The 72,089-nt window shown below is 40.7% G+C and overlaps 1 protein-coding gene across 11 annotated transcripts; it reads right to left on the reverse strand.

Annotated features, from left to right (window-relative positions):
- Positions 1 to 5,062: 5,062 nt before the first annotated feature.
- Positions 5,063 to 57,258, reverse strand: KLHL24 (kelch like family member 24). Of its 11 annotated transcripts, none has more exons than XM_025376612.1 (9): positions 57,045 to 57,203; positions 49,271 to 49,333; positions 41,640 to 42,620; positions 38,840 to 38,962; positions 26,747 to 26,931; positions 25,363 to 25,481; positions 19,157 to 19,345; positions 17,881 to 18,069; positions 5,063 to 10,494 (listed from the first exon to the last, which is right to left on the reverse strand). In XM_025376612.1, exons 4-9 carry the CDS (start codon positions 38,914 to 38,916, stop codon positions 10,294 to 10,296), a joined length of 960 nt encoding a protein of 319 aa, XP_025232397.1. In that variant the 5' UTR covers positions 38,917 to 38,962; positions 41,640 to 42,620; positions 49,271 to 49,333; positions 57,045 to 57,203; the 3' UTR covers positions 5,063 to 10,293. The 11 variants fall into 11 exon arrangements, with proteins under 11 accessions (XP_025232397.1, XP_025232396.1, XP_025232389.1 ...); XM_025376611.1 differs by having other exon boundaries at positions 57,034 to 57,203; XM_025376604.1 differs by lacking the exon at positions 38,840 to 38,962 and adding an exon at positions 56,527 to 56,617 and having other exon boundaries at positions 5,099 to 10,494; positions 57,080 to 57,203.
- Between the last annotated feature and the right edge of the window lie 14,831 nt (positions 57,259 to 72,089).

Genomic DNA, 72,089 nt, shown 5'->3' on the forward strand with positions numbered 1-72,089 from the left:
AGATGGAGACCATCCTGGCAAACACGGCGAAACCCCGTCTCTACTAAGAAAATACAAAAAAACTAGCCGGGCGAGGTGGCGGGCGCCTGTAGTCCCAGCTACTCAGGCGGCTGAGGCAGGAGAATGGCGCGAACCCGGGAGGCGGAGCTTGCAGTGAGCCGAGATCCCGCCACTGTACTCCAGCCTGGGAGACAGAGCGAGACTCCGTCTCAAAAAAAAAAAAAGATTTTGACAAAACCATATCCCACCCTTGTAGATGGACCCTATCATAACCCAAAAGAGCCATGCAATGTGCTTCTCCTATGCTATATACTGAATGTTTGTGCCCTCCAAAATTTGTGTTGAAACTTAATCCCCAATGTGACAGTATTTGCAGTTGGGGCCTCTGTGTGGTGATTAGGTCTTCAGGGTGGAGTGCCCTTTTTACTTTTTTGTTTTGTTTTCTTCTGTTTCTTTGAGACAGAGTCTTGCTCTGTTGCCTAGGCTGGAGTGCAGTGGCATGATCTCAGCTGACTGCAATCTCTGCCTCCCGGGCTCAAGTGATATCCGGCTAATTTTTGTACCTTTAGTAGAGACGGGGCTTCACCATGTTGGCCAGGCCAGTCTCCAACTCCTGACCTCAGGTGATCCTCCCGCCTCGATATCCCAAAGTGCTGGGATTACAGTATGAGGCACTCTGCCTGGCCACCCTTTTAAATTATTATTATTATTTTTGAGATGGAGTCTCACTCTGTCGCCCAGGCTGGCATGATCTTGGCTCACTGCAACCTCCACCTCCCAAGTTCAAGGGATTCTCCTGCCTCCGCCTCCCAAACAGCTGGGATTACAGACATGCGGCACCACACATGGCTGATATTTTTCGTATTTTTAGTAGAGACAGACCATGTTGGCCAGGCCGGTCTCAAACTCCTGACCTCAGGTGATCCGCCCACTTTGGCCTCCCAAAGTGCTGGAGTTATAGGCATGAGCCACCTTGCCCAGCCTTAATTTTTTTTTTTTGAGACCGAGTTTCACTCTTGTTGCCCAGGCTGGAGTGCAATGGTGCGACCTCGGCTCACTGCAACCTCCACCTCCCAGGTTCAAGCAATTCTCCTGCCTCAGCCTCCCAAGTAGCTGGGATTACAGGCATGCGCCACCATGCCCAGCTAATTGTGTGTTTTTAGTAGAGATGGGGTTTCTCCATGTTGGTCAGGCTGGTCTCGAACTCCCAACCTCAGGTGATCCGCCCACCTCGGCCTCCCAAAGTACTGGGGTTACAGGGGTAAGCCACCGCGCTCAGCCTGCCTTAATTTTTTTTTACTGTAGGGTCTTGCTTTGTTGCCCAGGCTGGCATGCAGTGGTGCAATCATGGCTCACTGCAACGTCGCCCTCCTGGACTCAAGCGATCCTCCCCCTCAACCTCCCGAGTAGCTGGGACCACAGGTCAGGAGTTCGAGACTGGCCTGGCCAACAGGCCTGCCTTAGCCTCCCAAAGTGCTGGGATTACAGGCGTGAGCCACCGTGCCTGGCCCCGAGTTTTCATTAAGTGAACTCATATCGCAGGAAGAAAGACTGAAGTCTGTTAACACACTGAACAGACTTTTGTCACAAACTATTGTCTACTCTGTAGGCCCAACAGAGTTTTGTCCCAGCCCATTCAAAGTTCTACAAACCCATTTAATTCCCTTAAAAATCATTTACTGCTCACACCTATAATCCCAGCACTTTGGGAGGCTGAGGCAGGTGGATCACGAGGTCAGGAGTTTGAGACCAGCCTGGCAAATATGGTGAAACCCCATCTCTACTAAAACCCTCTCTCTACAAAAATTAGCTGGGTGTGGTGGCGCGTGCCTGTAGTCCCAGCTATTTGGGAGGCTGAGACAGAAGAATCGCTTGAACCTGGGAGGCAGAGGTTGCAATGAGCCAAGATCGTGCCACTGCACTCCAGCCTGGGCGACAGAGAGAGACTCCGTCTCAAAATAAATAAATAAATAAATAAAAATCATTTACTACCTCCCTGAAATCACCCACACTTCCTATCTTCCTTTCCCCTAAGAAGGGTATATGACATTCTCTACCCCACTGCATAGTGGGGTAATTACTTTGTGATTCTCCCCTGTGCACATTAATAAATGTGTATGCCTTTTCTCCTATTAAAATCCCTTTTGTTTTCCCTTGGACCCTACATCATAAATGTGCCTAAAGAACTCTTCTCATTATAAAAAAAAAAGAAAAAAAAAAAGAGAGAAGAAACTATCAGGGAATTTTCCTTGCTGCTTTGTACTCTATTTGCTATAGATAAGACCAAACAGAGAATTTGGGTAGCCAGAGTTTGTATATTGAACGAGTCTGAGTTTTTGTGGCCCAAAATGCAGGCAGTCTGTTTTAAAGGAAAGAATCTTAATATTGATTGATATGATAATCTGATAGCTGGGAAAGCTCATATGATTTTTCTCTTAATTTATACTCCTTCTACAATGCTGATATCTATATTTTGTATAGGAGATTTATGTGAGCTGGGCATTGTGGCTCATGCCTGTAATCCCAGCACTTTGCGAGGCCAAGGCAGAAGGTTCACTTTAAGTCGGGGGTTTGAGAGCAGCCTGGGCAACACAGCAAGACCCCGTTTCTACAAAAAATTTAAAAATTAGCTAGGCGTGGTAGCATGAGCCTGTAGTCCTATAGCTACTAGGGATGCTAAGGTGGGAGAATCACCTGAGTCTGGGAAATTGAAGCTGCCATGAGCCATGATTGTGCCACTGTACTTCAATCTGGGTGACATAGTGAGATCCTATCTCAAAAAAAAGATCCTAACATAATTAGGAGGAAACTATCCCTTCTGTCTCCATTATCAGTTAGTAAACAGCAGAGAAGCAGAAGACGGGTATAGTCCATTTCCCTCCTCATTCCATTAAAACAGTAGGTGATTTTTGTTTGTTTGTTTGTTTTGAGACAGAGTCTTGCTCTGTCACCCAGGCTGGAATGCTGTGACTCAATCTCGGCTCACTGCAATCTCCGCCTCCCAGGTTCAAGAGATTCTCCTGCCTCAGCCTCCTGAGTAGCTGGGATTATAGGCGCATGCCACCATGCCCAGCTAATTTTTGTATTTTTAGTAGAGATGGGGTTTCACCATGTTGGCCAGGGTGGTCTCTATCTCTTGACCTCATGATCCTCTCGCCTTGGCCTCCCAAAGTGCTGGGAATACAGGCGTGAGCCACCACACCCAGCAAGGTTATTTTTTTTTAAAAGGGAAAATTTAAAGTATAATACAAGAGGCTCCTATTCATCCATTGTCCCAGGTTTTTCAAATATGAGCTAATGAATACTTTTAGTTCTTTCAATTCCTTCCCTGCCTTTGCACATTGCATTTTTGCCCTGAGCCAGCTGCATGAAGTTATGTGCTGCTCTTGTGTGTGATAACTATGTTCACCCTTCAGTATATACTACATAATCTCATCTCCTTACAAGAAGCCTGTAAGATAAGTATTATGGCTACATTTCCTAGAACCAAAAGAGTGAGACTGAGAGAAGTAAATGACTCTACAGCAAAGAACTGGTTGGAATCAGGTCTGATGAAGCCCGTGCATTTTACAGATATAACTATAGAGGCATTAAGTCAAATGAAAACACCTTTAACATTAAAAACCACTCTAGGGGCTGGGCACAGTGGCTCACACTTGCAATCCCACCACTTTGGGAGGCTGAAGCAGACAGATCACCAGAGCCCAGGTGATCTGTCTGCTTCAGACAACATGGCGAGACCCCATCTCTACAAAATAAAAGTAAAGGCCAGGCATGGCGGTGCTTACCTGTAGTCCCAAGTACTTGTGTGGCTGAGGTGGGAGGATTGCTTGCGCCTGGCAAGTTGAGGCTGCAGTGAGCCGTGATCGCACCACGGCACTCCAGCCTGGGTGACAGAGTGAGAACTTGTCTCAAAAATAATAATAAGATGAAAACCCTAATTGCCATTTTACTTTGACGGCAAAACTCTAAGCATAAAATCTAAGCATATTATGTGCTTCTATAGTGTTTTTGTGTATTTTCAAAAATATACTTTTGCCAATGCAAATTCAGACATTGCCTCTGCAGTATATAATAACCCTAGGGTGGATGTGGTGTCTCATGTCTGTAATCCCAGTGCTTTGGGAGGCAGAAGCATCACTTAAGGCCAGGAGTTGGAGACCAGCCTGGGCAACATAACCTTGTCTCTACAAAAAACAATTAGCCAGGCGTGGTGGCACACACCTGCAATTCCAGCTACTTGGGACCCCAAGAGTTTAGGCTGCAGTTAGCAATGATGGTGCCACCATACTCCAGCCCGTGGATGACACAGTGAGACCCTATCTCAAAAAAAAGAAAAAAAAAAAAGATAACTATGCTTTTTAAAAAAATTTTCTTTGACTCAATGTGAGAACCAAATCGTAAGAACATTTGGTTGCAGATGTTATGGGTTACCTTGTGTTAATTAAAATTTTTAGGCCAGGAACAGTGGCTCATGCCTGTAATCCCAGCACTTTGGGAGGCCAAGGCAGGCAGATCACGAGGTCAGGAGTTTGAGACCAGCCTGACCAACATGACGAAACCCTGTCTCTACTAAAAATACAAAAATTAGCCGGGCATGGAGACACACACCTGTAGTCCCAGCTATTACAGCTACAGGAGGCTGAGGCATGAGAATCACTGGAACCTGGTAGGTGGAGGTTGCAGTGACCCACGACTGCACCACTACACTCCAGCCTGGGTGACAGAGCGAGACTCCGTCTCAAAAAAAAAAAAAAAATTTTATTTTTTGAACAGGGAATACTTTTGTGTGTTTCAGACTAAGAAATTGATTTTATACGTATTTATAATTATATATATATACACACACGTATGCAGTAAAGTTTCATTTTTACTTGTCCTTCAGTCACCATTTCATTTCCTCTTACACACTAACGTTTTCAGTTTCTTATTTATCCTTCCAGTTATTTTATGGACATACCAGTAAATATACACATCTATTAATATATCCAGTATTTTCTCCATCTCTTTTTTGCACAACGCTTTAAATATATTTAAAATAAAACAGAACAACAAATTTTCGGTAAACAAAATTTAATACAACCATATAGTCAAGTAATAATGGTTAAAAGACATTTTATTAGATACAACTTTTAAAAAACTAAACTATGCAAGAAGTATATTTAAACAACACATGTAAGTATTCACGTGCTACAACTTAACTAAGAACAATGAAATACAAAGCATTCTTTTCACTATGAAGACTCTGGAGCCTCTAATTGAAAGCAAATGACCTTAGGTCTATACTAGTTATAAAGCAGATTATACTTTTGTTCAACTCTAAAATTGTATTGTCTTAGAGCTCCAACAACTCTTAATAAAAATTTAAATAAAGAAACCATGGGGGAGGGGTGATAGGGAGGGAAGAGTAAGTGCTTTTTCAAGAAAGTTAAATGAAAAAGCCTGAAGAGGGAAAAAATTGTACATAAGTATGGAACAAAAATAAGTATACTTTTTTGACATTCGATGTAGATACTGCAAATGAATTTACACGGGTTTAATCAATGTAAGATAGATATTTGTCTGAATATTTTAAAAAGCACCTAGGTATCAAAAAATAAAAACAAAAAATATAATGAAACTCCAAACATCCAACAATCTCCTTTAACATTCTCATTCTGCCAAGCAACCACACGTTGGTGCTTATTACACAATTTAAGAAGGGGAAGTTTATTTATTCTATAGGAAACAAATATGAACCTTATCTAAGGTAAGCTTCATTTAGATTGAAAAAAAAGTTGAAATAGCACTAGAGAACTTAAGGCACATAAACAAATTCAGGTGCAGTTATTTTGAAACCATTAAAACAAATTCTTTTCTTTGGAACAATATATAAAATAAGTTATGAATGTTGCTGTTTTTAAAAAATTTATGATGATAACCTTCAGCACTAGGAAAATTTAATATCTAAGGCAATCACACAAATGTAAAACGTTCATATAAAACATTAAAAAATGTCTAAAGTGTCTCTGGAATTATTCATTCACACTCCTGGCTCAAATGGTTTCTGGTGCCTAGCATTAGATGTGACAATAATGATAGCTAGCTAGTCAAACCTACTGCCTTAAAGATCAACCAATTCGCTCCATTCTGGTTACTTGGCATGGTGAATTTATTTAACTAAAAAGAATAATGGGGTGAGGTGATGTAAACCTGGTTTTCAATAAGATGCACAACAAATTCTAATAAGGCCAAAACTCTGTTGAGGTTAACTGGTGTCTTGAGTTTACTAAAATAAAGGCAGTCCATAGGAAGCCTTGAAGAGCCATTATCTTACCACTTGGCACCACCTAAACACCAAGCCCTTCTCTCTGAAAATACAGGCCGGGCGTGGTGGCTCAAGCCTGTAATCTCAGCACTTTGGGAGGCCGAGGTGGGCGGATCACGTGGTCAGGAGTGATCCATCTCTACTAAACCCCGTCTCTACTAAAAATACAAAAAAATTAGCCGGATGTGGTGGCATGCATCTGTAGTCTCGGCTACTCGAGAGGCTGAGGCAGAATCCCTTGAACCCGGGAGGTGGAGGTTGCAGTCAGCTGAGATCGCACCACTGCACTCCAGCCTGGGTGACAGAGCAAGACTCCGTCCCCCTGCCCCCCAAAAAAGAAAATACAGTTTGAAGTAGATGTCTTTTCCACATATAAATCTCAAGACATAAAAGGCACACACAATTCAACTCCTCTCTTTTCATATATGGGTTCTCACAGCAATTTAAAAAATCTATTGCCATATCCAGACAACAGGAAAAAACAAAAACAAAAACAAAAACAAAACATACCTGGATTGCTTATTGACAAAAGTGGTGTAATTGAACCTTTGTCTTTCCTGAGTTTCAAAAAGGCTATTTGACAGTAGAGATACATAAACAATTCATATTCACTAAGATAAAATGTATCAGTCCACAAAACATTTTCATCTTTTTAAATATAAAAGAATCAATGTTCAACCACCACCATGTGTGAAGCCCCTTTTTCCAAATTAAACTTACTCTAGAATCATGAATTGAAGATTATTCAGTTATGGCACTTTACACCCCAAACAAGCAAAAGTAACAAGTTAATACCCTCCCTGAGTATTTACATCATCTTATCACCTGGTTTAAATGGAGTAAATACCTATATTTCAATCATCTAGGAAATAAAAAGGTTACTGAAGATCCAATACGCTAGTATTTCATACCTGTGCAGTAAAGTCAGTGGGAAGATTACAGTAGAAAAGGAGGAGGTTCTACTGTTGTAAAAATTAGACCACTTTTGTAGCTGACTCACATAGAGGAAAAACAGAAAAGGATTAAAGTTCATTAAAAACAAACAAATCTGTACTTTTCTGTTCTACAAAGCATACCTTTGAATTCCCTTTCCAACTGAGGTATCACAGCTGGGTTTAGCAAACTCATCTCTTCTGACCTTGTAAAACTAAATTGTCATAAAGATTCTGATTATTCACAAGTCATCATTACTAATACTCATCATGTACTTTCAAATGTAAAAAGTTGTAGAAATGCCCAAATAAAAAAATCTTCCAGAATCGAATTTAGCATGGTCAACTAATTTTTACTTTATATGCTTTTTTTCTGATCATCGCACACTGCTAAAATCTGTGGTGTTTGGTATATATGTGTGTATACAACCATACTATCTACATACATACACATGTACATATATAGATTCTAAACCAAGGTTTATATGAGCATCACCTATCAAAGGAAAAATCTTTATGTGATGAGAGAATGAATACAATCTGACACCAATTTGGCTGATATATCCCTTTTGGTATAGTAATTCTACTCTAAAATTCTTGTTTATTTTATCAAGTCTAATGCTATTATTTATCAAGAATTAGTAAAGGAAGATAAATATTAAAAAATGAAAATATAAGTTGGATAACTTTAAAATAGTTATTTAAATTTTCTAAGATTCAACGTAAGTTCTTGGTGGCCTTCAATATAAATTTTAACTACTTAATTTATGTAGTTTTAAATTATGTAGAGAAAAAATTAATATTGGTATGAGGTCTGTGCTTAAAAAAATCTGTTTTTCAGGATTTCATTTCAAATTTACTATAATAAACACATGGATATTAAAATAAATGTATAACAAAATAAAAGTAAATAGTTAATACTTTTTACAATAGACAAAAATACTGGAATACAAAGTTATCTTGAGAAAGTCTTTTTTTATGTGAAGTCCTGTATTCATGAAATGGACATGATCTTACAAATACACATGAAAATAACAACTATCATTTGTAGAATCCCCATTTACAAAATACTTTTTCACACATTATCTCATTTACTGTAAAGAATTTCTGATCTAAATAATTCTATTATCTATAAGAGTATAATGCAGATGTTTACTCTAAAATTAAAGTACAAGTATCCAAACTGTACCTACATTCTTTCAACTAAGATGATAGAAAATTGTTTTTTGAATTGCTGTTATCACAAAATGGTATTTTAAAATTATGATTTGAAAAATAAAAATTCCCTAACAATTTTTAAGTGTTTTAGAGTTTTCCTCAGAATGTAGATTCTAGCTAAGCATTAAAGTTTAAAAAATGTCTATTTGAAATCTCTGTATCATTCTAAGATGAGAAAACAATGTAGCTTACCAATGTCAGGCTTTTTATTTCAAACTTGGTTTTAACAGAAATCTGGTGACACTCTAATTACATATTTGCATCATCCCTTCTGTCACAAGAAATATACAAATTATAATGTGAAAGACAACAGTGACTGGAAGTTAACCTACAGCAGGCTACCTAGAACATCCCTAAATGTTGTAAATTATATCCATCCACGCGGAATCACAATAATCACTTATGCTGTAGTTCCTGCCATATCCATCTATTTGCATTAGAAAAAAAATTCACATTCCTCTCTGAAAACTGATAAGCTTTATAAAGTGGAGTTGAAAAATCTAGACAAAAGCAGTCTGTCTACTGAAGCTTGAAAATGCTGATTAGTATTTTACACAATGGGGGCCAAATGAAAGACTTATCTTAAAGATGGGAACTACTGCTAAGTTTTTTCAGATAACTAATTTTAAAAGAAAAATGGACCCACTGAGATAGGTGGTCCCTGCTTTATCCTATTAAAGGTACCGTAACAGTAGAGCCTCTCAGGAATTTTAGCTGTTCACTAGAAGTTAGGATAATCAAGGAAGAGGTCCTCACCCAAAGCACCATACTAATGAGGTCAAACCCTACTGGGCTAGGGAAGAAAACCTATCCCTATTTTTCTTTTTCTTTTCTCTTGAGACAGAGTCTCACCCCGCTGCCCAGGCTAGAGTGTGGTGTGCGTTCATAGCTCACTGCAGCCTCAAACTCCTGGGCTCAAGCAATCCTCCTGCCCCAGCCTCCTGAGTAGCTGGGAGTACAGGTGTGAGTCACTGTGCCTGGCTGTCTGTCTCTGGTTTTCACAAGACAATATTGCAAAATGGGTTTCAACTGCTTTATCAAGTTAAGAAAAGAAACTTTCTTAGAAGATTGAAGAGATGATGCATAAAAACTTTGAGAGCCATAGTGGGTCATTTTTCCTTCAATGGCCATTCCATTTTTCTCTTAGGAATTAACTTGTCATTTTAATCCCCTCTGTAGGGGCACTTATTTTTCTATCTCCTACCTAATTTCCCCCTAAAATCATGTTTAATGTAAGACAGCAATTCTAAGAATAAAGTCACAATAGTTCAGTATTTTATGATACCTGAATTGTCATTACATTTTTATCAATTACAGAAAAAAACTCTTCAATAAAATTAATCAATCTGGATATACTTTGTTAACAACAAAGGTTTTTAAAACTGATTTTTTCTCCTATAATGCATTCTAAGCATTAACTTCTTCAACCTAAATGATGCCTCAAGTCATGCAATTTTCTCTACATATATGACAAATAAGGAATATACATACAGATAAACATACACAATAAGTGAAGACACCATTCACACGTTCCTAAAAGGTCTGCAGACAGACATTTCCTAATTCACATAGGCTTCTTACAAATACTTACAAAGGTACACTCCTCAAAGGCCAAGTAACAACCACCATTACCTTTAACAAAAAAGTTTTTTTTCAGTTATAGGAAAGGCTTTATTACAGTTTGAAAGATTGATATTTTGAGGAGAAAGGCACCAAATTATTATTTTTACTACTTTTTGCATATGGCACAAAGGAGATATGTGAAGTTCCCACTCTAGAGTTTTTAAAACCTCCCATCTTGGATTGGTGTGGCTTCTTCGGTGAGGTATCCTGGCTTCAGAGTTTAAAACATTTCTCATTGTATCTATGAATAGTCACACAGCCATGATAGGACACTGGCCTGGGCATTGCAGCTACCCCTGTGATGATACTTGTTGCAGGATCATAACAGAGAATAGTGTCTGTGGCTTCTCCATTTTCCCGTCTTCCACCCAGGATATATATTTTACCATTACACACAGACATACCACAGTTTTCCTGTTTAACCAAATACATAAACAAAACATTAACCATTGAAGATAAAGGATTTGGTAACAAACAGAAAAGCAAAATAATGCTTTAACACAGTCAAAAAAAGGGAGACATGATATAAGCTAAGGTCCTTTGGCCCAACTCTGTTCTGTGTGTGAGTGCTGGATAAGTTTGCATGAATGAAATGAATGTCAAGATAGATGATATGTCAGTTGTAGCCATAATAAATAATGAGACCATGTCCTTTGTAGGGATGTGGATGGAGCTGGAGGCCATCATCCTTAGCAAACTAACACAGGAACAGAAAACCAAATACTGCATGTTCTCACTTATAAGTGGGAGCCAAATGATGACAATACAGGGACACATGGAGGGGAACAAAATACACTAGGGCCTTTTGGAGGGTGGAGGGTGGAGGGTTGAGGGAGGAAGAGGATCAGGAAAATAACTAATGTGTACCAGGGCTTAATAACTGGGTGATGAAACAATCTGTACAACAAACCCCCATGACACAGTGTATCTATGTAACAAACCTGCACTTGTGCCCCTGAACTTAAAATAAAAGTTAAAAAAAAAAAAAGGATTTTATGTTTTATGTAATTGGGGCCAAGATGTGGGAGGTAGGTTGTGGACTGATAAAAGGGTTTTAACTTAATGGTAGTTAAGCAAAAGCATCTTTAAAGAGCCTGGCTTGCTTCTCCTATTACAGGAAGGTTATTATAGAAAGTGGCAGTTACATGACCAAGGAGTAGGAACAATATTCATTATATGGGATTACCCACAAATTGAATGAATGAATGAGGAAAAAACTTATAACTAAGTTAATGAAACACTGTTATTAGGAGCCCTGACTGGGCCATATAAATGTTTCAAATAACATCTTACAGTTAACTTCCCACACAATGGGATTCTAAGCTAAATTTTATTATTCTCTGTCAATAATACAGTTACTATACGAAACAAATATTCTTGCAAGGATGAGAGTGATTCTTCAAAAACAAAACCTGGCTGGGCATGGTGGCTCATGCCTGTAATCCCAGCACTTTGGGAGGCAGAGGCAGGTGGATCACTTGAGGTCAAGAGTTCAAGACCAGTATGGTCAACACAGTGAAACATCATCTCTACTAAAAATACAAAAAATTAGCTGGACGTGGTGGGGGGTACCTGTAATCCCTGCTACTCGGGAGGCTGAGGCAGGAGAATTGCTTGTACCTGGGAGGTGGAGGATGCAGTGAGCCAAGGTTGCACCACTGCACTCCAGTCTGGGTGTCAAGAGCGAAACTTCATCTCAAAAAAAATATAAACAAACAAACAAACAACCCTACATTAACAACGGACTCACTATTACATGGATCTAATTATACTGCAGGCCAGATATTCTTCCATTTCCAATTAAAGTTTCCCTTTAATTCAGAAAGTTACTGCATCTTATTATCCTGGTTCCACATAACCAACAATGAAATAGGTTCTACCAATGAGTTCGATAAGCATTTTTACTTGGCCAAATTTGCTGTATATAAATTTTGCTCTTATAGAAGAAATTAAATCTTCGTGGCTTTATATAATAGGATACTATCTTTAGGACTGAAAGAATTTGTGAGTACTTAAAAATGCCTATATTAGAATTTACAGACACCCAGAACGACTTAGCCCATTATCACATAGTGAAAGACACTTTTGTTGAGAATACCACTACCCCCTATGAATTGCACCAATTATGGAACAAACTCTAGTATTTTTCATTTAAAGCATAATGAGCTCTTTCTATAAGTTCTTTTTTTTTTTTTTTTTGAGACGGAGTCTCGCTCTGTCGCCCGGGCTGGAGTGCAGTGGCCGGATCTCAGCTCACTGCAAGCTCCGCCTCACGGGTTTACGCCATTCTCCTGCCTCAGCCTCCCAAGTAACTGGGACTACAGGCGCCCGCCATCTCGCCCGGCTAGTTTTTTGTATTTTTTAGTAGAGACGGGGTTTCACCGTGTTCGCCAGGATGGTCTCGATCTTCTGACCTCGTGATCCACCTGTCTCGGCCTCCCAAAGTGCTGGGATTACAGGCTTGAGCCACCGCGCCCGGCCTCTATAAGTTCTTAAAGTTCTGAATATAATAAAAACAAACAAAAACCTTAGTTTTCAGGTACAAGGTAGTTCCCACTATTGAACCTTATAGTTATTTTGATGATGATTCTAAAATAATATATAATTACATGGTTTGGTAATTAGTATCATTTCAGATAATAATGCTCAGAAAAGCAAACAACCTTGAAACCAAGTATTCATATCACGAAATTACATCTATCTGATGTAATAGTGTATTTCATGCTAGTAAAATACCATTTACTCTATGTGTTTGTTTATACATAGGAAAAACTTAGTCTTCACTCAGGAGTAAGGGCAGCTCATAGGAAAAATAATTTATCAATACATAAAGCTTTAATTTTTTTAAAGACTGAAATGAAACATGATCCTAACATTGCAAAACAAACAAAAAAACCCAAAAAAAACCCTCTCCTTGTCATTTTTGTATGCTTAAATGTTAAAATGTCAACAATAGACAAAAAGAATCAGATTTCTTTTCATTTAATTATTCTAATCTTTAATGACATTTTAAATACCTGGTCTCCTGAAGAGAGAGAAAAAAAGTCTTCATCACTGACTTTTTAAAAAAAAAAATCCCACAGTTTTTTTTAAAGGATGTTCCTGACAGGAAAGCAAAATATGTTTCGAATAATAAATTGTGTTTTTAGAAATTACGCAAAGTCAAAAGAGGCATGGAAACGGTGAAGGACAAACAAATAAATAGGCTGGGTCCATTAGGACTGTAAAACATAAAGACCTCATTTTTTTCAGCTCTTTTTTGCATTTAATATTCTAAGCACTTTTCGCTTTGGGAGGCCGAGGTGGGCGGATCACAAGGTCAGGAAATCAAGACCATCCTGGCTAACATGGTGAAACCCCATCTCTACTAAAAATACAAAAAATTAGCCAGGCGTGGTGGCGGGTGCCTGTAGTCCCAGCCACTCAAGAGGCTGAGGCAGGAGAATGGCGTGAACCCAGGAGGTGGAACTTGCAGTAAGCCGAGATCGCGCCACTGCACTCCAGCCTGGGAGACAGAGCGAGATTCCGCTTAAAAAAAAAAAAAAAATTCTAAGCATTGTTAAAAGCAACAGTATTGGGTTCATTTAACTGTATACAATTAAATTAGTTTCATTTATCCTTTTTCATTAGTTAGCATTAAAAAGGTAAACAATCACTTACACATGGCTCAAAAATTACCTATCAATAACGTGTGCATAAGGCCGGGCACGGTGGCTGTCGCCTGTAATCCCAGCACTTTGGGAGGCCGAGGCAGGCAGATCACTTGAAGTCAAGAGTTCAAGACCTGCCTGACCAATATGACAAAACCCTGTCTCCACTAAAAATGCAAAAATTAGCCGGGTGTGGTGGCATGCGCCTGTAATCCCAGCTGCTTGGGAGACTGAGACAGGAGAATCGCTTGAACCCGGGAGGCGGAGGTTGCAGTAAGCCGAGATCACATCAGTGTGCATAGATGTATTTAGTAGCATTGGTGGTAAGAATAAACAAAGGAGAGAAAATAATCCCCTAAATCCCAGTACTAGATTTGAACTTCAATGATTTGTCTTCATTAGACTTAATATACTTCTGATCCAAATGTTTATTTTCTTTAAATTTCTAAAGTCAATGAATGTTGTTTAATTAGAGAAAATGTGCCATGTGTGTCCTATTATTATTTTTTTCTCAGTTTTATCTCAATAACCTAGTTAAAAAACATTCATGTATATCCTGCAATATGCTACATACTGGCAATTATCTTCCTAAACTGTTACTGTTTTATACAATATAACAAAGTTCTGAATAAATGGTAATTCTTTTTCTTTTTTCTTTCTTTTTAAAAAAATTGTTTTTGAGACAGGGTCTCACTCTATCACCCAGGCTGGTCCCTAACTCTTGGCCTCAGGTGATCCTCCTGCCTCAGCTTCCCGGGGTGCTGGGATTATATGCATGAGCCACTGCACCCAGCTTGAGCAGTAATTTTTTTTTTTTTTTTTTTGAGACGGAGTCTCGCTCTGTCTCCCAGGCTGGAGTGCAGTGGCGCGATCTCCACTCACTGCAAGCTCCGTCGCCTCCCGGGTTCACACCATTCTCCTGCCTCAGCCTCCCAAGAAGCTGGGACTATAGGCGCCCGCCACCACGCCTGGCTAATTTTTTTGTATTTTTAGTAGAGACGGGGTTTCACCATGTTCGCCAGGATGGTTTCGATCTCCTGACCTCGTGATCCGCCTGCCTTGGCCTCCCAAAGTGCTGGGATTACAGGTGTGAGCCACTGCACCCGGCAGAGCAGTAATTCTTAATAAAAATGCATTATTCTTTACAATCTTCACTGAAATAAACCAATAAAAAGCAGCTTAGATTTTTTAAAAATTAGAAATAAGTTTCAATACTTGACCACATGAGGATTCTCATGCAAGTAGGGAACACTGTCGCCTCTACAGGGCTGGAGAATGGTTTTTCCAAGGGAGGTCCCTGAGCTGAAGAAATGTGATTTATTTTTACTTAGATGTGATATGAGAGGGAGAAAAGGTAATACTCATTCTGTACCATGAAGCTGAAGTGCCTATTTGTCCCTTTCATTAACTGGGGCAATGTTACTCCATATATATTACTAATTGGAGACTATACCTCAATGTCAACAACTTTAGAAAAATGGTTTTATATTCAAACCCTATTCACTATCCTTATAATCTATGCTGTACCTCTAATGTATCTTGCAAATAATATTATCTTAAAATTAAGTCTCTCTGGTACTTCCTCATTTGTTTACTTATTCGATATATATATATTTACTATGCACAAATAAATGCAAGATACATACAGGATGAGTTAGAATAGTGTCCTCAAGAAGACCAAATTCCAGTATAGGAAATAAACATTTATACCCATAAGGGAATATACAATTGCCATAAGAGGTGTGAGTGCTTTAACAGATCAGAAAGCAAAAAAGATCCATTCTGCCCAAGTTAAACTCTGTTGTACTGAAGTGGTCCTTGAAAGATGAGTAGAATTACAAGTAGAGAAGGTAAAAAAGGCATTACAGGCTAAGATGACAGCATGAACCAAGGCAAGAACATTTATGATCTGTTTAGAGACTACAAATGACAGATACTTAAGGTACCTGAGGTAAAGTTATAGAATGTGAAGCTGAAAGGTCAAATGAAGGTCAGGCAGCAGAAGGTCTAGAATGAAGTGGTAAAAGTTTTGGATTTTATTTAATAGGCTTCCAATCAAAGAAGAGACAATAAGTAGATTTATTGAAAAATAATAGGCTGGCCACGGTGGCTCATGCCTGTAATCCCAGCACTTTGGGAGGCCGAGGCAGGTGGATCACAAGGTCAGGAGTTTGAGACCAGCCTGGTCAACATAGTGAAACCCCGTTTCTACTAAAAGTACAAAAAATTAGCTGGGCTTGGTGGTGGGTACCTGTAATTCCAGGTACTCGGGAGGCTGAGGCAAGAGGATCACTTGAACCCGGGAGGTAGAGGTTGCAGTGAGCGGAGATTGCGCCGTTGCACACCAGCCGGGGCGACAAGAGTGAAACTCCGTCTCAAAAAAAAAAAAAAAAAAAAAGAAAGAAAGAAAGAAAGGAAGAAAAATAATTGATGGCAAAATGAGCTAGAGAGACAAGATACTAGAGAACGGAGGACTAATTAGAGTATTTTTGTTTGTTTAGGTAAAAATTGGTAAGAACTTGAACAAAAGTAGAAACAACAGGAATGGAAAAAAATAGGAGAACTGATAGGCTAGATTAATTCAATTTAAGAGAAGAAAAAGATAATTTAATAAATTAAGTTTCTAGGTTATTTGGAAATATAGAAAAAGTAGGTTTGGGGAAGAGGGTAAGTTTTATTTGAAATTTAAAGTCTTGAAATACCCATGTAAAATATCAAATAGGCAGTTAGAAATTTGAGTTTGGAACACAGGAGAGAGGCTTTGATGGTGATAAAGACTTGGAAGTCATCAGTGCTGAGTAGTAAATGAGGTAATTCAGGAAAGAGTATAAACTGGGAATAGGACAGAGGACAGGCTCAAGGAACACCCATATTTAAGGACTGGGTAGAAAAACAAGAGAGTATGAACGAGAGTGAGGAGATTATTAGCAGTGACCTTTAAGAGTACATCTCTAGAGTGGTATGTGTAGAGCCAGATTTTCAGCATCAGAACCATCAAGCATTTTGGGGGTGGAAGGAAAAAGAGCCATGAATCAAAAGGCAGGGAAAAGGCCTTTTGGGAGGTGGCGGTGTGGGTAAGGAGTAGGGCTCCGGGTAGAATATATGGATGAAAGAAAGCTGAGCACAGCCATTTCCTTTATAACAGAAATAACAGATTTCCCAGCCTCTAACCAAAGAAGCAACCAGTTTGGGAACATTTCTTCTCTTCTGAAATATGAAAGAGAAGGGATTAATACTGGAGTAGGAGTGTGAAAAAAAAAAAAAAAAAAAAAAGAACAGCCCAAGTGCAACAGATACTTCTCCATGGGATGGTAAAAAGGAAGTTATTTCAATAAAACAATTCCTTGGAAGGAGTTCAAAACAGGTTACCATATGCTTTATGTGGAGTTTTAAAAAACATATAAAATAATTCAAGCAAACATGAAATATTTTATTTCACTTATTTATTTACTTTTTTGAGACGGAGTCTCGCTCTGTTGCCTAGGCTGGAGTGCAGTGGCATGATCTCGGCTCAGTGCAACCTCTGCCTCCCAGGTTCAAGTGATTCTCCCTCCTCAGCCTCCTGAGCAGCTGGGATTACAGGCGTGTGCCACCACGCCCAGCTAATTTTTAATTTATTTTATTTTATTTTTTTTGAGACCGAGTTTCACTCTTGTTGCCCAGGCTGGGGTGCAATGGCACAATCTCGGCTCACTGCAACCTCCGCCTCCCAGGTTCAAGCAATTCTCCTGCCTCAGCCTCCCGAGTAGCTAGGATTACAGGTATGTGCCACCACGCCCAGCTAATTTTGTATTTTTAGAAGAGACAGGGTTTCTCCATGTTGGTCAGGCTGGTCTCGAACTCCTGACCTCAGGTGATCTGCCCGCCTCGGCCTCCCAAAGTGCTGGGATTACAGGCATGAGCCACAGTGCCCGGCCATAATTTTTTATTTTTCAGTAGAGATGGGGTTTCACCATGTTAGCCAGGCTGGTCTTGCTCCTGACCTCAAGTGATCCATCCGCCTCGGCCTCCCAAAATGCTGGGATTACAGGTGTGAGCCACCATGCCCGGCCTGAAACATTTTAAAATTTAAATTCCAGTGTATTAATAATGATTATGTACTTGGTCCCTCTTAGATTTATTTTTCTTTTGTACTGCTTTATGTTATTACCTGACGGCTGAATGTATTCTGTACGTGCATCCAGTAATCTTCAACTGGATCATAACAGTATATTGCCTTGGTCAGTCCACCGGCAACATAGATCAGGTTGTTTAGGGATACAGCTGTTATACACCTCTTGGCAATTGGGATAGCTGCACGAAGTAGCCAAGAATTGGTTTCTGGATCATAAGATTGAACCTAATGACATATAAAAATATATAATTAAAATTTCTAAACAAAAATGGAAATGTACTTAATAAAGAGTCTACCAATACCTACAAACATTATTTAAAATAAATAAAATCCTATTAATTCAGAGAATTAAGAGAGGTTAGCCTGATAGTGAAATGTCTGAATTATGAACATTCTCAAATAAAATGAAAATTTATGACTATCAAGCAGAATAGAGTACCAAACACACAGAGATTGTTTCTAGAATGAATGGCCACCAGGTTTGTCAATTAAATTAACAGTATAAATTTTTTTACAATCGGATAAAATGGATAACTATGCCTCATACCTGAATATAACTTCTTAATGGTTTTAGGGAGTCCTTTCTTCAAAAGAATACAAGTAAACCTCAATTCAGTCAGTATGCTCAGTATGCTCTGAACTATCACAAATTCTGAATTAATACATTCTAAATAAGCAACATTTGATCACATTATTTTAAACTGAATTTAGAAAAAGAATGAATAGATTGACGACATTCAGTTAACATTGCTAAACCAGCTAGGCATTAGACACTTTTTTCCAGAATAAACATTTCCTGAGATGTCAGGATAGCACGTATTCTTTTGTCCCAGGAGTTTACTGAATCGGAGCAACTTTGAGCCATCCTCTATTTACACTATGGAGGTTTCCTTTCCTTTCCTTTTTTCTGAAAAATACTTCGAAAGAATGTAGAAAATGACCCAGTTGGAAGCAGTGTATTTACCGTGTCTTACCATTTGCTAATTCACTTCCCAACTGTGTTTTGTGTAAATAGTTTTTAGATTCTGTAGATGATAGCAAAGGTTCAGAACAATTTATTCAGTACAAAATCTCCACACAGACCATCTCATTTCAAAAAGATTGGATCACATTTGTTAGAGCAAATTGTTAGATATACTAGAGTGTCACTTAAGCAACCCAGAATTCAATGTTTTTCTCCAAAAGTATATAGTACCAAAAATTTTTAAAAAGAACCCTCACACTAAGTGACCTGGCTACCTACTTGATAAGCCTTCTGTATTTTCCTTCTTGTACTTATCATTGGTAATTTCTTTAAAAGTGCATGGCTTACCTTATCAGAACAAGTATTATCATCAGGTCCTCCACCAATCACAAACAGTTTGCCTACACAGCTAGTCACTGCAGGAGAGCTCACTGCTTCCTTAAGGGGAGCAACTTCAGTCCATCGATTTGAAAAGGAATCATAACATTCTACGCTGCTAAGTCTGTTTTGCCCATCATAGCCTCCAACAACATATACCTATATGTAAAATACACATGGAAAAATCTTAATTATCAAAAATCTGAATTTTGAAGTAGGTGGTTAAAGAATTAAGGGAGCTCTTCTCTTAAAAATGCTAAATAAATATAATTGTAATATATTTAGCTCAGAGTTTCTGAGCTTTTTTAAAAATCATCATCCCCCTACCACCATCACAATCCAGGGAGCCTTCTTAGGTATTTTATTCCTAATAGTCTTCCCTCCATAAAATTTTAATGCCACAAATAAATTGTGTATCTATTTACCTTAATGTATGTATAGCTGTGCTTTATACATGAAAGAGTACATGTTCTTTTTTCACCTTCTAAGAACCAATCTTTGCCCCCTTGGGGGTAATATTGGTCACACTGAGAATTGTACAATTTAGCTTAAATATTCACACTTATGGGTAATGAAATATTTGATTATTATAAAGTATTAAAGCTCTGAAACTAAAATATTAGGAAAAAATTACTAGACTATGACAGTGCTGAAGGCAGGCCTATCTTTTAGCCCCTACAATATCTAGAAAAGTACTTGACACATAATGAACTCTAAAGTTCACAGAGCTTTTATGTACATTTTCTTTTCACAAATACAAGAAGGGTAGGGCAAATTAATATCTTTATATGACAAGTGAACCAATCAGTAAGATATTTATTAAATGGTTTATATGCAAAATATCCATTAAGCATCATGGTTTATATAGGGAACTTTCAACCTAACAAAGCTCTCCAGCAGCTTAACATCCACATTTCTCTCTCTCTCTTTTTCTCTTTTTGGAAATGGGTTTCATTCTGTTGCTCAGGCTGGAGTGCAGTGGTATGATCACAGCTCACTACTGCCTCAACCTCCCAGGTTTAAGTAATCCTTTCACCTCAGCTTCCCAAGTAGCTGAAACCACAGGTGTGTATCACCACACCCTACTGATTTATTTTTATTTTTCATAGAGACAGGGTCTCCCTCTGTTGCCCAGGTTGGTCTCTAACTCTTGGCCTCAAGCAAAGTGTTGGGATTACAGGAGTGAGCCATCACGCCCAGCTCACATCTCTCTTAATGGACTGTCCTCATTAACTCTTCCCTCCATAGCTAATTAACTGCTAAGTCTTCTTCCGCAGCATCTTTCACATCTACCCCTTCCTTTACGTTTCCCGCTGCCATCACCCACTTGAGGGTCCACAACACTTCATACCTCTCAAATAATCTCCTGGCCTCCATGCTTGTTCTCTCTAAACCACAGATTATTCTTCCTAAAAAAAACACTTTATCAATTCCTCTTAATATTTCAACAATGAATGTCTAAGGGTCAAGGCCAAACTTCATACCTTGTCATTCAAATTTGTCCACAATTTATCTTTCTATGTGCCCCCAAATTTCCACAGTACTCAATGCCACTTATATCATGCATTTCTCACTTTATGTTAAAATAATCTGTTGGTGAGTTTGGGTCCCCAGCACCACTCAGCTCAACAGGTTAAGTAACTTACAAAAGCTATATGGAGTATATACACAGCTATATGGAGTATGGAACTTGTGGCACGATGTAGCAATTAAGGGCACAGGCTTTGGTCACCAGCTCTGCCATCTAATGTAAGGGCAATTTATCTACCCTTTTGGAGACTCAAATTTATTTCCTCAATTTTATAATTTTTTTTTTGAGACAGAGTTTCGCTCTTGTTGCCCAGGCTTGAGTGCAATGGTGTGATCTCGGCTCACTGCAACGTCCACCTCCTGGCTTCAAGTGATTCTCCTGTCTCGGCCTCCTGAGTAGCTGGGATTACAGGTACCTGCCACCATGCTCGGCTATATTTCCTCAATTTTAAAATGCAGACAATAATAGTATCTATCACATGGCATAATTTTGAGGATTAAACTTTAATACATACTCCTAAATGTGTAAATTAAAATATAATACATGCCATGAGCATCAAGATAAAATGCCTCTAGATTAAGAAAAGTCTGAGTTTTTGCCTCTGCTTTCTCATTTTTTGTGTAATCTTGGGAAGTGACTTAATCTCTTTGGGGTTATTTATAAGATGACCAAGTTACATGAAATACTCTCCATTATTCCATCATCCCTTCCTACTCTAAGATTTTTTTTCTTTTTTCTTTTTTTTTTTTTTGACAGAGTCTCACTCTGTCACAGGGCTGGAGTGCAGTGGTGTGGCTCACTGCAACCTCTGACTCCCAGGTTTAAGTGATTCTGCCTCAGCTTCCTGAATAGCTGGGATTACAGGTGCCCATCACTTTGCTCAGCTAATTTTTTGTATTTTTGTAGGGACAGGGTTTCACCATGTTGGCCAGGCTGGTCTTGAACTCCTGACCTTGTGATTCACCTGCCTTGGCCTCCCAAAGTGCTGGGATTACTGGTGTGAGCCACCACACCCAGTAATTTTTTATTCTTTCTTGAGGATTGCAGCCTAAGACACACTTCTAAGTTACCTTGGGGAGTGCTCCCCTAAGATTCTACATTCTAAACCATCCCAGGTTTCCTTAAACTGAGTATTTATAAATTTAAGTATGTTTTATAAGCTTGAATTAAATCTATATTGTAATTTTAGCAAAATGGCTTCCATGAATTGAGCACTTGCTATGTAGGATAGGAATGATTCCTTTACTTTACTGATTTAGTGCTTCTAAGCTTTGGGTATCTTCAACTCAAGTATACTATTTTGTCAAATAAATTTGAGTTTACCAATATATACATGGTTTTTGAGACATTAATACTTTTCATTTGCCTTTGTATGTCCAAACTAAATAATTATAAATTTTTAAGTCAGATAGCATCTCCTTCCAACCCCTGGATTATTTTAGCCCCTCTTTTCCAGTAATATTTTATCCTTCTTGAGGCACAGTCTCAAACACTATATATAATATAGTAGGTACTGACAAACCAAATGGTTTTAGAAAAGATTCCATTAACATGTTATTTCCAGTAAATCTGTCTCAAGGTCCTCATTATTTCATTGGCCATGTAGACAACAGCAGCACACTAGATCCAGGTCGTTAGGAATTAACAGCTTTTAAACTGTGTTTTGAGCTGGGCATGGTGGCTCATGCCTGTAATCCCAGCACTTTGGGAGGCTGAGGCAGGAGGATCACTTGAACCCAGGAGTTTGAAACCAGCCCAGGCAACAGGATGAAACATCATCTCCACAAAATATGCAAAAATTAGCTGGGTATGATGGTGTGTGCCTGCAGTCTTAGCTACTAGGGAGGCTGAGGTGGAAGGATCACTTGAGACCAGGATGTCGAGGCTGCAGTGAGCCATGATTGTGCTGCTGCACTACAGCCTCAGCAACACAGCAAGACCCTATCTCAAAAAATAAAAACATAAACTCTGTTTTGAGAAGCTCTAGTATTCTACACAGTGGTCCCCAACCTTTTTGGCACCAGGGAGCAGTTTCATGGAAGACAATTTTTCCACAGGTCTGGGTGGGGGACTGGTGGTGGTGGGATGGTTTGGGGATGTAACTGTTCTACCTCAGATCATCAGGCATTAGCTTCTTCTCATAAGCAGCTACAACCTAGATTTCCCTCATATGTGATGTTCATGCTCCTATGAGAATCCAATGTGTGCTGATCTGACAGGAGGTGGAGTTGAGGCAGTAGAGCTCGCTCAGTGGCTGCTCACCTACTGCTGTGAAATTAGGTTCCCAACAGAACGCTGCCTGCAATGGCACAATCTTGGCTTACTACAAACTCCGCCTCCTGGGTTCAAGCGATTCTCCTCCCTCAGCCTCCCGAGAAGCTGGGACTACAGGTGCCGGCCACCACACCTGGCTAATTTTTGTATTTTTAGTAGAGACAGGGTTTCACCATGTTGGCCAGGATGGTCTAGATCTCTTGACGTCATGATCCACCCACCTTAGCCTCCCAAAGTGCTGGGATTACAGGTGTGAGCCACCGCGCTCAGCCTAGTATAGAGGTTTTAAGAAACCCGTGTGAGGAAAGAGAGGAAGGAGGACTAATAAGAGGCTGACCAAGAAAGGTTCCTGATCACCATTTCTGTTTCAACTAGAGCTTTGTTTTTTCAGTGGTGGTACTTAACTGTCTCCATAGGAAGGCCTATGAGACAGCAATCTTTTTAGAAGGGGGTGCTAGGAGATCAGTCGAAGACATATGCAAAAGCAAGTATGCTGCTTTTAGTTGTTCATTAATTTGAGGTGGTTTTGGACGAGCATATGGAGATGGGGGCAGAGAGAAGCTAAAGACTCTAAGGTAATCCTTGGTACAACTGCTGTATTTTCATCTGTTATGTAATACATTTTTGTATTAGATATGACTTTTTAAAAGAGAGTATACAGGTTGAACTTCCCAAATCCTAAAAAATCTGAAATCCAAAATGTTCCAAATCTGAAACTTTATGAGTGATGACATTAATGCTCAAAGGAAATGCTCATTGGAACATTTCAGATCTTGGATTTTTTGGTTTGGGATGCTCAACAAATACAATGAAAATATTCCACAATATGAAAAAAATCCAAAATATTTGGCCTGGTGCAGTGGCTCATGCCTGTAATCCCAGCATTTTGGGAGGTTGAGGCAGGCAGATCACTTGAGCCCAGGAGTTCGACACCAGCCTGGGCAATATGGAGAAACCCCATCTCTACAAAAAATACAAAATTAGCCAGGCGTGGTGGTGTGCACCTGTGGCCTTGGCTACTTGGGAGGCTGACGTAGAAGGGATAGTTTGGGTCCAGGAAGTCAAGGCTGTAGCGAGCAGTGATGGCACCACTATACTCCAGCCTGGGCAACAGAGTGAGAACCTGTCTAAAAAGAAAAGAAAAAAAAAATCCCAAATCAGAAACACTTCTGGTCCCAAGCATTTTGGAAACTCCACCTGTAGTTGTTTTTAAAAAGTTTGCAAACTGGCTAGGTGCGGTGGCTCATGACTATAATCCCAGCCTTCTGGGAGGCCGAGGTGGGAGGATCACTTGAGCTCAGGAGTTGGAGATCAGCCTGGCCAACATGGCGAAACCCTGTCTCTAAAACTACAAAAATTAACCAGGTGTGGTGGCGAACACCTGTAATCCCAGCTACTCAGGTGTCTGAGGCAGGAGAATCACTTGCACCGGGAAGGCAGAAGTTGCAGCAAGCTAAATAATGCCACTGTACTCCAGCTTGGGCAACAGAGTGAGCAACCGTGTCTCAAAAAACAAAAAGAAAGTTTGATTCTCAGGTTCCTACAGACAGTAGATGGTTCAGAACCCAAGTAACGTATTGTTTATAATAATCATTAGCTGCAGTCAAGAATAGGTTTTCTTTAAAAATGTGAGTTTTTAAATTCAAATTTAAATTTTTTTTTGAGATGGAGTCTTGCTCTGTTGCCAGGCTGGAGTGCAGTGGTGCGATCTCGGCTCACTGCAACCTCCGCCTCCCGGGTTCAAGCAATTCTCCTGCCTCAGCCTCCTGAGTAGCTGGGACTACAGGCGCACGCCACCACACCCAGCTTATTTTTTGTATTTTTAGGAGAGATGGGGTTTCACTACATTGGCCAGGATGGTCTTGATCTCCTGACCTCATGATTCGCCCGCCTCGGCCTCCCAAAGTGCTGGGATTACAGGCGTGAGCCACCGTGCCCGGCCTGTTAGTGAGTTTATCTTAATATTTATTTAAAATAAAAAAGATAAAATACATGACTTTGGATAAATATATCTCTGCCTGACTGGCAAAGTTAGTAAAAAGAAAACAAACTGCATGGGTTAGACATTGGCCTGTCTGTATCTGATGTAACTCCTTTATTTTCCAATGCTTCTTAGGCATTTGGACTCCAGTGATGCATGAGAAGAGAAATGTGCTGCACTGCCATGAATTCCAAATTAGGAGAACAAAATATCCATTCAAAAGTACAGTGTCATATTGTTTATATCTTTGGTTTATCTATTGAGGTTAGAAATGGAAGGAAATACAATTTGAATCCAAAATACCCAGAGGGTGAGTAAAATGAAAGATTCAGCTGTGGTATTTACTTTGGAAATGTACCAGCAATAGTAATAAAAAGTGGTTTCTCTTACTTTACCAAGGAGGACAGCCATTTTGTGACGCCATCTGCCTTTATTGAGAGAGGCAACTCTGATCCAAATATTTAACTGTGAGTTATAAATCCAGACATCACGGCTGTTGATTCTTCCACCTTTAAATGCAAAACAATGTACACACAATAATTTATCACAATATAGCTGTCACCAAGAGATCTGTGCCACCAAGGCATAGGTAAAGAAAACATGGAATTCATCTAATTCAAGAATTTGAGAATTCAGCTCAATAAAGACCTCTTGAAGTTTAATGGAAATAGTTCTACAGAGCAAATTTAAACTTTACCAATTGTTATCTTGATACGTGATAATTATAGATCCAAAATAATAAAATACAGGATGTGAATTTTACAAACATAAAACATTATTAATTTAAGAGTAAGACATCGGAAGCACCCAAATAATGGTATTATTCTAAAGGTTTGTTCTTTAAATCACCCATTTTTCAAAAAGCATACTATTGTAAAAAATAAAGTATGTATTGTTATATTTCTCAGTGTGGATAATATATACAATAATCTACAAAGCTGGTGAAATTATTTTACCAATTAACAGACTTCCCATGATAGACACTATAGTTATACTTTGTATAAGTCTGTCATTTTATTTTCTAATTTTAAAGGTAACATATCACATATCATAAAGAAGTTCAAGTTAAGAATTTTAAAGCAAATCTTATTTCATAAACTTTGGGGAGAATTTCAAAAACATGGGTGAATTAGAGATGCTTAATTCTACGAGTACTTCTGACATGCAAAGAGGTAAAGTTTAAAAAATTATAGCATATTCTACATGCATTTGAGAGCATTTAAAATATGACATGATTAAAGGCATTTTCTGGTGGATCTTTTGTAAATCATTCCACGTCATCTTGTACCTGTTTGTGTTTTTTTTGTTGTTTTTGTTTGTTTGTTTTTTGTTTTTGAGACTGAGTCTCACTTTGTCACCAGGCTGGAGTGCAGTGGTGCAATCTCGGCTCACTGCAATCTCCACCCCGAGTTCAAGCGATTCTCCTGACTCAGCCTCCCGAGTAGCTGGGACTACAGTTGCCCACCACCACACACGGCTAATTTTTGTATTTTTTTAGCAGAGATGGGGTTTCACCATGTTGGCCAGGATGGTCTCGATCTTCTGACCTGGTGATCTGCCCGCCTCGGCCTCCCAAAATGCTGGGATTACAGGTGTGAGCCACCGTGCCTGGCCTTGTACCTGCTTTTAAGAGCAAAAAGTCATGCTTGGTTTTATTTGTTGTAAACTGATCTTCCTAAAGTGGGAGTATTCACATTTTAAGACACTGTGGATGTTTAAAATAATGAAGCTGTGTCCAAATTAAAAGTAGCTACTGTAATAATTCTATATTTACCTGAAACAAGAATGTCATTCCTTAGAGCACAGACTGCATACTCTGATTTGGTAAATTCTGGAAGCTTAGCCAAAGACTTCCATTCTCCTGTTACAGGATCATAGCACTCAGTGTATGGAAGATTAAATCCTCCAACTCGCTCACATCCTCCAACGACAACTATCACCTCAGAATAGCCAGTGGACCTAAAATAATAATAATTAGTGTACATAAATAATATTACATTAAAATATTCTCAAGATTTTTTCTTAAAACTCTAAAAACAAACCACACACTATTATAAACAGTTAAGTTTCTTCTCTGTGCATGTGCCAAACAGTACAGGCTGGAAATTACTTACTTTGAGAACCTTTACAGGGGAGCTAGTGACATCATTATTCCACAGAAAATTTCTGTTGGTATTTTTTACTATTGGTTTTGACCTGAAAATTGTGAAGCAGTCCAAAAATCCTATCTAACCCAATCAGAACCCTGGGAATATTAAGGATGACTTTCAAATGCAGTTTTGCAGTGATTCAGATATGCATAACCACGCAAGGGAAGATAATGCATTTTTTTCTAACTGTAGGAAAATGGTGCTTTTTCATCAGCTTGCTAGTTCTAAAAAATTAATTCATAGTATAATTCAAGCACCCTTTAAAGGAATATATATATATGTACTTGTTTAGAAATTAATATTTAAAATACAAAGTCAAGTAAATTAAGGTAATCCAACTCAAAATATTGGGTAATCACTAAAAAGGCTAACAGAGTTTATAACAAAGAATGTTAAAGGAGAAAAGCAAGATGAAAAATTGTACATTAGGCATGTTCAATACTATCTAAAAAGTGTATCTGGAAAGAATATACCAAAATGCTAAAGATAGTTGTCTCTGAATTGTGTGGCTCCCCCCATTTCTCTCATTACAAATTTCCAAACCAATAATGAGCCTGAGCTATTTTTAGAATGCAAAAAACAGCTTTTAACACCACTAAAAGAATTCTAATGTTTATGTTAATCACTAGCTTCTGTCATTTTAAAAATTTAAAATAGAGACAGGAATAACCAAAAGCTTATCCACAATTTTTTTGTTCTTAAGGTTCAATTGATAGTTTAGGAATTTTAAAATTATTTAGCTTTTATATTTTTCACAAATATAATCTAAATGAAAATGTTTCATATTTACATTTTATGGTTGCTACAAGTTAAGTCTCACAAGAAAAATGCCAACAATCCTTCTTCTCTTACTTAAATATAGAGGGGGGAAAAAAACCCACATCAGAACACTGATTTGTAATTTTAGTCAGTGTGCTGTTACACAATTACAGTAGGAAAAAAACAAGTAATACTGGCGCGTCTCTTTTAACAGAGCTATTCTAGCTATATTTACTCAGAGCTATGTCAACTAACCAAATCACTTACCTATTCTATGCCAGGCATACTTTTTCCATTATAAAATCAGAAATACATATGGGAGAAAAGAATTCTCTCCATACATGCAACCAAAAGTACTTTTAGGAATCCAGGAAATTATATAACCTTTACCTAGTATTCAGTAAAACATTAACAGAAGGACCCAAATATTATCAGCAATATTTACTATTTTCCAAGTAATTCCAAAATAAAAATATTAAAAATAAAGAGAGCACAGCACCAGATACTTTAGTAGTATAACTACTGATTTATCATTCTTTCCATTAAGTATCATTTCCTAAAACACACTTAAAATCTAAGACAAATCATCAAAAAAAGGTGATATTCCTCAAAGTCTTATTTATTGGTTAATCAAAACAAACACTGTTAGTCACTGAAGTTAAATCACTTCTAACTGTCTTAATATAAAATCCAGAGTAATGATTATATATCATAGGATATTGTTTTATCCTTTCCTTATTGCACATTACTTGGTTTATACTTTCCCTTTTTTTAACTTGCTTGCCTTTTTCAAGACTTCTTAGCCCGATAAACATATGTTATCTGTTTTTGTACTTTGGAACAGAAAGAGAAAACAGCATGAAAAGCTAATTGCTGAAATATTTAGTACCAATAAATAAAGGGTAACTTCAATGTCTGCTAGAACGTGTGTCTATCTGAAAGGATTAGCAAGCTAGTAGTTTTACTTGTATTAAATATCCTATTTGCAACCAAATGGCTTTTAGCTATATCTGATATTCTCATCAGAGACTGTTAACCCAATAAAAGCATTATTTCTTGAGCTTGGAGAAATACTTATCTCAGGCAGAGAGCTAATGGCCTTAAAGGAAATAGGTTACTCCAGCTGATAATGGCAAGTAAAACAAAATGGCAGGCAAGATGATAGTATAGCATAAATAAAATTTTGGATACCCATGTAATCTGTTTCTAGAGTGAATGTCATGTCACTGTATTTCATTAATTCTTTTTTTTTTTTTTTTTTTAATAGAGACAAGGTCTTACTCTATTGCCAAAGCTAGAGTACAGTGGCGAGATCGTGGCTCACTGCCACTCCAACTCCTGGCTGAAGTGAGCCTCTTGCCTCAGCCTCCCAGGTAGTTGGGACTACAGGCACATGTCACCACATCTAGTGAATTTAAATTTTTTTTTTTTGTAGAGACGAGGTCTCACAATGTTGCCCAGGTTGGTCTCAAACTCATGCGCTCAAGTCATTCTCCTGCCTTGGACTCCCAAAGCACGAAGATTACAGCATGAGTCACCATGCCCAGCTTCATTAATTCTTTAAAGTAAAAAATCCAGGCCGGGTACGGTGGCTCATACCTGTAATCCCAGCACTTTGGGAGGCTGAGGTGGGCGAATCATGAGGTCAAGAGATCGAGACCATCCTGGCCAACCTGGTGAAACTCCGTTTCTGCTAAAAATACAAAAATTAGCTGAGCATGGTGGCGTGCGCCTGTAGTCTCAGTTACTCGGGAGGCTGAGGCAGGAGAATTTCTTGAACCTAGGAGGTGGAGGTTGCAGTGAGTCGAGATTGCGCCACTGCACTCCAGCCTGGCAACAGAGACTCTGTCTCAAAAAAAAAAATAAAATAAAATCTGATTTTCTGCTATGATGCAATAACAAATATTTGTTACTTTAGTATTAATTCTCTCCATTTGCTTCTAGGAAAGTGTGATGACCAAATTATCCTTTTTACAATGGTCATACATCTTTAAAAAATCTTCTTTTATCATTAATTTGAGAAAATATCAAATTAAAAGTTCATGTTCTTTGATTTACGTGAAAGATAAAACAATCATAAATCCATAGGATAGGGCTGGGCGTGGTGGCTCACGCCTGTAATCCCAGCACTTTAGAAGGCCTAGGCGGGCAGATCACGAGGTCAAGAGTTCAAGACCAGCCTGGCCAACATGGTGAAACTCCCACCTCTACTAAGAATACAAAAATTATCTGGGTGTGGTGGCAGGCACCTGTTATCCCAGCTACTCAGGAGGCTAAGGCAGAAGTCCTTGAACCCAGGAGGCGGAAGTTGTAGTGAGCCGAGGTTGTGCCACTGCACTCCAGCCTGGGTGACAGAGTAAGACTCCATCTCAAAAAAAAAAAAAAATTCCACAGGATATTCTAAACCACATTTAAAAATGTAGTAATTATTGGATTCAATTTAAATATCTTGAAAGGTAAAATAGAGGAATTGCTGGCTGAAATAACTGACCTACTTATAATTAATGCCAAATATGCTAGACATGAGGAGTGCCAAAAAAAAGTGTTGAAAAGTGATCCTGGCTAATAAGAATATCTGAATATATATTTTTAAAACATATACAATAGGAAAGGAAGTATGTCCATGTAGTATGAAATTGGGGAGGAGAAGGGAGAGATATTAGTGATATAGTCTGTTCACTATTCTAAAACCCAGAAATACCTGAAAATCAAACCATCAAATCAAAATAATGAACTAAAATAGAGATACGAGATTTTAAGCCTTAAAGAGACAGAATGGTTCTCTAGTCTTTAAGATATGACAGTTACCAAACTCAGTGTATTAATTTATCTAAAAGAAACTATGCATCAAAAAAGGGGAGGTCAGCTGTAGAAGCAATAAGTAAATGAATAAAGAAATGAATCAAAGAGTAAATGATAATCACAGAGGCAAACATTTGCTGTGCCCATTCAGGTTATTATCTAAGGGAGAGACAATCTAAGCTAAGCTACCTAGAATAGTATTGGTCTTTTGGCAAGAATGTTTTGATGGTGGGTGAGACTTCCTCAAGCTATATACTAGCTGAGAGGACTTCAGTTCTAAAGGTCTGCTAACTCTGTTTGAATTCCATGCTTGCCAAATGACCTTTGAAAACTTGGGCTTCCCATGTAGTGACTTGTCCATAGTTAGAGAATATTACCGGGCAGATTGACTTAAAATAGGTAGCCTGCTTGTTAATTCCATTTCTTATTGCAAACAGATATATACAGACTAGGAGATGAGTTAATTAGTCTGTCATACTTAATGTTAAATCTGCCTCTAATAGTCTGATCTACTGTATAAAAAGAAAAAATTCCTGAGCCTAGAGGTGCTTGTTAATTCCATTTCTTATTGCAAACAGATATATACAGACTAGGAGATGAGTAATTGGTCTGTCATTCTTAATGTTAAGTCTGCCTCTAATAGTCTGATCTATTCTTACTGTATAAAAAGAAAAAGTTCCTGAGCCTAGAGGAATCACTGGATCATGGTGAATTCACCAATATAAATGACCCCATTAGACACTTACACCAGCCATAAGCCTTAGAGCTTTTTTTTTTTGAGACGGAGTCTTGCTCTGTCACCCAGGCTGGAGTGCAGTGGCACGATCTCAGCTCACTGCCAGCTCCGCCTCCTGGGTTCACGCCATTCTCCTGCCTCAGCCTCCCAAGTACCTGGGACTACAGGAGCCCACCACCACGTCTGGCTAATTGCTTTTGTATTTTTAGTAGAGACAGGGTTTCACTGTGTTAGCCAGGATGGTTTCAATCTCCTAACCTTGTGATCTGCCCGCCTCGGCCTCCCAAAGTGCTGGGATTACAGGCGTGAGCCACCGCGCCGGGCCAGAGCTTTTTAAATTTGGTTGAGGACACAGTATCAATTTGTGTGGTAAGGCTTTCCACCTGAAACTGTAATAGGTAGGACTGCTTCTATATGAAAATGGCTATATTGATCAAAAGACTCAAAATGCCAACTTTTCAAAACTGGCAATTATCTAAGAATTTATCATCAGAAACTAATCATAGACATGCTTAAATATGTAGCCACAAAGATGCTCATCTTACTTAATGGTAAAAAATTAAAAACAAATGTTGGGATGGGTGGGTTGCAGAATACTCATGTTATAGAAAGACATTTACCACATACTAACTGGTAAAAACAGACTATGAAATAGATCACAACCCTGTAAATGAAATAATAAATTCATACAGAAAAAAAGAGAGAATACTTTGGTAGGCTAAAACAGGGGGAGGATCACTCGAGCCCAGGGGTTTGAGACCAGCCTAAGCAACATATGGAGATCCTGTCTCTACAAAAAATACAAAAATTAGTCAGGCATGGTGGTGTGTGCCTATAGTTCCAGCTACTCAGGAGGCTGAGGTGGGAAAATCGCTTGAGCCAGGGAGGTCTAAGCTGCAATGAGCCATGATCGCACCACTGCACTCTAGCCTGGGTGACAGAGGGAGACCTTGTCTCAAAAAAAAAAAAAAAAAAGAAAAGAAAAATGCCAAAGGTTTACAATGTTACCTTTTCGAGCTGAAAATTTGGGTAATAATTTTTGCTTCTCTCATTCTCTAAATTTTCTCCAATTAACATATTGCTTATTTCTGTTAAGAAAGAACAAAAGAACAAAAAGAACGCCACCACCTTACTATTAATGGTTACTACTGAGTATGTGCTCAAGCTAGTACGGAACGGGATTTTCAGTCATCACATTTCTGCTACATGATTCTGCTCCCATGACCATAGGTAAATATCCAGAAAATGTTGTCTGCTATGTCAGAGATTATGTCTCCCCAAGAGAAGGACAGATTCATTCTCTCTGACTGACAGAACTTGTAATATGTCAACCCCAAACCTATGTATGGCCATATTCTGCCAGACTAATGGGAGGGAATGATGCAGACATGCAGAGAAAAGCAGAGGCAAGAGGTAGAGAGAAGGCACTGTATGGTTTCTGATAGCTTTTTAGTAGCCTGTTCCAGTCTTCTTTGAGGTCTTATCGAATTTTTGCTCCTAGGTCCTACAAGGCACTGATTCTTGTATCTTTTTTTTTTTTTGAAACGAAGTCTCACTCTCTGTTGCCCAGGCTGGAGTGCAGTGGCACAGTCTTGCAATCTCTGCCTCCTCCCGGGTTCAAGCCATTCTCCTGTCTCAGTCTCCAGAACAGCTGGGATTATAGGAACGCACCACCATGCCCAGCTAATTTTTGTATTTTTAATAAACACAGGGTTTCACCATGTTGGCCAGGCTGGTCTCGAACTCCTGACCTCAAGTGATCCACCCACCTCGGCCTCCCAAATTGCTCAGATTACAGGTAGGTGTGAGCCACTGTGCCCGGACTCTTGTATCCTTTTAATACATTTCCCTTTTATGCTTGAGCTGGTGAGTTTGTTTCTATTTGCAATCAGAATTTGGATACACTAGAGTTCAATGGATTGCAGAAAAAAACCAACAACCTACAAATGACTTTCAAACTCAGGAAAAGATGCTCAATCATTTACACTAAAAAAGTAAATGCACACTTTGGGAGACCGAGGTGGGAGGATCACTTGAGCCCAGGAGTTTGAGACCAGCATGGGCAACAGAGTGAGATCCTGTCTCTACAAAAAACAAATAATAATTAGCAGGGCATGGTGACCCATGCCTGTAGTTCCAGCTACTCAAGAGGCTGAGGCGGCAGGACTGCTGGAGTCTGGGAGATTGAGGCTGCCGTGAGCTACGACTGCATCACTGTACTCCAGCTTGGACAACCAGAGCAAGAATCTGAAAAAAAAAAAAAAAAATAGGAGGAAGGAAGGAAATGTAAATGAAAATTATGAGATAACACTTTCACTTTGCAGAGTAGCAAAGATTTACAAAAACTAATGTAAACAAATTATACTGGCAAAGGAGTGCAAAAATAGGCACTTTCTTATTTTTGCTGAAGTATAAATTGAAAGGCAATTTTTACAATACCTGTTAAGATTTAAAATGCAAATATCCTATGACTGAGCAAGTCTACTTCTAGTAATTCAAACTATAAATTAACAGTGTAATGTACACAAAGACAATGTACAAGAATATTCACTAAGTATCGTTTGCAATGGCAAAAAAATGAATTAGAAACAACCTAAATATCCATAAAGAGATTGATTAAATAAATTATGGTTTATCCGTAAGTAGGACACCATACAGCTCTTTCAAAAGAACAAGTCTGACATTTTCTATAATAGTAATAATAATGAGATCTATATGTGATGATATAGAACAGTTTCCAAAATACTTTTAAGTGGGAAATGCAAGGTGAGTGCTGTACCCCACTATCTGCATAAAAAGAAGTAAGGAGGCATTCACACACAACTCTGCAAATAATAGTTCTGTTTTGGTTTTTTTTTTTTTTTTTTTTGAGACAGAGTCTCGCCTGTCATCCAGGCTAGAGCGCAATGCTGCGATCTCAGCTCACTGCAACCTGAGTCCTGGGTTCAAGTGATTCTTGAGCCTCAGTCTCCCAAGTCGCTGGGATTACAGGTGTCCACTACCACGCCCAGCTAATTTTTGTATTTTTAGTAGAGACGGGGTTTCACCATGCTGGCCAGGCTGGTCTCAAACTCCTGACTTCAGGTGATCTGCCCGCCTCAGCCTCCCACAGTGCTAGGATTACAGGCGTGAGCCACCATGCCCAGCTATACAAAGAATACTTCTAAAAGAGGTTCAAAAAACTAGTAATAAAGGTATCCTTTGAGAGCAGAATCAAGGGTTCTCTGAAGGGTCAAGCAGAGGGAGATTTACAATGTATACTTTTTATGTAAAAATATTTGAGTTCAAAACAACATTGAATTAACATATATATGTGTGTGTATATATATATAGACTGTAGGCCACTCATCCTATAATATAGGAGAATAGCATTCTTCAGTGGGATTGGAATAGGAATTCAGAACACTAACTTTGAGCCCTGGCTCTGGTACTAACTAGCTTTGTGACTAGGAGCAAGTGAGTTAACTGTGCCTCAGTTTTATCACCTGTAAAATACAGAATGAAGGGATTTATTAAATAATCATAAAACACTATTTCTTAAGAAAAAATATATTTAGAACTCCATTGGTCTTCTCATTTGTTTTCAACAGGAACTTGAGGCTTGCCTTCAATATGGCAATTAGATTCCTATGATCACTATATAGTAACTGATTATCAGGTAAGAGATAGTAGAAAATATTAGAAGAGACAAGTACTGAATGGCTGATTCCAACCTCAAAATGATGAACTTACTAAGTCTTAGCTATGTCTATTGCTCAGTGGAGTCTGGCAAAGGGCATCAATTTTTTTCAGACATGAACAACTTGCCATGTATGGTCAATATATCAGAAGACACTTGCCCAGTTTAATGCCATCCATGTTTCCTCTTGGGAACCTCATTTTGTAGGCAGCCCAGGCCTACCAAAATGGAAAATTAGCATCTATCAGGGGAAATGGCTCTTTCCAGGGAATTGTTATGGTAGGTGGTAATGATTTGGATCAGGACAGGATGCGAAAGCAGCAGCATCAGAACCACACTACCACACAATCATGAGTTTAAAAGTTTGGTATTTAGGCTGGTATGGGAAATATGGAAATCAGTATTTGGAGTAAAAGAGGGGGAAGAAATGGAAATTAGGTGTACTAGAGATCAGAATCAGACTGTTAAAACAATAGTCAGGAATACGAAACATCAGTTAGGGACCATAGAGTAAATATCACAATTTATTCATGAGTTGGGATGAGGTTGGGGCAGAGAGGCCCATCACAAGCAGAAAAGTAAGTTACTTTTCTCCAGATGAAAAGGGTTGAAGCTTAGCACTTAGCATACTGAGACGGCACATATACAGGTAACTCAAATATTTATTAGATGAAATTTAAGACCTGCTTAAGTTAGCTACCATATTAATTCTCTACCGAGTTCAAAAGTATTTCTGAGCCCAAACATACATCTAAGTAATTTTTTTTTTCTTTTGAGACCGAGTCTCGCTCTCTCGCCCAGGTTGGAGTGCAATGGCGCGATCTCAGCTCACTGCAAGCTCCGCCTCCCGGGTTCACACCATTCTCCTGCCTCAGTCTCCAGAGTAGCTGGGACTACAGGCGCCCGCCACCACGCCCGGCTAATTTTTTGTATTTTTAGTAGAGACGGGTTTCACCGTGTTAACCAGGATGGTCTCAATCTTCTGACTTCGTGATCCGCCCACCTCGGCCTCCCTAAGTGCTGGGATTACAGGCGTGAGCCACTGCGCCCGGCCACATCTAAGTATTAATATGAACTTTTTCTACCTCAAATGTTTTCCACACTAATATTAAACTTTTGAGCTAGAAACAAGTTTCAAAATCATGTTGGGGAGTCAGGAAGAGGGCCGAAGGAAGAAAGGAGGAAAGAGAGGAAATTAAGAATGCTAAGGGCGGTTTGGCATAGTGGCTCATGCCTGTAATCCTAGCACTTTGGGAAGTCTAGGTGGAAGGATCTCTTGAACCTAGCAGTTCGGCACTAGCCTGAGCAACATGGGGAGACCCCATTTCTACAGAAAATAAGCCAGAGATGGTGATGCATGCCTGTAGTCCCAGTTACTTGGGAGGCTGAGGTGGGAGAATCACCTGAGCCTAGGAAGTGGAGGCTTCAGTGAGCAGTGATGGCACCACTACACACCAGTCTGGGTGACAGAGTGAGACCCTGTCTCAGAAAAAAATAAAATAAAAAAAAGATGCTAGGGGCACACTGAATGAAGGCAGAGGATGTAGTGCAGTTATACAGTATCATCATTTTTGAAGAATGTCTATTTTTAAAATTTTAATTTTTTTTTTTGAAACGGAGTCTCTGTCACCAGGCTGGAGTGCAGTGGTGCGATCTTGGCTCACTGCAATCTTTGCCTCCCAGGTGCAAGCAATTCCTCTGCCTCAGCCTCCTCAGCCTCCCGAGTAGATGGGACTATAGGCACACTCCACCATGCCTACTAATTTTTTGTATTTTAGTAGAGACGGGATTTCACCATGTTGGCCAGGATGGTCTCAATCTCCTGACCTTGTGATCTGCCCGCCTCCGCCTCCCAAAGTGCTGGGATTACAGGTGTGAGCCACTGCGCCCGGCCAATACAATTTTTTTGAGTCAGGGTATTGCTCTGCCACCCAGGCTGGAATGCAATGCCTGCTCGTGGCTCATTGTTAACCTCAAACTCCTAGGCAAGTGATCCTCCTGCCTCACTCAGCCTCCCAAGTAGCTAGGACTACAGGTGCATACTACAATGCCTGGCTAACTTTTTTTTTTTTTTTTTTTGAGACGGAGTCTCGCTGTGTCACCCAGGCTGGAGTGCAGTGGCGCGATCTCGGCTCACTGCAAGCTCCGCCTCCCGGGTTTACGCCATTCTCCTGCCTCAGCCTCCGAGTAGCTGGGACTACAGGCGCCCGCCACCGCGCCCGGCTAGTTTTTTTTTTTTGTATTTTTAGTAGAGACGGGGTTTCACGGTGTTAGCCAGGATGGTCTCGATCTCCTGACCTTGTGATCCACCCGCCTCGGCCTCCCAAAGTGCTGGGATTACAGGCTTGAGCCACCGCGCCCGGCCTAACTTTTTCTTTTTGTTCTGTAGAAACAGGGTGTCATTATGTTGCCCAGGCTGGTCTTGAACTCCTGGGCTCAAGCAACCCCCATGACTTGGCCTCTCAAAGTGCTTGATTACAGGTGTGAGCCTACAGCCATTGTTTCTAAGATTTACTCCTGTGATTAGTCTCTACTGTTTTTTCCACACACCTAAGGGTTTACAACTGGCAGGGCAGATTATCAAAGCTTTCATGCTCTTAAATTGGCCTATATCCTCTTTCTAGGAAACTAATTACCACAGTGTTTTTAATATAATGCATTTTCGGGTTTTCTCTGTCATTTAAGAGACATGTGGGTATACAGGGAGAACTTCTATTATGGGTTGAGCTCTGGACAATACTTGGCACAGAATAGATACTAAAGGAACACTGGCTGATAAAGAGAGTATAACCTAACTGTACATTGTAGGGATTAGACTGCCACCACCCTAAACCAGAGTTAATCTCTGCATCACTAATGGTGGGACACCCAGATATGCTGTGACTCCTAATATGATGCAATATAATATACACATTACATAGGATTAATTCTAGCCATAAATATTTAACTTATATTCATCTAACTGAAGCTCATAGAACCAACTTCCAGTTTCCAGGAAACACAGCTAAATGATGCCATAAGGAAGCAATGAGACTGATCCAAAAGGTAGAATATTTTTCTGGACAACTTCCCCATTGACAAGTCAGAATCATGAAAAAGAAACTGTTTTGAAGTAAAAGAGATTTCATAGAGATAACCTGATGTAGTGAGTAATCGCAGTTCGGATCCAGGTTTATTAAAGAACAGTTTGGAAGACTGGGGGAGTCTGAATACAGGTTGCGTATTAGATAATATGAATTATTATTATTAACTTTAAATGTGGTAATGTTATTTTGCCTATTATTTTAAAAAGATGCATAGTCAAGTAAAAAATATATAAAAATTTAAAAAGAAATATATACATACAATAAAAAATAAATAAGATATATAAAATTTGAAAAAGAAATATGAATGAATGAATGAAAGCGAAAAGTCTGGACTGGTTTGGTAGTCAACAGCATGCATGGTAATTAAAACCATGAAAATAGATGAGATAAGGTCACCTAGGCAAGTACATAAGGGAAGACAAAGAGATGTGAATCAGGCAGATAATATTTCAGGCTAGATGTAGGAGTAAGAACCATTAAATTGAAAAAGAGCAACTGGAGACATAGGAGGACCATGAGGAGAATGGCATTCCAGAAGCCAATGGAGATATTTCAAGATGGATAAGGCAATTAATAATATCAGATTCGAAAGAGCTCAAGCTGGATAAAGACTGAAGAGAGGCTAGCAAATAACAAACAGAAGGTCAGTGATGACCTGATTGAGAGGAGTTTCAGTAGAGTGACTGGAGCAGAAGTCAGAGGAATGAACTGCTGTTGAAGAAGTGGATTCATCACTCCTCTTTCAAAGAAGTTTGGAGTTTCTCAGAAAGATGAGAACCTGTACAAATAATACACATTGTTCAGATAATGAAATTCCTAGTGATTAATGCTAACATGTTGTGGGAATCAGGAGACCAGAGAGATCACTGGGTGAAACAGGAGTATTTTATTTAGGTGGCCACCAACTCAGCAGATGAACAGCCAAAGTCCAGCTGGAGCTATAATAACATTATCCACAAAGCCCCCCAAAAATGGGTTCCAAAAGCAAGTATGAGAAAAACAAGTTCTTTCAGTGTCCCCCTAAAATTCTCTCCCCATCCCATCATTCTTTGTTCTGCTCTCATAACTGGTTTTGTAACTATTTTTGCGAGTTTGCAAAGGTTTTATAACTTCCTGTTTTTCTCTCTGTAACATGGCAAAGTCACAAAACATGCCTAAATTGCAAAAATCTGTCACAGTATAATTAACTGCCTTTCTTTTGCTTCTGCAAGCCTGGTTTCCCTGCCCTGCAAATTTCGCACCACTGGCTAGCCACCCCACTTCAGTAGCATAAATAAAAGTCAAGCCCTGTCTTTGTTCATTGCTCAGCCTTTAGATGTTCATCTGCTAAGCTGGTGGCCACCTATATAAAATCCTCCTGTTTCACCCAGTGGTCTCTCCAGTCTCCTAATTCCCACAGCAAACATGCAGTAACAGGTAAGTGAAAGAAGGGACAGAAGGTGATAACAGAGTTATAAAATAAAGGATTCCTCATGTAATGCCCACATAAAATAAATATCTGCTATCATATTTTTAAGAGTCTGCAAATTCAATAGAACTATAGTTTGGTTTTTATACTTGTCTCTTAAAGAAAGGTGATACTGCAATTTATAAGTAGATGTTTCACTGTGGAAATAGATTTGTTCCCTTAAAAACTGAATATAAAATACATTTTTGGAAATCAAATAATTAATTAGGAAAAGTATTTCTTTAAAGGAGTGATGGGACTGTTAGGCTGCAATCTGATTGCATTCAAATTATGTCTTTATAAATATTAGTAATAAATGTCTTATTTTGATTTTACAACATATAACCCTTGGTTCCTACTCTAATCCTATGAGATATGCAGGCTGAGTATTATTAGCCCCATCTGACCTCAGACCATTCTGTCTGCTACAGGGCTATTTGTCTTGGAAAAAGGAGTGATTTTCCCTTTAGAGGGATACTCTGTGTTCATATAAGTTCTCAAAGAGCTAATAGTCACATAGCTCTGAAGCTGTTTAGTTTTCTTTATTGATACATTATTCAAACTAGTATAAATTTTAAAAACAAGCTATCTCACAATATGCTGAACTGTAACATTCCAAAACAATGATAGTCAAAATTTAAGGTCAAAATGTGGTTTATGAGCTACGCTATAGTAAATTTACAGACAAAATGGAGATGGCTTAATAATAAACCAATAATAAACTAATAAAAATACTAGTTTCACAACAATGTAAATATACTTAACATTACTGAAATGTATAATTAAAAATGATTAAAACAGTAAAGTTTATGTTATATGTTTTTTACCACAATTAAAAAAAAACCAACACCAACATTAGCTTTGTTAGAATAATATTAAAAGGATTAAAAGGATAGTTTACTGTTAATATTTCTCACAATAGGCATTTCTTGCTTATTCACAATAAATATTCTTTCCACTATTAAGGCATGGAGATTATTTTTCTATAGTTCTGAATTAAAATCTATAGGTATTTTATAGAAATAACATTGGAAGAAGATACAAATATGCTACAATATTTAACTGCATTCTACCCCCTAAGCATACATTTTCTAAATTCTCTATAATGATGACATAATTTTCACATTCAGAAAAAAGATTTTTTAAAATTGAGATTGATATTAAATGTAATAACTGTGGCAATTAAATAAGATTTTAGGCCTGGATTTTACATCTCAGAATTCATTCAGTGTATACCAGCTTATTTACTTCACCTCTGTATTTCATGCTTCTGTGTTAGGACAAAGGCCAGTCTGTGGATGTGCGAACATTTTTTTTTTCTTTTTTTTGAGACAGAGTCTTATTTTGTTGCTCAGGCTGGAGAGCAGCAAGAGCATGACTCACAGCATCCTCAAACTCCTGGGCTCAAGCAATCCTCCCACCTCAATCTTCTGAGTAACTGGGACTACAGGGCTGTGCCACCATGCCTGGCTAATTATTTTTAGTAGCAATGAGGTCTCGCTATGTTGCCCAGGCTGGTCTCGGAACTCCTGAGCTCAAGCGCTCCTCCACCTCGGCCTCCCAAAGTACTGGGATTATAGGCATGAGCCCCTGTGCCCAGGAGTAAATTTTTTTTTTTTTTTTTAATAAGTAGAGGCAGTCCAAGAGAGCCTACTAAAGTCTTAGCTGCCCTGTATCCAAAGACTCTTTGGAAAGAAAAGTGGAATGGTTTGGGGCCCTACAAAGGTTACGAGAAATTAGTAGAAATATGTTGAGATACGCACAGTTGCAAAGACCCTTTGCTACACCGCTTGATAGCACAGAACAACAATAACAAAAAATGCTACTGTTGAATCTAGAATTCACTAGGAGAGACATTCTAGTGACTTATACAATCCAAAATAAATCTAAAATTATATACAGCCACAGGTAAACAGTGCATATAAATGAAGACACTGAGATTGCATTCAGGAGGTTTAAAGACATTTTTAAAACTTTTGTTAACTATATTTGAAAACAGTCTTCTCACCTGCGTGGCCTAGTCCTTGGGGACATCATTTCATTCCCAAGTATGTGGTACCGCCGTGCTTCATGCAACAACTGATAACACTCAGGAGAATTCTGGATCAATTGGTCCACTTCAACTGTTTGAACAAAGTAGTTGGGATGCAACAGAGGGAGTCTCACATGTGTCAGGAGCTCATGTAACAGTGGTCTTCTCAGATCAACGGCACGATAGACCCAACGCATGACGGCTTCAAAAACCATCTCCTCTTTACCAATAACAAGTTCATCGCTACAAATATAATCAATAAGTTCATCTTTGTCAAGCTCAAGAAATTCTTCATGCTGGGATACATCCTCAAAAGTCTGTAATGCATAATTTTTGCACTTTGTGAAGAGTGTTTTGAGTGAATGGGTATCAGCAAAGCGCTGGATTCCTAAGCAATTACAAGGATCAAGTTGCTCCTCCAAGAACTTGGCACATGCATCACGGAGAGCACTAATCTGAAAGAGGCTTGATGTCTCAAAGAGATATTGTACATTCTCTGTAGTGATCTTCACCTTTCCAGTATAAACATACTGCAAAAAACATTCCATAGCTTCAGCTAAAATACCATTGATCTCAACCAACATTTCTCGGCTTTCCCTGTGGTCATTACAAAACATAGCTCTGAAGTAGCTGCTACAGGCTGAGAGCACAGCTCTATGGCAAGGAAATTCTTTTCCTTCCACACAAATGATAACATCTGTGAATAAGCGGCTATCTCGAAATTCATTAAATATCTGGAGTATGTTTTCAGCATGGGATGATCCTGAAGAGAAGTCAAAAAACTCATGACCTGTCAGAGATTTGGGGTCCATTTCAAAAACTTTACGCTTAGTTGCTGGGGAATCACGCACCCCAAGATCCTCTCTGTTTAGTCTGCGTCCCAATATTAGTACCATTGTTACATCAGTTGACTATATAATTGTTGAGAAATGACTGTTAGGGATCTTCTTTATGTGGCTAAAAGTAAAAAAAGGAAAACATTTCAATATGCAAAAAATTCAGTATTCAAATTACATAATTTCATTTTAATATAAACACTACAACAAAATCACATAATTAATATATTTCATATAGGGTACACAGCACTATCTCATGTTAATAAAAACTGATAAACAAAAATTTGCATTTGGACAATTAGAACATTAGGGGTAATTTGCAATAATACTCCTTAAGCTCCCCTTTTCTAGCTGAAAGGATACTATGTACTCCGTGAGTTACTAATCTTCCATCTCCTCCCCATTTACAGAGCTGAGTTTCATACTATTGACTGTAGAGTTAAGTCAGAATGGTGTAAGACAGAATTTGACTACAGTTAGAATTCTAACATAGTTATCTTTCTTTTTAAAAATCTTCTTTATTTTAAGACAGGGTCTCACTCTGTCACCAAGTTTGGAGTAAAGTGACATGATCGTAGCTCACTGTAACCTCAAACTCCTAGGCTCAAGCGATCTTCCTGCCTCAACCTTCTGAATAGCTGTGACGATGTGTGCGTATTACCATGCCTCGCTAATTTTTTTACTTTTTGTAGAGATGGGATCTTGAACTCCTGGCCTCAAGCAATCATCTCACCTCAGCCTCTCAAAGTATTGGGATGACAGGCATGAGCCACAATGCCTGGTGAAATAATTATTATCTTAATATAGAATTCCTAGAGAGGAATTTAGCTATATCTATTAATAGCCTTTAAAAATATGTATATTGTTTGACCAGCAAGTCCTTTTTTTTTTTTTAAAGTACTCTCTCCTAAGGAAATAATCAGAATTATGTGGAAAGATTTATCTATACAGATGTCCAATGCTGTATTGATAGAAAATACTCAAAATAGGCCGGGCGCGGTGGCTCAAGCCTGTAATCCCAGCACTTTGGGAGGCCGAGACGGGCGGATCACGAGGTCAGGAGATCAAGACCATCCGGGCTAACACGGTGAAACCCCGTCTCTACTAAAAATACAAAAAAAATTAGCCGGGCGTGGTGGCGGGCGCCTGTAGTCCCAGCTACTTGGGAGGCTGAGGCAGGAGAATGGCGTAAACCCGGGAGGCGGAGCTTGCAGTGAGCTGAGATCCGGCCACTGTACTCCAGCCTGGGTGACAGAGCGAGACTCCGTCTCAAAAAAAAAAAAAAAAAGAAAATACTCAAAATAACCTAAATGCCCTGTAAGAGGGGATTGGTTAAACCACAGTACATCTTCTGGCTAGAACAAAGTCTATGCAGCCATTAAAAATTATATAGACTAACGACACGGGGAAGTAGTAACCACACAGTAAGTGAAAAAGTAGATCACAAAACATGCCAACAGAAAAAATAATGTATCTGTGAATCTAGGGATAGGATGTACATATGCCAAAATGTTTTATTTATCTTCTCTATTTTCCACCAAAATGTCTATTATAAAATGTAATATTCATTTAAAAATTTTTCATGCATGTTATCTAGGTCTTGTTCCCTTTCATTAATAGGAAACATCCCAAAAACCCCTCAGAAATGACTATCAGTAAGTAACTGATGGACTGAGGCACTTGGCTATAGCCAATTCTCTCTCTCTCTGTCTTTTTTTTGGAAACAGGGTCTCATTCTGTCACCCAGGCTGGAGTGCAATGGCGCGATCTTGACTCACTGCAATCTCCACCTCCTGGGTTCAAGCAATTCTCCTGCCTCAGCCTCCCGAGTAGCTGGGACTACAGGCACGTATCCACCACACCTGGCTAATTTTTGTATTTTTGGTAGAGAAGCAGTTTTGCCATGTTGCTCAGGCTGGTCTTGAACTCCTGGCCTCAAGGGATCTGCCCACCTTGGCCTCCCAAAGTGCTGGGATTATAGGCATGAGCCACGGTGCCCAGCCAAATTCTCTTTAATATTAATTTTAAGGAGATTCTTCTACTCTCTTTCCACATCTTCAGAAGTTGATACATGATTCAAAGTGTATTAGTAATTGGTTTAAGACCAAAGAGTATCTCATCTATTGCCATACTCTCAGAATTTCATATATCCCTTGTAACGTTCCCAACTTCTTGAAATATTTCAAGTCAGACATTCAGGCCTAAATATGGCAGCAAAAAGAAGGCAGCTAAAGGATGTCACAGATAATACAATCTAAAAAATAAGATGCCATCCTACATTCCCAAGCCACAAATAAAACTTGAGACTTGAAATTTAACAATATTAAGGCTGCATTTTGAGTACCCTGTCATATATTAAATTGTACCCCACTTTTTAAGTGACACAAAGGGAAATAAAATATGCAATATCAAAATCAAGAAGAACTCATTCTCTTATATATGGTATTCTCTTCTTTTTTATGTTCTTATTTATCTCCATCCTCTCTTCTCACTGTAATGCCCCAGATATCCTACTTCCAATATTCACTAGATACTTGGAATTTTCATGAATTATCTCACTGAATTTACTTAATATTGCAGCTTTTACCATCATCATCATCAACAAATATTTATTATATGCCCACTATTGTCAAGATACTGTACTAGGCGAGGGTTTACAGAGATGTAAGATATTGTTATTGGAGTTTTTTGTTTTTGTTTGAGACAGGGTCTCCTCGTGTTGCCCAGGCTGGAGTACAGTGCCATGACCTCGGCTCACTGCAACCTCCGCCTTCCGGGTTCAAGCAATTCTCGTGCCTCAGCCTCCGGAGTAACTGGGATTACAGGCACGTGCCACCATGCCTGGCTAATTTTTGTATTTTTTTAGTAGGGACAGGTTTTGCCATGTTGGCTAGGCTAGTTTCGAACTCCTGAGCTCGAGCAATTCTCCCGCCTTGGGCTCCGAAAGTGTTTTGTTTTGAGACGGAGTCTCGCTCTGTTGCCAGGCTGAAGTACAGTGCTGCCATCTTGGCTCACTGCAACCTCCACCTCCCAGGCTCAAGCGATTCTCCTGCTTCAGCCTCCCAAGTAGCTGGGACTACAGGTGCGCGCCAGCACACCTGGATAATTGTTTGTATATTTAGTAGAGACGGGGTTTCACCATGTTGACCAGGATGGTATCAATCTCCTGACCTCGTGATCCACCCACCTAAGCCTCCCAAAGTGCTGGGATTACAGGCGTGATCCTTTTTATTTTTAATTTTTTTGAGCCGGAGTCTCGCTCTGTCCCCAGGCTGGAGTGCAACTCCAGTGCAAATCTCAGCTCACTGCAACTTCCACCTCCCAGGTTCAAGCGATTCTCCTGCCTTAGCCTCCTTAATAACTGGGTCTACAGGCATGCACTACCACGCCCAGCTAATTTTTGTATTCTTAAGAGATGGGGTTTCACCATGTTGGGCAGGATGGTCTCGATATGACCTCGTGATCCACCTGCCTTGGCCTACTAAAGTGCTAGGATTACAGGCATGAGCCACCACACCAGGCTTTTTTTTTTTTTTTTAATAGAGTTGCAACAAAACATATTCAAACAAGATAAATAACAACATAAAGTAGCACAGACAATATGTCCCATCGGTACAGACAGCCTAGTTCCTCCTTAAACTTCTATTACATTTAAAAAACATCTCTTCCTATCAATTAGCACTTCAACTTCCTGAAGTCTAGGTGATAGGATTTTCTCTGGGCAGATATATGCTAGGTTATTCTGACCATTCGGGGAAAAATACATGGCTATAACAACATCTGAAGGACACCTAAATGATTGCATGCTACACAGGACCTTTTCTGTTTCTCTGTCTATCCCCCAATTGTGCAGGTAAAGTCAGAAAAAATCCAAGCAATTTTATCAGTCAAATGGAATAAGACTAAAGTGAAATAAATACTATTTTCATTTGAAATCACTAGGGTGGAGAGTCAGAGGCAGTATGTTGATATCTTTTGTTTGTTTGTTTCAGATGCAGTCTTGTTCTGTCGCCCAGGCGGGAGTGCAGTGGCACAATCTTGGCTCACTGCAAGCTCCACCTCCCACGTTCAAGCGATTTTCCTGCCTCAGCCTCCTGATTAGATGGGACTACAGGCACATGCCACCATGCCCATTTTTGTATTTTTGGAAGATTTTTGTATTTTTGGAAGAGACGGGTTTCACTATGTTGGCCAGGCTGGTCTTGAACTCCTGACCTCAAGTGATCCACCTGCCTTGGCCTCCCAAAGTGTTGGGATTACAGACGTGAGCTACTACGCCTGGCCACCCTCATTTCTAAGTTTTAAAAAAATAAAAATAAAAAATAAATTTCAAATGTACAAATATACATGCATTTTCTAAATACATAACAAAGCTTTGTGATGTAATATAATATTTATGGTAATGGAAGTTCATGGAGAAGGCCTATTTAAATGAACACATATAAAAGTAAAGATAAACACAAGACAATGCTTACTAATGGCTGGTTTTGGAGTAAATGTCAACAAAGTAACTCCCACAAATTTAGTTAGTAAAATTAGTTTCTCTTAAATTTGAGGAAATATTTTCCTCTACATGTATGTTATGGTCCAAACAAGCTAGATTTTTAACTTCAATCCAATTATGTTTTGCAGATTTTAGGTAACAGACTTGCCTGAGAACAAATAAAAGCTCTATTTAATTAATTTTAATACCTAAATGAATAAAAATGTATGAGTTTAAAATATTTTATTAGTTTTAAAATTTATTATCACTACTAAAAAAAGGAGATTTCTTACCATCTCTTTTAAGATTTTTCTGATTACTCAGAGAGTATTCATGTTTGCCTCATTACAGGTCATCCAACTTGCGTTATAGTTACCCATATATTTGTGTACATGTCTGGATGCATGTGCACACACACAGCTTAACATTTAAAACTCCATTTATAATGCATAGAATGACTTCCAAATTCCAGGCTCTCACACATGAGCAGTAGCATATCTATCAAACATGCTTTTAATTTGAAGTTATCTCAATAACTGTTTTATAAACAGAAATGTATCCCCCTTATCAAGAGAGACCACTACTGTGCCTGAATGTCAATTTTTTGTTGTTGTTGAAACTTCAAAAAGTTCAATGTATGTAATATCACAAGTAATTCAAAAAGGGAACATTTCAACTATGATAAACATAAACTGTGATGACATGGAATATAACTCATATTTTAATCTTAATGCCTTATTAATCTAGACTCAAATTATGGTTGAATTAGCTACAAGTCAGGTACCCAAATCAAGAACCTATTATTCATTCCAGCTTATCTAGTTTAACTTCTTACTGCATTTCAGGTTCAAAAAATTCACACAAGCGATTGTGACTTTGACTAGAGATACAATTATTGGTATTAACAACAATGGAAATTGTGAGCTTCTTCCTGCATACATTTTCATTTTCTCAATGTTTAAATGAAAATTTGTTCAGAATACAAAACAAAATAGCACATTGTAGGAACTAAGAATTTCCCTTTGGCTAGAATGGACAAGTAGGAAAACACATATAAAAGTATACTTTGTTTTCTGTATCCAATGATCTTACTCTAATTTTATTACATAAATTTGGGAACAGTGTGTTAAGTATTAATATAAAATTGATTAAAATTTGTATCAATTAAGGGTCTGTCTTTTTATGCTATTTTCTGCCCCTTATTTTCATAGTTGGCTCCTTGATTTGTTCACTGACAAAAGAGGTCTTCCTCTCCACTACTTTTACCCAATAAAAAATGGAAAATCCTGGATTAGAACACCTATAAAATCACCTTGCATTACAAAGTCTTCAACAGCAATGAGATATTTGTTTACTGCTCTGTATGTAAAAGAGACTATCTCATAAATCTTTGCAAACAGCTTCAGCCTGCTGCCTCCTGACTTTCGGGCATCTTGACTTCCTCTGGACTTTCTGAGAACTCTCCCATGACTGGTCTCCATAATGACACCAAATGTAAACACGTCCTATGTATAAATTATTTGCATAAGGGCATCTTAGGAGTGTGAGATTCATTCAGAATATATCTTTTGGGCTTCCAGATGTAATTCGCTAGTTTTTGCCTTCCCATTTTATACAATAAAGTAATACAAAGATTAGCTGGGCGTGGTGGTGGGTGCCTGTAGTCCCAACTACTCAGGAGGCTGAGGTAGGAGAATCGCTTGAACCCGGGAGGCAGAGGTTGCAGTGAGCTGAGATCGCACCACCGCACTCCAGCCTGGAAACGGCGAAACTCCATCTCAAAAAAAACAGAACAAAAGGAAAGAAAAATGTTATTCTATCTCAAAGTACGGTGTCTAATATAGGTTCAGGATTGATCAAAATGAACTCATAATGTATAATCAAGCAAACGAAACATAAGATTACAGATTGAGCCATTGTAGCATTTTTGCAAATATCACAGCAGAATTATTCCCATCAGGAAAAAGTAAATAACTAAGTAGGCATCTCTAAACAAAATTAGTAGGAAAAGTTTCTTTCCAAAGAAACACAATGACTGAAAGTTGTATCTACATGAGTTAATGGATGTAAGTTGATCAGACAGGAATGAGGCTCTCAGGAAAGCATAGAAGAGTGGGTAAATATTTAGTAACAGAAATGATTGTCACACTGCCGTTTTTTGTGATCGTAAGCATAGAGTTGTGCCTTGTTACTCTGATTGGCTTAAGTGATCTCTGGTTAAAGAAAGGAAAATGGTTTAAATTCTCTAATGACAACGTTTAGATAGTTTATACATACTATAAATATACCTTTTTAGCATTTGGTTGATCAAAGCCCCAGTCAAAATATGTGTGTTGTTTTAATTTCCACACCTAAAATAAAGGAAGAATAGCAACATATAAATCAGATAGTTGTCAGTTCATGTACAGTTGTCATTATTTACTAATATGTTGAACAAAGTTTTTAGTAAATTCTAGTTTCTGACTGCAGTTCATTTTTGTATAAAAATAATTAGTGAATAACATCTCCTTAAAGCAAATTAATAATTTAATGCTATTTTACATAACTAGTTTTCTTATTTATCAACTTCCTTGACAGTTTTTTTGTTTGTTTGTTTTTTGAGACTGAGTTTCACTCTTATTGCCCAGGCTGGAGTGCAATGGCACGATCTTGGCTCACCACAACCTCCGCTTCCCAGGTTCAAGCGATTCTCCTGCCTCAACCTCCCGAGTAGCTGGGATTACAGGCATGTGCCACCATGCCCAGCTAATTTTATATTTTTAGCAGAGACAGGGTTTCTCCATGTTGGTCAGGCTGGTCTCGAACTCCTGACCTCAGGTGATCCACCTGCCTCGTCGTCTCAAAGTGCTGGGATTACAGGCATGCGCCACCGCACCCGGCACTTGACAGTTTTATCCTGGAGTGTTATCCTGCAGTAAAATTTCTTGAGTGAAAAATGAGTAAAAGAAAATTCATGTCAATAGCAAGCTAATGGTAGCACTGAAAAAACATGTACTCTGTGATAATTCTGCATTGGATATTTGAAGAGTGTCTGGAAATTGATGTTTCATCCAAGTTTGGGGCCATGAAATAATTCTAAGAGTTAGCAAATAATTATTTTTTAATGTTTTAATATATAAATGTATATTTCCTCTGCCTTGAATCTTATAGAAACGTAATCCCCATATCCCATAGAAACCAACTAATTCAGCACAATTCCTTTTATTTATTTATTTATTTGGTGGAAAGGGATAAGAGGAATGCTTAAGAGAAAATACCAGAACCTTCAGCTGTGTACAGAATAGCAATAGTATTTAAACACAAGTGGTTCTGGTTTCTGGCCCAGATATCTTTAAATAGAACTTGTAAATTCTTAACAAGTTTAGACAAATTCAAAAGTTCATTCCAAAACCAAATATAAATGACCTTTTTTTAAAAACGTGTACACACAAACACATATGTATACCAGACTGTGTTATGATCATGAAGTGAATGCTATCCTGTGTTTCCTTACTTTCAGAAGTGAGCCTGACTTGTATGTACCCTTGGTAAAAAAATATTGCAACTAGGGCAAATTTGGGAACTGTTACTCCCAGCTAAGTAAATCTTCCTTCCCAATGGACAATAAGATCCTGAATCAATGTAGGGATTCAGGTCAATTCAGGAAACATTTATAAAGAACCTAGTCTATGTCTGTCACTGCGTAGCAAATACTGGATTCAGATCCAATTTTGGACTCTGTGGGGTTGGCTAAGAGTAGAGCCAAACAAGAACTCCAAGACTGGTACTAAAATAGATTCAAATTCTTAGCAGGTGCAGATTGGAATACAGCCTTTTATAACCAATCTGGTCTAGAATTATACCTTATGGGGTAGAAAGCATAAGGCAATTCACCTGGGCATTTTCTATGGATTTTTAGGTAATACCAACCTAATCGGTAAGGGTAAGGGATGGAAGAGAGAGGGTACAAAGTCTGAAGGAAATGTGTAATATCAGAATCAATCTACAGCGTGAGTTTGTACTCAAACAAGCTTATGTTTCCTTTAGCATGCAGAAATTCTATACAAAGAGGTTACTAACAGCCTTAAAGATAGTATGGATTAATGAGGGGCTTCTAAAAACTAATACCCGAAAATGAAGGAACCAACAACATCCTGACTAGCGTAGCCCCTAAAACTTGTAGTAGCGAACTGCTGCATGCTATGTTCTACGCTACTCCATTTTCTCAAAGTTAACCTTGAAAGAACATCACAGGAGATGACAAGAAAGTTTAACCAAGAGGTTTATCTTGAAAGATATATAGTAACTCAAAAGAAGGAAAGCCAGAAAATAATTGCAATATAGTAAATCTTTTTTTTTTTGTTTTTTGAGATGGTCTCACTCTGTTGCCAGGCTGGACTGCAGTGGCGCAATCTTGGCTCACTGCAACCTTTGCCTTCTGGGTTCAAGTGATTCTCCCGCCTTAGCCTCCCGCCTAGCTGGGACTACTGGTGCGCACCACCACGTGTTTTTAGTAGAGACACGGTTTCACCATGTTGGCCAGAATGGCCTCAATCTTTTGACCTCGTGATCCACCTGCCTCGACCTCCCAAAGTGCTGGGATTACAGGCGTGAGCCACCGTGCCCAACCAGTACATCTTTTATTTTAAAAATAACCAGAAAATTATATATAGTAAGGTACTACACAAAACCAAGCAAATTTTTATACATTTCAGATATTTTCACCCTATAGTCTCAAAAGCTAATTTATTTAATTTTTTAATATCATAATTTAAAAAAAAATTATTTTGCACTATCAAAATTTCAGTTTAAAGAATTACTCTGCAGCAGTGGTTCCTGAACCATGTTTTACAAATGTAATGTTTAAAGCCCAGCCTTCAAGCTATTTTCAACATTTCCAGTTTCTTAATGGAACCACCAAGCCCATATTTACCCACCATGAGATAACAGAAACCGGCTGGGTGAGGTGGCTCATGCCTGCAGTCCTAGCATTTTGAGAGGCTGACGCAGGCGGATCACGAGGTCAAGGGTTCGAGACCAGCCTGGCCAACATAGTGAAACCCCGTCTCTACTAAAAATACGAAAAAATCAGCCGGGCCTGGTGGCGGGCACCTGTAATCCCAGCTACTCGGGAGGCTGAGGCACGAGAAACGCTTGAACCTGGGAGGCGGAGCTTGCAGTGAGCCGAGATGGCGCCACTGCACTCCAGCCTGAGCAACAGAGACTCTGTCTCAAAAAAAAAAAAAAAAAAAAGAAAAGAAAAGAAAAGGTAACTAGTTGGTAAGAAACCAACTAAAACCTTGAGTTTCTTTGGATAGAATGATAGCAACTAGGGATTATCCCATGTTTATTAGAACCTCAAATGCGCAATACACTGTATGACTTTGCTTGATGAGAAACAAAAGAGATAGCTGTTGATGACAAATTTAGGAAAGCTTAAACGTGTCAGACTAAGCAATATGGTTCTTTAACTAAAAAAGACTACTACTGTCTCTTAAATCACAGGAAAAAAAACCCGGAATTTCTCCAGTGTTTCTCTCCCTCAACTTAAAACTTCTGGCTACTGATATTCTCCAACCCTAAAGGAAGAAAAAAATTTGCTAACCATCAGACATCACACCTGGTATACCAAGGTGCCGCATTGAGCCTACTCACGCTTCTGACTAGACTTGATGTGTAAATTTAATGTTGTTTGGTTTTATCTTGCTAACGTTTCTTTTAAGTATTTAATGCATTGTTTTATTCTATAATCAAAATACTTATAGATATATGATATGGTTATGTTTTCTGATAGCAAAATGGTTTTGGTTTTTTATTTATTTTTGAGATGGAGTCTCACTCTGTCATCCAGGCTGGAGTGCAGTGGCATAATCTTGGCTCACTGCAACTCCCACCTCCCGGGTTCAAGTGATTCTCCTGCCTCAGCCTCCTGAGTAGCTGGGATTACAGGAGCGTGCTACCACACCAGGATAATATTTTCTGTGTTTTCTCTGTTTTTCTTTTTCTTTTTTTTTTTTTTAAGTAGAGATGGGGTTTCACTACGTTGGCCAGGCTGGTCTTGAACTCCTGACCTCGTGATCCACCTGCCCCAGTCTCCGAAAGTGCTGAGATTACAAGCATGAGTCACCACGCCTGGCCTGGTTTTGGTTTTTTAATTAAAATTAAATCTGCAAGGATGCCAGCAAGGAGCTCTGCCACCTGAACAAATTTCAGATTTTTTTTTTTTTTTTTGAGACAGAGTCTAGCTCTGTTGCCAAGCTGGAGTGCAGTGGCGCAATCTCGGCTCACCGCAAGCTCCGCCTCCCGGGTTCACATCATTCTCCTGCCTCAGCCTCCCGAGGAGCTGGGACTACAGGCGCCCGCCACCACACCCGGCTAATTTTTTGTATTTTTAGTAGAGACGGGGTTTCTCCGTGTTAGCCAGGACAGTCTCCATCTCCTAACCTCGTGATCTACCCGCCTCAGCCTCCTTAAGTGCTGGGATTACAGGCGTGAGCCACTGTGCCCGGTCACAAATTTGAGATCTAATATTTTACATGACTTCTCTATGAATAAAAGCACGTAGTCAGTAGTTTATATTTACCTTCGTGGTGACACTAATTATTTACAGTGGTAGCATTTGGAAACCTCAGTTATGAGTAAAGCCCACCTTTTTTTTTTTTTTTTTTTTTGAGATAGAGTTTTGCTCCTGTTGCCCAGGCTGGAGTGCAATGGCATGATCTCAGCTCACTGCAACCTCTGCCTCCCGGGTTCAAAGGATTCTCCTGCCTCAGCCTCCCAAGTAGCTGGGATTACAGGCACCCGCTGCCACACCCAGCTAATTTTTGTATTTTTAGTAGAGACGGGGTTTCATCACGTTGGCCAAGCTGATCTGGAACTCCTAACCTCAGGTTATCCACCTGCCTCAGCCTCCCAAGGTGCTGAGATTACAGGCGTGAGCCACCGAACCCAGCCAAAGCCCACTTTTAAAACATCAGTTTAGTAGTCTTTAAGATGTGTCAAATGTTGAAAAATTTTAACTCTGGGATGATGAATATAGGCAGAGTGCCAAACTCTTCAATTTAAAAAAGTTTGCTTAACTATTGTATTGTTTATTTTTTGAGACAGGGTCTCACTATGTTGCCCATTCTGTTCTCAAACTCCAGGGCTTAAGAGATTCTCCTGCCTCAGCCTCTGGAGTAGCTGGGATGACAAGCAAGCACTTAATGTGTTTTTAATAGGAGAAACAATAGCAATTTTTAAATGTCAACAGTTGTCAAGTGGCTATATACTCTCTAGTTGTTTCAGTCACACCAGAAGTAAATTATACAAAAATGCATTTTTCATATGTACACTTGTGAAGATATTTACTGACATTTTTCCATTATACAGTCCATACCCAAATATTTATTGAAAAAAGTGTCCCAAATTTCTAGGTAAGACAAAAGTTTAGACAAAAACAACTGTGGTCACTTATTTGATAAATAGTATTTATTTTTCACAGGCTTGACCTCTGGGTTTTAATGAAATGGGAGAAAAACAAGGAAGTTAAAAAAAGGTTACTGAAAAAGCATTAAGGTTCAACGACCCGGACGAAAGCCAGGAAAGTTTAGGTTAAAGCTGGTAGTCAGCCCTAACTCAGATTCTTTCTTCTTCCTGTTTAGAGACTTAAGTTGCTGGCTTTGTTTGAATAAGCAAGCCTTTACTGAGTGATGGTTTTACTTCTTCAAAAGTTTAGATGATTACATTTTGTACTTATTTAGATACATTAAATACTCTCAATGCACAAGTGATGAGGCAGTTCTGATCACAGGAGCTGCTCATTCCGGTGTAACCATCTCCTCTGGAATTTTAAAGAATGCATAACCAATGGGAACTGTTCATATTCAATTCCTGCTTCATCCAGGGGAGCTCAAACTTCCTTCTACAAAAATGTATTAAGTCTCTGCCAGGCACGGTGGGTCACGCCTGCAATCCCAGCACTTTGGGAGGCTGAGGCGGGCGGATCACCTGAGGTCAGGAGTTCAAGACTAGCCTGGACAACATGGTGAAACCCCGTCCCTACTAAACATACAAAAACTAGCCGGGTGTGGTGGCGGGCGCCTGTAATCCCAGCTACTCGGGAAACTGAGGCAGGAGACTCGCTTGAACCCGGGAAGCGGAGATTGCGGTGAGCTGAGATGGCCTGAGTGACAGTGAGACCACTCCACTCCAGCCTGGGTGACAGAATGAGACCTTGTCTCAAAAACAAAACAAGTGTATTAAGTCTTGAGTGAATTCCTACATCTGCAGAAGAAAATCTGAGAAAACGCAAATACCCTATTAACTCAAGAGAATACAAAAACCATTTTCAACCCACTATGGCTAAAAATGATTGGTCTTAAAGATTTTATTACCGTCACCTTAATTTATAATTTTAAAATGACACAGTTGCAACCCACTTCTCAAACATTTTGAATTACCACGGGAATTAAAACATAGAAGTGTGTGACCTAGAATCCCTCAAACAAGGAAAACAACTCATCCAAGACAAGTATGGAAGAATCTTTACCTTTTAGGGGAGCATCTTTAAACTATCTTTTTTAAATAGAAGAAATCTGCTTTTAAATCTCAGCCAACAACAAGCAGATTTTTAAAATCTATTTTACAACCCTAATAAAAACGAACCTCCTAGCTGGTGGACCCAGTCTGTAGCTGCAAATACAAAGACGTGATTTTTGAAAAGCTGCCCACAAGAGCAAGTGATTAATCATTAAAATCCACTAAAATCAATTGTGAACAGCCACTGCCTCAGGGGCGACCGCAGGGCCCCCTAAGATGTGGCACTGTGATCTATATTTAGCTATCTAAACACGTTTACGGAACTGGCAACAACGAATTCGCAGGACTTCCTGAGCACCACCCCGGCAGATAACGCGACACTAGTTAAAGGGTGTTAATTTTCCGGTCCTCGGAGGGCGGGCCACGGTTGCCGACCGCTGCGTGCCCAGAACTGCCTGCAGGATCAGGCAGCAGCCGCGGCAGCCACGGAGGCTCCCAGCCACCAGCCGCAGGGGCGGGAGCGCGCGCCGCCTGCATCCGCGCCGCCAGGCTCCACTCCGGCCGCAGCTGCAAGAGCAGCGAGAGCGCGCGCTCCCGCGCGTCCTACAGATCACCTTCAAGGGGGCGGGAAGAATGGCCCCGGACAGGCCCACCTAGTGACAATAAAAACTCGCCAATAAAAACTCGAACTCGCCCTCGGGTACCGCCCACAAGCCGCCGCAGGCGCCCAATCCCCGCCGCGTTAACAGTCTTCACCCGGGGTGTCCAGAACTTGGGGGCGGGTCCATTAGGAACTAAATTAAGAAACCAAGTCCTGGAGTGGTAAGAAGGTGGGGAGGTTAGGCGGGGACTGCGGCGGCTGAACGCCCGCTCCCCCGCCCGCCCTGGCTCCCCCGGGACGGCCGCAGCGAGCCCGGTGTCGCGATCGTGGTAAACAAAGGCTCGCAGGGGACGGGGGCGGGGGTAACGGTCAGGTGACAGTGCCGAGTGCATTTCGCAATCGCTTTAATGGGGCTTCGCTGGCCCGCTGCCCCGGGAACCCCACCTTGACCCCGTCATTCCTCCCGGACAGAACCGACGGTCGTCCCACCAAACGGGAAGGCTGGATTTGAGGCGGTCCCACTCCCCCGCGCTTCCTGAAATAAAAAGCAGCGCCCCGTTCGCAGCCCATCGGCAACAAGCAGCACCCCCGGCGGCGCCCGGCCCCGCGGCGACTAGGCGACCGCACCTGCGGCTACCCCCAGTCCCGGCGGCCACCCCCTCCCACCTCGCCCTTGCCAGGCCGCGCCAGCCGCGCCACGGTTCCGGGCCGTAGTGCCAGGAGGCGCGGGCGTCCTCCCTCAGGGCTGTAGCTACCGAGCGGGGAGGAAGAACCCCCAGGGAGACCTGGAGGCCCCTCGCCTCAGAAAGGGGCCCTGCAGACCAGCTGCAGCCTCTCCGCAGACCGCCAATCTGGCTCCGAGAGGCCGGCCGCCGCTGGCTGCCCTCCCGCAGACACCCCGGTGGACAGGACCGCCGCCGCCCCTCCGCCCCTGAGGACTCAGACTCTGGCCGGTTCCTCGCCTTTCGGCCGGTCCCGGAGCTGTCACCCCCGGTACCTCTCGGCGAAGGCTGGAAGCAGCCAGCAGCGGCGAACCCGCGGTTCCTCAGCCGCCGGCGGCGCAGCGCACTCTCCAGCGCCGGCGTCTTCTCCAGCCACCAGTCTCTGCCGCAGCTCACAACAAAGGAAACATGTGACCCTCCGGGCCAAAACACTGAGCGTCACCGACCCCTGGCCAATCCGGGTGGGCGTCCTCCGCCCCGGGGGACCCCGGGAGATGTAGTTCTCGCTTCCCGGTGACCTCCGGGGCCACCCGGGGCTCCAGCCATGGGGTGGGTGTCGGGCGCCAGGAGGACTAGACCCACTCCAAGGGCTGCTGACTCAAAAACACTGTTTTAAGTAGAGATAGTTAAAAAAAAAAATGCCTTTTGTTTAAGGAGCCGAGTGAGAAGCCGGAGTCGTTTGTTTCTTTCCCTCAGAGGCCCCTGCCACGTCCCAAGGAAAAAGCCCGCGATCAGCCCTTCGACTTTAAAGCTTGGGTAGAAGCTTAGAGAGCTTTTTGTTTGACCCTTTGATAGACAATCGGAAATCCTCAGGCCTGAAGGGTGGACGAGACTAAAACCCTAGTCCCTAGAAGGAGCAAGGAAAACCACCTCTTTTTTTGGTAAAGCTGTTACTGTCACTGGTATCAAATCCTAGGTTACCTTTTTATTTTAAACGCACATGCACGTCGACCAAAGCTGTCACAAATCCCTGTTTTCCAAGGTAGATGGAGTCCCTAAAGGGCATTATTTTGTCGTTTTGTGTCTGTAAGCTTTTTGTTTTGTTTTGTTTTGAGACAGAATGGCGCGATCTCGGCTCACTGCAACGTCTGCCGGGTTCACGCCATTCTCCTTCCTTAGAGTAGCTGAGGCTACAGGCGCCCGCCAACACGCCCAGGTAATGTTTTGTATTTTTAGTAGAGACTGTGTTGGCCAGGCTGGTCTCGAACTCCTGGCCTCAAGTGATCCGCTGTCCTTGGCCTCCCACAGTGCTAGGATTACAGGCATGAGCCACTGCGCCCCGCCTGCAAGTATTCTTTTAAAGGATGAATATGCCTCCTGATTTTGCAACCATTTAACTAGCTTTTGGTTTCTGATACCAAATTAAAAAATCTCTATCTTCTACATGTCAAGAATACAGTCATGCCTCTATTAAATTAGGGGTTGTGTTCCGATGACCAGATGACCAGAGGTGGAAATAATATGGAAGGCCTATATACAGGCCGTTTAAACATACTTTTTAGGCCTCTTTTCCATCTCTTATTCAATTATTTGAGCTATTTCTTCTGGTAGTTATATATTTCCAAATAATGTATGACTATTTCCTATTAAGGAAGCTATCCTTCTCATAATCTGGTTAAATCATTACTGTTTATGCTAATGAGACCATGTATTTATTATTCATTGTTGAGACAAGTCATATACAATTTCCCGTCTTGTATGGCTTTTGGTTTTCCTTGGAGTTTTAATAATTGGCCTCTTTCTTTGCTTATTTTATTATGGATCTATCACAATGTCCTCTCAGTTTCTCTAAAACGATAAAATCCTTTCAATACAACTCCATATTATCAAACCCATAAGATAATCCATCGTGTGTGTGTGTGTGTGTGTGTGTGTGTGTGTGTGTATCTGTACTTTTTTCTTAGAGTCATTGGTCCACAGTTCCAATGAGTGTTTGGGAAGCTTGCTTCTTTCTCTTGGGTCTTCCTTTCTCCAGCATCCTAGAATTTTCTTCTGTGATTTCGAGCGTTTCCTCATATTTTGGTAGAGCAGATTCCTCTTAAATAGCTTCCTAAGAAAAGGTCCATGAGAAGTAAATCTTTTTGTACTTTTCATGTCTAAAAATATCATCACTCTATTTTACCTTTGAATGATGATGTTGCCTAATCATACAATCTACATTATAAATTATGTTTACTCAGGATTTCGAAGATACGGCTTTATTAACACCTAGATTCCGGTATTGCTGTCAAGAAGTACAATGCTGTTCTTATACTGATTTTTATATTTGTTGATGTGTGCTTAATAATTCCCACTCCTCAGGAGGTAACTGTTGAATAGGTTCACGTGGTTTTCTCTTAGCAGCTCCTTATGACCTCCCCAGGCTCACGGATTAGCCTTCTTCAGTTTTGTTATTCCTTGTGGTTTAAGAAAATTTCTGGACTTTGGAACTTTTTCTTTACTTATTTATTTATTTTTAATTTATTTTTATCTTTGAGACGGAGTCTCGCTCTGTCGCCCAGGCTGGAGTGCAGTGGCGTGATCTCGGCTCACTGCAACCTCCACCTCCTGGGTTCAAGCAATTCTCCTGTCTCAGCCTCCCGAGTACCTGGGACTACAGGTGCCCGCCACCACACCCAGCTAATGTTTGTATTTTTAGTAGAGACGGAGTTTCACCATATTGGTCAGGCTGGTCTTGAACTCCTGACCTCAAGTGATCCGCCAGCCTTGGTGTCCCAAAGTGCTGGGATTACATGTATGAGCCGCTGCACCTGGCCTGGACTTTGGAACTTGATCCTTCCAGTTTTGAATAGTCACAGCTGACCTGCATGTTGTTGATGTTGTCACACTTTACCTTGTTCTCCACCTGATTATTTTTATGCATGTATTTCTTCATTATGGTATAGGCCAGAAGTTTATCGTCCTCCTGCGTAGGAATTTGGGGGTCGTAGGAAGATCTTGACTTAACACCTCAGGATTCTTTACACATTTACAGTGGGAAAATCTGGTGATGTAAGCGACAGAATAAGGATGTGCTTTGGCTCAAGCCAGGTTGAGGGGTACCTTTGTGACTTTTACATTAAAGGGACTCAGGGAGCAGGAACGTCTGGGGATGTGCAGAAGCACATGGCGTTAAGCTGGGCCAGGGCCTTGAGGTGAGAGACAGGTCATGAAGCACCTAGTGGGTCATCTCTACCTTCATAAACTCCCAACTCTCTGACAATACATACAAGGTCCTTCTTGATGCACCCTAGGGCCTACCTCTGCAGCTGGAACATAGCCTCAGTGGACTACCTACAGTTGCCCAGAGAACTGTTGCTCTCTCCATCTCCAGACCATTCCCAGCCATAGCCTGCTCCCTTTGCATCTTATGCCCCCTCCTTCCCTTCACCCCATTCACTAGGCTAGTTCCTGCTCCTCCTTCTAGGAGGCAGCTTGGGAGTTGCTCTCTTGGGAACTCTCATTTCCCCCCATTTCCCCCTGGGCTAAGTATCTTCCTTCTATCTTCCCACAGTAGCCTGTCCTTATCTCTTTCCCAGCAGTTATCACACTAATTGTCCAGGTTTATAGTATTTTATTTTATTATTTTTTAGAGACAGGTTCTTGCTCTGTTGCCCAGGCTGGAGTGCAGTGCTATGATCTTGGCCCACTGAAACCTTGAACCCCTGGGCTCAAGTGATCCTCCTCTCCCAGCTTCCTGAATAGCTAGAACTACAGGTGCATGCCACCTTGCTTAGCTAATTTAAAAAAGTTTTTTTAAAAGATGAGGGTCTTGCTATGTTGCCCAGGCTGGTCTCATACTCCTGGCTTTGAGTGAACCTCCTGCCTCAGCCTTCCAAAGTGTTGGGATTATAGGTGTGAACCACCTTGCCCAGCCTGTCCAGCTTTATTTATGTGCCTTTCCCAACTGAGTACCCTCTGAGTTCAGGGATCATCTTAACTAACTTTGTATCCCAGTGCACCTAGTAGGTGTTCAATATGTATCTGTTAACTGATGGAATGATCTCTACTTCTTGTTTTTTGAATTTTTTTTGAGACGGAGTTTTACTCTTGTCACCCAGGCCGGAGTGCAGTGGCACAATCTCAGCTTACTGCAACTTCCACCTCCCAGGTTCAAGCAATTCTCCTGCCTCAGCCTCCCGAGTAGCTGGGATTATAGGTGTACACACCACCATGCCTGGCTAATTTTTTGTATTTTTAGTAGAGACGGGGTTTCACCATGCTGGTCAGGCTGGTCTTGAACTCCTGACCTCGTGATCTGCCCACCTCGGCCTCCCAAAGTGCTGGGATTACAGGCGTGAGCCACCGTGCCTGGCCCTGATCTCTACTTCTTAAAGGGAACTGAGAGAGAGAGAAAGTGCCAGTAGACCCTTTGGGGCTCACCTACACGATGAGGTCCTCACAGTGCAGAGTCATCAAACACAACTCTGAGAGAGGGAGGAAGAGGACCTACAGGCAGGCAGTCTTGGAGACCGGAAGCCCTGGCACACAGGCAGAGGCCTATTCAGCAGGTGGGGGCTCCTCAGGCAGCCAGAATATGGGTAGTCTTGGCACTGGTGGAGGACCCTGGGGTTATGCCTATCCCAGAATTCAGTGTGGTTGGGTAGCAACCTTTTCCTCAGTGGGGGCTGGAACAGAAGCAGAGCTGTCAAGTCCAGAGGGAATCTGCTGAAATCGAGTGAGATAAAGCCATAATGTGATTTATTTTGTGCAGTGTTTACAACCCAAGTCTGCCTGGAGGTCAGGGGAACCAGAAAGTCTTCAGACTTATTTCCTCTCCTTTCAGGAATAGAGTATATCATTCCATATTGTGTCTTCTTGCAAACCCCTCAGAGTAGTCCTTGTTTTGCTCTCCATAGCATCCATGACAGCCCTTAAGATTTGAAAATGGCCAAGCATCCATAGTTCCACCAGCCACTCATTTTTCCCCCTGCAGCCTCTTCCCCTTGCAGTGGTCTGAACCACTTCCTAGACATCCCCAGTACTTTCAGACCTCCCTGCCTCCCCTCTTGGCCTCCAGCACTTGGGGTCTCCCCTGTCCCCAATTATAGTAGAAACATTGATCATCCTTTAAGGCCCATCTCAGGTGCCATCTCTTTGGTGGGGTCTTCTTGATTCACTCCTCTCTCCCCCACCTGCTGCAAAGCAGTGCACACCTTCCAGTCCTTTAGAAAGTGACACCTGCACTGTTTTCACTCAGGGTCCTTTGAGGAGCTACAAGGTCAGCACTTGGAGCTCCTCTCTCATAACAAATCCCAGTTGAAAAGCATTGGTGAATGGAGATTTTACTGAAGGCTTCATGAAGAGAGAATTACATGGCATCTCATGCTACAAAACTCTGTAGCAATCTCCACCTCTGCTCCCTCACCTCAGCACTCCTCTTTTCCCACTGATACCCTCTGTCTGGGCCTCTCTCCAACCTCACGCTTGGGTTTCCTCCCTTTCAGTGATCTCTGCCACCTTCTTCCCAAACACACTCCCTCCTCCCATCTCTATTTCTGTAATACGTATTTTCACACTCATCACCTTGCAAACAAGACAGCTCCAGAGAACATCATAAATACAATTATCCCTGCCCACCCCACCCCCGCCCCATTTTCCTTCGTACATATTTAACATCCCAGCAAGCCTGCTACAAAAATACTCCCCTCTCCAGAGTGTTGAGTGAACGGGAAAGCAAACACAATAGGCTAGCTGCTCAGGCACCACAGCCTCTTCAGTCTTGAGGGCCACCCCTCCCTCCTTTCTTCTCTGGTGAGGTCAGGTGACACATTTCTGAAGCCCTATTGGATGAAGAGGTCTGACCCTTCCTAGCCATGTAGATACCAGGAAAAATTTGAATTGCCCTTCTGGAACCCCACTCCCACTCCAGCCCAGCCACTTATGGCCCCACTAGGCCAGGCAAAGCTTGTGATCAAAGATACCAGCATAAATTTCAAGAAGGAAAAACATAGCTGGAAATTTTTCTGTGTTGAAATCTGGGTAACAAGGAAATCTGCCACCTGGCAGGCGAGCTCTCCCGACTCCTTCACTGAGCTTTTTCCCTCAAGGATGCCATCTGCCACAGGGTGTCCTTCCTCACAACTGAAGGAAGAAGTGGGCCTTTCCATCTCATGGGGAGGGGAGGGAAGTGGCAATCCTTGGTTTGTCCCTAAAACTGGCCTTCACCGGTTGAAGTTGATGAGGTGCCAGGCGACTGGTGCCTCAGTGGCCTCAGGATTTTGTGTGTGACCAAACCTACGTAGATGCAGATAAGGTGGTGGCCATCACCATGAGCCCCAGGTTCTGACTTCAGAGGGGTGAGGCACACCTGCATGCCTCCTCCACTGTAATGCCAGGCCTAGCTACACTCTTTATTCTGACCCACAGACATCTGATTTCATCTCCATATAGAATTCCTGGCCGGGTGCGGTGACTGACTCCTGTAATCCCAGCACTTTGGGAGGCAGAGGCAGGTGGATCATGAGGTCAGGAGATCGAGACCATCCTGGCTAACATGGCGAAACCCCGTCTCTACTAAAAATACAAAAAATTAGCCAGGTGTGGTGGCAGGCGCCTGTAGTCCCAGGTACTCAGGAGGTTGAGGGGGGAGAATGGCGTGAACCCAGGAGGCGGAGCTTGCAGTGAGCCGAGATCATGCCACTGCGCTCCAGCCTGGGCGACAGAGCCGAGACTCCATCTCAAAAAAACAAAAACAACAACAAAAAAACCAAACAGAATTCCTGCTGCTGGAATCGCAGCAGGCTTTGACTTTATCCCTGGTTTCTTGCCTCCAAGGTTCCCTGCCTGCATGACACTTAGGAGGCATGCACTAACTTTAACTTGATTTTTCTCTGCTGCGCCTGGCCGTGCTCTCCCTCCAACTGCTTGCAGTTTCTGAGAGTGTGTCTTGTCCACCTGTGGTCTTGATTGCCTGGGGAACCCTCCCAGGAACCCTGTAGTAGGTATGAAGGGAAGGGGTTGGACCTATCCAAGAGTGTCTGCAGCTGACCTCCTATTCTGTTCTTGAAAGACCCCATCCAGTTTCTTAAGAAATCATCTGTTAAGGCTGAAACAACAATCTCCAGCCCAAGAATGATCAATTTAGTAATCTCACCTAAGGTTGTGCTCATCGGAGCCTCCCTGTGAAGCACCCATTCAGAACAATGCAACCACCCAAAAGCTCCAGTGTAGATCTGAGAGCAGTTTCTACACATGGCTAGTCCAGGGGACTACCCTAGTCTATGTGGTGCCATTTTCACTCTCTTATATAAACTCAGCAATTTGACACTCATATCCTCTGTCTCCCTCTAAAGACTTAAAATCTCAGTGTTCCTAGTTTAACTTTAAAGTTGAAGAGTCTAGGCTCAAAATTTAGCTTTACTTCTGGTAGCTATATATCCCCGAGTAAATTACTCAATCTCTCTCAGCCTCAGTTTTCTCATCTGTAAAATGGGATAAAAACACTTTATAGAATTGTTATGAGGATCAAATGAGAAAAAAATATATATCTCATGCCTGGGATATAACAAATGCTCAATAACAACCAAAGTTGTTGTTGTTACCTTCTCCTCCACCAATTCTATGTCCTCTGTGATTTGTCCTTTGCTTTAAGAACAGGAGAGGTAAAGAAGGAAAGAAATGAAAAGTAAAAGAATATATAACCTCTATTACATACATTTGAAAAACAACCCTGACGAAACAACCCTGGCGAAATGAAATGATTTTAAAACCTAGAAACCAAAGCCAGCTTTTCCGAACACCCATCCAGGATCCTATCCTCTAAAGAGAGATTGTCAACCAGGTGGAGAGAAGCAATAGCCTCTGTTCTTAAAATATCTACATGCAAAGGCCAAATAACTGAGCTTAAACTTGATTGCCTCTGGGTTGCTGACCAAGGAATGAGGAGTCATGGATTGAGGAAACCTACATTTCTTTCAGTAACCTTTTGACATTAAAAAAACAACAACAACACAAAAACCCAAAAACTATGTGCATATATGTAGTATTCAAATATTTTTTAAAATATTAAATATTTTTTTTTGCCTGATTCATGATCAAAATAAGCACCTGTATTCATTATTGCACAACCTCTTTTGCTTCCAACCCCGGAGTGCTCTGAGACTGGCCTAGAAAACAAGGAGGGCTCCCAGGTCACCAGCACACAGGGACAGAGCCTCTTGACCCCGCTTGTGACAGCATCGCAAGCACATGCCTAACATACTTTGGAAGGCCTGCCTGGTTCTATTGCTGGTACATGAAAGTTTTGCTCCGGCAGCAAATCTCTAAATTTAGATGCTTTTCAGGATGAACTCTGAGTGATCTTTGTCCCGAAGACTAGTAAGAAGTTGGAGGGCACCTTGCTTTTTATTTATTAATTCAAATGCCAGAGCTGATATTTTATAATGCAAGACTTGTGAAAATTGCCGTATTAATGGAAAATAAAACAAACAAAAAGATTTCTGCTTTATAGTTCACATAAAAATTTTACCCTGGGTTTGTTTTTATTTGATGTGAGTTAGCAAAGTATTACCATAATCTATTATTATAATATGGTGTTATAATATGATAATACTTTGCAAAGTCACGTGAAGTAAAAACAAACCCAGAGTAAAAATTTTTTTTTCCTAGTAACTCTATAGGAGTGTCTTGCGTTAATACAGTTTAGGAATTTTAGCTCTAATATAATGTCTTGATGCATACAATTTGCCATTTTAATTGAAGAAAAGATACTTTCCCAATAAATTAAGAAGAAATTAAGGACAGAACCTTTAAGAAATGCTGAGTACACTTTGGCAAAGAACCGGCTCCTGGCAAGGTCAGCTCCACAGTATATCTTTATGGAGAGTCAAGAATTTACCTTTGGGCCTGGGTGCAGTGGCTCACACCTGTAATCCTAGCACTTTGGGAGGCTGAGATGGGTAGATCACCTGAGGTCAGGAGCTCAAGACCAGCCTGGCCAACATGGTGAAACCCTGTCTCTACTAAAAATACAAATATTAGCCAGGTGTGGTGGTGCACACCTGTAGCCCCAGCTACTTGGGAGTCTGAGGCAGGAGAATCACTTGAATCCTGGAGGTGCAGGTTGCAGTGAGCCAAGATCACACCACTGCACTCCAGCCTGGGTGACAGAACGAGACTCTGTCTCAAAACCAAAAAAAGAAAAAAAAAAAAAAAGACAAAAGAATATACCTTTGGATTTGGATTCAGATCCTGGCTCTGGTACCACCAAAAGGATGATGTTGGGTGGTTTATTTAACTGCTTTGATTCTTGACTTCTTTGTCTGAAAATAGAATCTAGTAATATCTTCTTCTTATAAGAATTAAATGACAGCTTATTAAAAAACAGCACCTAGCTCTCAATAAATAGTAAGAATTATTCACTCAAGACATAATGGTGAGTGTAATTCTATCAAGATGCAATGGTTAAATACTGTTATGACAGGACATAACGTTGCATTGACATATCCTAGCAAAGGAAGTTTCTTATCAGAGAACATCATGGGGTAATGGAACAAGACACACAGAAAAAGAGAAGGGTTCTGGGGAGCCCCACCGTAACTTTCTCAGCCACTCAGATACCCTGGACAAATCACCTAATTCACTTGGGTCCTAGTTTCCTCATATCTAAAAGGAGCACTGTTCCTTGCACCCGAGAGAGTGTCAGGCTAAACTATTTCCAAAGGTCTGTTTGATTTTGGAAGTACTGGGTAGTTTTTTGTTTGTTTGTTTGTTTGAGATGGAGTCTTGCTCTTGTCGCCCAGGCTGGAGTGCAGTGGTGCAATCTTGGCTCACTGCAACCTCCATCTCCTGGGTTCAAGCAATTTTCCTGTCTCAGCCTCCCAAGTAACTGGGACTACAAGTGTGTGCCACCACGCCCAGCTAATTTTTGTGTTGTTAGTAGAGATGGGGTTTTGCCACGTTGGTCAGACCGGTCTTGAACTCCTGACCTCAGGTGATCCACCCATCTCAGCCTCCCAAAGTGTTGGGGTTACAAGAGTGAGCCACAGCGCCCGGCCCAGTACTGGGTAGTTTTTGATTGAAGGAATTTTGGTGGAAAAGTTATTTTGGTCCAAGAAACACCCAATTCAGGACATACCTGAGGGCCCATGAATTCTTTGGGAAGGAATTGTGTGGAAGTCAGAGGTTACAAATGACCAGAAATCAGATTCCAGTTTAGGGAGTGAAAAACCAGCTTTCTAGGCTAATGGGATATGAGGAGGACACAGCTGTTTACTTTGGGATCAAACTGAACCCAGTTCCTACCCCGAACCTTTACAGCAACTCTCCCACTACTTAAGTAATGCAGTCCTCAAAGGCTTTCCAACCTGGGTCGTTGGGGGAGCACCTCTTCCTCTGCAGCCCCCACTGCTCAGGGACAGCCCTGAGCCAACCTGCCCTCCCTCCAAGCCATCCCACTCCTGTACCTAACTGAAGTTTTCCCTGCTCACCGCCCTCCTGGTGGGACACTTGGCCTCCCACAATTCTGCCCCTAGCTCTTTCTATTTTTAGCTCCCAACTCAGGGACTTTTTAGAATAAACAATCACATGCACTATGACATTTGTGACATTGCTGGCTTGTGCATGCTCCCTGCTATCTTCTCATTAATTATCCCTTGCTTTAAAAAGAATAAATTAATAGTTTTTAAAAGTCCCTTTTCCCTCAATTTGAAAGTATTACACACGAGTTGTAGAAAAATTTCTAAAGCATAAAGAAGAAACTGGATATCATCTATGGTTTTCTGACCCAAAGACAACTACTGTTTAGTCCTTCATATCCATATTTATAGTTTATTTATATCTATTATATGTGCTTTTACATATTTGAGTTTATACTATACAAAATAAACTCATGTCAGTATTTAATGGGTGGTTTTCTGTTCCCTTCTGTCTGGTCTGTCTTGATCGGTTGCCTCTTCCCAGTCCCAATGACATTGATCTGCAACTTGGAGCTAGCTTCTATCAGCATGTTATTACCAAATATTGAGATAAATGAGGGGTTTTATATGCTAAAAAAAAAAAGTCCTTGGTGGGGCACGTTGGCTCACGCCTGTAATCCCTGCACTTTGGGAGTCTGAGGTAGGTGGATCACGAGGTCAGGAGATCGAGACCATCCTGGCTATCCCGGTGAAGCCTGGTCTCTACTAAAAATACAAAAAAATTAGCCGGACTTGGTGGCAGGCACCTGTAGTCTCAGCTACTCGTGAACCCGGGAGGCGGAGCTTGCAGTGAGCCAAGATTGCGCCACTGCCCTCCAGCCTGGGTAACAGAGTGAGACTCCATCTCAAAAAAAAAAAAGTCCTTCTCGAATTTGAAGATGCTTTAAGCTCATCAACTCTGCAGACATGATTCCTAGGACAACTTTAGTTTTGCTGTTTTTAAAATTTCTTAATATATAATTGCTTCTGGTGTTCCCCTATATTTTAATTTCTATATTCCCCATTTTTTTTAAGAAAGAGAAATTTGTAATAATATTAAAATAAATATTTCATTAAATATTACTCATAATGACATTATGCTATCCATCCAACTAAGTATTTCACATATATTTTTCATAGGCTTAGAATTTGTCTACATACTGCTTTATGTGGATGTGGTGGTTTTTTTTTTTTTTTTTTTGTTGTTGTTGTTTGAGACAGTCTCACTCTGTTGCCCAGGCTGGAGTGCAGTGGTGAGATCTCGGATCACTGCGCCCTCCGCCTCCCAGGTTCAAGCAATTCTCTGCTTCAGCCTCCTGAGTAGCTGGGATTATAAGCTCCCACCACCACGTCAGGCTAATTTTTGTAATTTTAGTAGAGACAGGGCTTCACCATCTTGGCCAGGCTGGTATTGAACTCCTGACCTCATGATCCACCTGCCTCGGCCTCCCAAAGTGCTGGCATTACAGGTGTGAGCCACCGTGCCAGGCCTATGTTGTTGTTTTTTTCACTTAAGACTACTAGGAACATTTTCCATGTTTTATTAGGTCCATCCAATTATCCTGTTTCCTTGACCTCACATTAATAATAACAGTAATAATGGCCAACATTTCCTGAGCACCATTGCAGGTGCTTAAATGCTTTACCTGCATTATCTTATTTAATCTCCACACAACGTCATGAGGTAGTGACTACTATTAGCCACCCCCATCTGACAAATGGAAAAACTGACAGTTGGAATCCTTAACCAGTTTGCCCAAAAAGTTGAAGTTAGAAAGTCTGACCCTAGGTTTGGTGCTTTCTCTAATCCAGTATACAGTTCTGTTTGCTTTATAATGTCCCTTAGCAGATATACTACACTTCATTCAGCTGCTCTATTGGTTTTAGATACAGATGTTGCATCCAGTTGGTGTTTTTTCCTCTATTTGCACAACTCTGCAAGGGACATTTACGTGCACACACATAGTTTTGTTGCTTCCAGTGCATGATTTTCCCTTTCTTTCCCTCTTTCTTTCTTTCTTTCTTTCTTTCTTTCTTTCTTTCTTTCTTTCTTTCTTTCTTTCNTCTGCCTGCCTTCCTTCCTTCCTTCCTTCCTTCCTTCCTTCCTTCCTTCCTTCCTTCTTCCTTCCTTTCTTTCTCCTTTCCCCCTCTTCCCCTTTCCCTCTTTCTCTCTTTCTCTCTTTCTTTCTTTTGACAGAGTCTCACTCTGTTGCCCAGACTAGAGTGCAGTGGCACCATCTCAGCTCACCGCAACCTTCGCCTCCTGGGTTCAATGATTCTCCTGCCTCAGCCTCCCAGGTAGCTGTGATTACAGGCACATGCCACCACACCTGGCTAATTTTTGTATTTTTAGTAGAGATGGGGTTTCACCCTGTTGGCTAGGCTGGTCTCGAACTCCTGACCTCAAGTGATCCACCTGCCTCAGCCTCCCAAAGTGCTGGGATTACAGGTGTGAGCCACCACACCTGGCCCCAAAACATGATTTTCTTATGGTTAGTTCTAGGACATGGAAAGGGAGAAAGATTTTATTCAAAGGTTTTATTCTAAAGGACTTTATTGGATGAAACAATGGGAAAAGATGAAGAGAATTTAGCTCTTTTTCCACAGGCTGTCTTCCTGAGCTCCACCCTATGGAGTTAGGGGAGAGAAGGAGAGGCATTGAGGAATCGGGTCCCTTTCAGGCTGTTTGGGGCCTCTTCCATTATGGAACAGTCCAGGCTTCCTGCTAGCATAACATTTCTCACAGGTGTTGTAACTTGTTTCATTACGTTACTCCTACTTAAATAAAAGGACTGTTTTTCTTCTTTGTACTTGGGGGCTTAACATAGTGTGCACCACATAGTGGGTGCTTAGTAGATGCTTGTTGAATGAAGAATGAAGGGTAGAGAAAGACCTCTTTTAACTGTGAACTCTCATTTTCAATCAGGTTAACTGTGATAGGAACAGTACTTAGGTGGGGCGTGTAAGCATGTCTTTTTATTTTGATGCTTTGGCAGCTTGGGACCTTGTGGATTTTGAAAGGAACTCCCTATCTGGGGTTAGCTAATTCTTAAGAGATAGCAATCAACCTGCCCAGGAGCATGCCTTTCATATGCAAACCAACCAATCCGAAGATGGTACTGTTGTAGTGTTGCCAATGCATTAAGATGTCAATTTTTTGTTGTTTAATACCTGGAGTTTTTTGTTTTATGTTTAAGATGATTAAGGAGGTTGGACACAAGGGTGAGGTTGGAGTTAAAGTTTAGTAAGCGAAAGAAGAAAGATTTGTGAAGCAGAGAGGGGGCACCACTGTGTTTATGCCCACAAATGGAGAAGAAACTTTTTTGCAGGAGCCTGATGATTATACAAAGAGCTCTCCAAAAACCCTTACCTTGCCGTCTACCTAAAGCAAGCTAGCTAACTCCTCTCAACACCCCAACCACCTCCCTTATAAGGCTCTGACACTTGGGCTACTAACCCCCTGCTCCAGGTACCCCAAGGCTAGGTAACAGGCAAGCAGGGACAACCCTGATGCTCCAGAGCCCACTGAAATTATTCAAACTAGCCAATCCTAAGGCTGCTTGCCCTGCTTTGCCCATTTCTTCCTGTGAAAAGCATGATAAGACTCTTGCCCACATTTTTCCTTTGCTCCCTCTGGCTTGTGACCAATCCTGGTACTTCCCCATATGGCCTTGGATGGCATAGCATGCCCCTTTCTCTTAGGAACTGTGAGTAATGAACTTTTTTAAAAAAATTATTTTTATTTTAAGTTCTGGAAGGCATATGCTGAATGTGCAGGTTTGTTACATAGGTATACATGTTCCATGGTGGTTTGCTGCACCTATCAACCTGTCATCTAGGTTTGAAGCCCCATATGCCTTAGGTATTTGTCCTAATGCTCTCCCTCCCCTTGTCCCCCACCCTTCAACAGGCCCTGGTGTGTGATGTTCCCCTCCCTGTGTCCATGTGTTCTCATTGATGAACTATCTTTTCGATGGCAGTCATTTCATCCCTTGGCCTCACTATTCCTGAATTATGACAATAAAACCTATTTTTTAAAACAGGGTGCTAAAGTTGATAGTGACTGAGATGGTGGTGGGTGAAACATTGTGACAGTGCAGGGGAACATAGCAATAGGGTTGCAAGATGTAAGTGACAGTAATAGCAGCATTAACTCACAGAGTATAATGGTTAACAGCCTGGGAAAGAGCAGGATAATTATGATAATTAATAGCAATTAATCTCATAAGCATAAGACATTGCTTCACAGAACACTTTTGCACATATTATCTAATTTGTTTCTCACAAGATACGCTTTTAGATAATATTATTGTTCTGTCTGATTACAGAATGGAATAGGCCTTCTAGTGCGTTCACAAAACGAGAAATAAAATTGGAGATCACCTGATCCAATCTTCTCATAATACAACTGAGGGAACTGAGGTCCAGCAAGTGGAAGGGAGACTGGCTTTGTCTGACCCCCTCCCTCCTGGCTGTGTTCACAGATGTTCTCTGCTGATTAAGCACAACCTGATTTAGGAGCCATCTCTGAGCCTGGCAGGAGGTAGGGTAGAGATCAGCCCCTCAGGCTTCTTTCCCCCTGAAGTCTGGCTAACTAACATCCCTTGGTTACTACCCAAGGTCCACCACCTCTGGCTTGGGCCAGGGCTAAGCCAAGACCCCAGGTTGTGTCCTTTCCCCTCTGCTCACAACACCTTACAACAACCAACAACAGCACCTCTCATAGTCCCTGTGACAGCGATTGAGAAGGGCCTGGCCCTCCTACAGGGTAATTGCCTTTATGTCCTTGGGATGCCAGGCTAGTCTGGCATTGGGGACTCAGGCAGGAGATCCAAGTCACATGGGGTTTCATGGCAGTGGCTTGGTTACAGGTCATTTCCATTCCATTAGTCAGTTCAGAGTGGAACTA

The sequence above is a fragment of the Theropithecus gelada genome, chromosome 2 (assembly GCF_003255815.1).
Source record: "Theropithecus gelada isolate Dixy chromosome 2, Tgel_1.0, whole genome shotgun sequence".
In the NCBI taxonomy this organism is placed as follows: Eukaryota; Metazoa; Chordata; class Mammalia; order Primates; family Cercopithecidae; genus Theropithecus; species Theropithecus gelada.

Excerpts from the sequence above, each read along its gene's own strand:
- KLHL24 (XM_025376601.1), bottom strand. The coding sequence starts at position 42,559 with ATGGTACTAATATTGGGACGCAGACTAAACAGAGAGGATCTTGGGGTG. Across the intron at positions 25,482-26,746 it reads GAATGACATTCTTGTTTCAG|GTGGAAGAATCAACAGCCGT; the intron begins GTAAATATAGAA and ends TTGCATTTAAAG. Across the intron at positions 19,346-25,362 it reads TGGCTGTCCTCCTTGGTAAA|GTATATGTTGTTGGAGGCTA; the intron begins GTAAGAGAAACC and ends TTTTACATATAG.